At 39.0% G+C, this 72089-nt stretch overlaps 1 protein-coding gene across 1 annotated transcript; it reads left to right on the top strand.

Annotated features, from left to right (window-relative positions):
• The first annotated feature begins 46874 nt into the window (after positions 1-46874).
• Positions 46875-71604, top strand: LOC137220560 (protein RER1-like). The gene is made up of 2 exons (XM_067730025.1): positions 46875-47076; positions 70673-71604. The coding sequence occupies exons 1-2, from the start codon at positions 46875-46877 to the stop codon at positions 71380-71382; spliced, it is 912 nt and encodes a 303-aa protein (XP_067586126.1). The 3' UTR covers positions 71383-71604.
• The last annotated feature ends 485 nt before the right edge of the window (positions 71605-72089 follow it).

Raw genomic sequence — 72089 nt, 5'->3', positions numbered from 1 at the left:
GACACCCAAAACACACCACCTGACACGTCCCTGCCCCAGAGGTAAAAGATTCAGCTCCACCCACCAGAGCACAGGCACCAGTCCCTCCCAACAGGAAGCCTACACAAGACCCTGTATCAACCTCACTCACCAGGGGCAAGACAAAAGAAGCAAGAGGAACTACGACCCTGCAGCCTGCAGAAAGGAGACCATAAACACAGTAGATTAAACAAAACGAGATGACAGAGAAATATGTTGCAGATGAAGGAGTAGGGTAAAATCCCACAAGACCAAATAAATGAAGAGGAAATAGGCAATCTACCTGAAAAAGAACTCAGAGTAATGAGAGTAAAGATGATCCAAGATCTTGGACACAGAATGGAGGCACAGATCAGGAAGATATAAGAAATGCTTAACAAGGACCTAGAAGAACTAAAGAACAAACAATCAGAGATGAACAACACAATAACTGAAATGAAGAATACACTAGAAATAATCAATAGCAAAATAACTGAGGCAGAAGAAAGGATAAGTGCACTGGAAGATAGAATGGTGGAAATAACTGCTGAGGAGCAGAAAAAAGAAAAAAGAATGAAAAGAAAGGAGGACAGACTCAGAGGCCTCTGGGACAACATTAAATGCACCAACATTCGAATTATAGGGGTCCCAGAAGAAGAAAAGAAAGGGAAAGGGCCTGAGAAAATAGTTGAGTACATTATAGTCAAAAACTTCCTTAACATAGGAAAGGAAAGAGTCGATCAAGTCCAGTAAGCTCAGAGAATACCATACAGGATAAACCCAAGGAGGAACATGCCGAGACACATATTAATTAAACTAACAAGAATTAAATACAAAGAAAAAATATTAAAAGCAGCAAGAGAAAATCAACAAACAACCTACAAGGGAATCCCCATAAGGTTATCAGCTGATTTTTCAGCAGAAACTCTGCAGGCCAGAGGGAGTGGCAGGACATATTTAAAGGGATGAAAGGGAAAAACCTACAACCAAGATAACTCTACCCAGCGAGGATCTCATTCAGATTTGACAAAGAAATCAAAAGCTTTACAGACAAGCAAAAGCTAAGAGAATTCAGAATCACCAAACCAGCTTTACAACAAATGCTAAAGGAACTTCTCTAGATGGGAAACACAAGAGAAAAAAAAGAGCTACAATAACAAACCCAAAACAATTAAGAAAACGGTAATAGGAACACACATATCTACAATTACCTTAAATGTAAATGGATTAAATGCTCCAACCAAAAGACACAGACTAGCTGAATGGATACAGAAACAAGACGCGTATATATGCTGTCTACGAGAGACCCGCTTCAGACCTAGGGACACGTACAGACTGAAAATAAGGGGATGGAAAAAGATATTCCATACAAATGGAAATAAAAAGAAAGCTGAAGTAGCAATACTCATGTCAGATAAGATAGACTTTAAAATAAAGATTATTACAAAAGAGAAGGAAAAACACTACATAATGATCAAGGGATCAATCCAAGAAGATATAACAATTGTAAATATTTATGCACCCAAAACAGGAGCACCTCAATACCTAAGGCAAATGCTAACAGCCATAAAAGGGGAAATCAACAGTAACACAAGTAACAGTCCACTTACACCAATGGACAGATCATCCACACAGAAAATAAATAAGGATACACAAGCTTTAAATGACACAACAGACCAAACAGACTTAACTGATATTTATAGGACATTCCACCTGAAAGCAGAAGAATATACTTTCTTCTCAAGTGTTCACGAAACATTCTCCAGGATAGATCACATCTTGGATCACAAATCAAGCCTTGGTAAATTAAAAAAAAATTGAAATCATATCAAGCATCTTTTCTAATCTCATAGTGTTGCTTCCCACAACACTATGAGATTAGAACTCGATTACAGGAAAAAAAACTATAAAAATACAAACACATGGAGGCTAAACAATATACTACTAAATGACCAAGAGATCACTGAAGAAACCAAAGGAAATCAAAAAAATCTAGAAACAAATGACTACGAAAACACAAAACCTATGGGATGCAGCAAAAGCAGTTTTAAGAGGGAAGTTTATAGAAATACAATCCTACCTCAAGAAACAAGAAAAATCTCAAATGAACAATCTAACCTTACACCTGAGGCAACTAGACAAAGAAGAACAAACAAAACCCAAAGTTCGTAGAAGGAAAGAAATCATAAACATCAGAGCAGAAATAAATGAAACAGAAACAAAGAAAACAATAGCAAAGATCAATAAAACTAAAAGTTGGTTCTTTGAGAAGATAAACAAAATTGATAAACCTTTAGCCAGACTCATCAAGAAAAAAAGGGAGAGGGCTCAAATCAATAAAATTAGAAATGAAAAAGGAGAAATTAGAACTGACACCACAGAAATGCAAAGGATCATAATAGACTACTACAAGCAACTCTATGACAATAAAATGGACAACCTGGAAGAAATGGACAAATTCTTAGAAAAGTACAACCTTCCAAGACTAAACCAGGAAGAAATAGAAAATATGAACAGACCAATCACAAGTAATGAAATTGAAACTGTGATTAAAAACTTTCCAACAAACAGAAGTCCAGGACCAGAAGGCTTCACAGGTGAATTCTATCAAACATTTAGAGAAGAGCTAACACCCATCCTTCTCAAACTCTTCCAAAAATTGTAGAGGTGGAACACTCTCAAACTCAGTCTATGAGGTGACCATCACCCTGATACCAAAACCAAACAAAGACATCACAAAAAAAGAAAATTACAGGCCAACATCACTAATGAACACAGACGCAAAAATCCTCAACAAAATACTAGCAAACTGAATCCAACAACACATTAAAAGGATCATACACCATGATCAAGTGGGATTTATCCCAGGGATGCAAGGATTCTTCAATATACACAAATCAATCAATGTGAAACACTATATTAACAAACTGAAGAATAAAAACCATATGATCACCTCAAGAGATGCAGAAAAAGCTTTCACGAAAGTTCAGCACCCTTTTATGATTAAAAACTCTCCAGAAAGTGGGCATAGAGGGAACCTACCTCAACATAATAAAGGCCATATTTGACAAACCCACAGCAAACATTATTCTCAATGGTGAAAAACTGAAAATATTTCTTCTAAGATCAGGAACAAAACAAGGGCATCCACTCTTGCCACTTTGATTCAACATACTTTTGGAAGTCCTAACCATGGCAATCAGAGAAGAAAAAGAAATAAAAGGAATCCAAATTGGAAAAGAAGTAAAACTGTCACTGTTTGCAGACGACATTATACTATACCTAGAAAATCCTAAAAATGCCACCGGAAAACTACTAGAGCTAATCATTGAATTTAAAATTGCAGGATACAAAATTAATACACAGAAATCTCTTGCATTCCTATACACTAACAATGAAAGATCAGAAAAAGAAATTAAGAGATATGGGAACATATATATATGTATAACTGATTCACTTTGTTATAAAGCAGAAACTAGCACACCATTGTAAAGCAATTATACTTCAATAAAGATGTAAAAAAAAAAGAAAAAGAAATTAAGGAAACAATCCCATCTACCAATGCAACAAAAAGTGAAAATACCTAGGAATAAACCAACCTAAGGAGGCAAAAGACCTGTAAGCAGAAAACTGTAAGATACTGATGCAAGAAATCAAAGACAACACAAACAGATGAGAGATACACCACGTTCATGGATTGGAAGAATCAACATTGTGAAAATGACTATACTACCCAAAGCAATCTACAGATTCAACATCACTAATTATTACAGAAATGCAAATCAAAACTACAATAAGGACTTCCCTGGTGGCACAGTGGTTAGGAATCCGCCTGCCAATGCAGGGGACACGGGTTCGAGCCCTGGTCCAGGAAGATCCCACATGCCACGGAACAACCAAGCCTATGCACCACAACTACTAAGCCTGAACTCTAGAGCCTGCAAGCCACAACTACTGAGCCTGCATGTAGCAACTACTGAAGCCCGCATGCCTAGAGCCCATGTTCCACAACAAGAGATGCCACCGCAGTGAGAAGCCCGCGCACCACAACGAAGAGTAGCCCCCCACTTGCTGCAACTAGAGAAAGCCTGTGCACAGCAATGAAGACCCAACGCAGCCAAAAATAAAATATAAATAAATAAATTTATTTTTAAAAAACTGCAGTGAGGCATCACCTCAAACCAGTCAGAATGGCAATCACCAAAAAAATCTACAAACAATAAATGCTGGAGAGGGTGTACATAAAAGGAAACCCTCATGCACTGTTGGTGGTAATGTAAATTGATACAGCCACTATTGAAAACAGTATGGAGGTTCCTTAAAAACTAAAATTAGAACTACCATACGACCCAGCAATCCCACTACTGGGCATATACCCAGAGAAAATCATAATTCAAAAAACACATGCACCCCAAGCTTCATTGCAGGACTATTTACAATAGCCAGGACATGGAAGCAACCTAAATGTCCATCAACAGAGGAATGGATAAAGGAGAAGTGATACATGTATACAATGGAATATTTCTCAGCCATAAAAAGGAATGAAATTGGGTCATTTGTACAGACATGGATGGACCTAGAGAGTGTCATACAAAGTGAAGTAAGTCAGAAAAACAAATATCATATATTAACGCATATATGTGGAATCCAGAAAAATGGTATAGATGATCTCATTTGCAAAGCAGAAAAAGAGACACAGACATAGAGAACAAATGTATGGATACCAAGGGCGAAAGAGGGAGAGGTGGGAGGAACTGGGAGATTGGGATTGACACATATACACTATTGATACTATGTATAAAACAGACAACTAGGAGCTTCCCTGGTGGCGCAGTGGTTGAGAGTCCGCCTGCCGATGCAGGGGACACGGGTTCGTGCCCCGGTCCGGGAGGATCCCACATGCCGCGGAGCGGCTGGGGCTATGAGCCATGGCCGCTGAGCCTGCGCGTCCGGAGCCTGTGCTCCGCAACGGGAGAGGCCGCAACAGTGAGAGGTCCGCGTACCGCAAAAACAAAAACAAACACAAACAAACAAAAAAAAACAGACAACTAATGAGAACATACTATATAGCACAGGGAACTCTACTTAATGCACTGTGGTGACCTAAGTGGGAAGGAAATCCAAAAGAGGGGATATATGTATATGTATAGCTGATTCGTTTTGCTGCACAGTAGAAACTAACACAACACTGTAAAGCAACTACACTCCAATAAAAAATTATTTAAAAGAAAACAAATTCATGATTACCAAAGGGAAAAAGGGGAAGGGAGGGATAAATTAGGAGTATGGGATTAACAGATACAAACTACTATACATAAAATAGATAAGAAACAAGGATTTACTGTATAGCACAGGGAAGTATATTCAATATCTTATAATAACATACAATGGAAAATAATCTGAAAAAATATATGTATAAAATTGAATCACTTTGCTGTACACCTGAAACTAACACAATATTGTAAGTCAACTATACTTTGATAAAAAAATATTTGACTACCATCCCTTAAATCCAAATTTGCAATGAGTTTTGAAACCTTATTGAAGATAGCTAACAATATCATTGTCCTCATGATGGTCAAGACTTGGTCCCCAAAGGCCATGCTGGTTTCTAAGGATTCTATTTTCTGTCTTGAGAAGATCCAGTTCTGTTTTCTAGCTCTTTGAGAAAATGGCATGGACACTCCACTTATATGCTTCTTGGATGACTAATTCCAACTTCCTGGAACACGGAACATACTAATCTGTTACAGAATGTAATGAGCTCCCCAGATGTGAGTTCTGTGAGAGTGGAACCACATGCAAAGACCAGTAGAGAAATGACTCCCAGCACCAGTCCCCAGATGAGGCCTCTAAAATTCAGAGGGCTGAGCAAAGAGCCACAAGAAGCCCAGTTATGAGTGTGCAGAGTCAGCTGGCTGTCCTGAATCTAAAGGTCTACTCAACCTGAAAAACTGCCAGAGATGTTGATTCTTAATTAGCAACACATATCTCTTGAAAACTGAATAGCAAAGAGGTTCTAATTGCGTGTCTTTAGTTTGTCACATACAAACTGTTTGGAAGGCCCAAGTTCCAAAACATTATGAAAAAAAAAATCTTCCAAGTGTGTATGGCAAGAGATAATTAGAGTACAAGCAAATTGGGGGTTTTTATTAGGTTTTTTTCTTTTTAGCTCTATAGGTTAGAATAAAAACAGCTCTACACAACAATCTTTGGCATGTTAATTGATTTCTACCTGATGTTCTCATGAAGTCAGTAGGAGTTTTAAGAACCATCAGAAAGAGGCCTTTGCTAGGACCAAAAACTGTTACTACCTATTACAATTTGATGGGAAAATTAAGTTCATATTATGTGTAATAATAATCCATGATGCTCTATCATCATTTAGCATGCAAACATTATTACTGAGAGTACTTTCAAATAAAAACAAATGTGACTCAACTTTTAAACATGGATAATTATGAAACTTGGATCTATTTAGACTATCAAGTAGAATAAAATTCCTAACATTAAAAATGAGGGAAATTTTTCTTTGTTTTACTTTACATTTCAAAAGCCAAAGAGGCAAAAAACATTATTTTTACTGAAGCATTTCCATCTATGAGGAAACATTTCATTCACACACACACACCCTACTACATGAATGTGTGTAGCAGTATCCCCCAGGAGGGCTAAGCATGTGATATACATGATAAAGCATTGATATACCCAGAAATATGGCTCTAACATAATGATATGTGACTATTCTGTGAGGACAGTGTTTAGGATAACCCAATTTGAGAAGGCTGTGTTACAAGATCAGATTCTATTTTTAGGCTGGATTTTTCTAGATAGATGTTGAAAACCCATAAAGAGAATTTTAAAAGTGTTATTACTGGTAAGTTATTGCACCCTTAATGTGGTCCGTACTGTGGCAATAGAGGCTTCAGGAAAACATCTTTTCTTTCTGTCTCTTTCTGTCTTTAAACTTTATTTATAGCCTTGCAAAAGACTAGCATTCACATAACCCGCCTTTGCAGGCGTGCCAGAAGATTAATGATATCGCAGTGTTCTTGAGAACAAAAATGTGTCTACCACTGTGTTGAATAATCTCTCCTTTCACACATTAAAAGTGAGATGAGGCCTACTTTAGAAAGCAAGGACAATGTGTCACAAAGAGTTAGCTGGCTTAAAGGCATACCCGTATTGCTATCCTGAATCACAAATTGTTTTCATGCATGTTATCTTGAGAATAAGAAAGCTTTTATAGCCATCACTTTTTAAAAATTTACATAGAGCCTCAAAATCTGACTTATTCCAGCTTTTTTTTTTTTTTTTTTACAATCTGTTGCTTCTAAGAATTGAGAATTTAGAGAAAGTTGTACACTGTGACCTCTTCTATCTCTACTCTCCTTAAATTTGGCTAAGACTTAAAGCTATTTCAAGATTTAAATATTATAGATGTAGTCATTTATGTTAAAGCTACCTCTGCCTAGTTTATGGTAATAATAACAACAATAAGGCTTCCCTGGTGGCGCAGTGGTTGAGAGTCCGCCTGCCGATGCAGGGGACACGGGTTCATGCCCTGGTCTGGGAAGATCCCACATGCCGCCGGGCGGCTGGGCCCATGAGCCATGGCTGCTGAGCCTGCGCATCCGGAGCCTGTGCTCCGCAAAGGGAGAGGCCACAACAGTGAGAGGTCCACGTACCACACACAAAAAATAATAATAATAATAACAATAAGTCAAATTTTATTGGAACCTTTCCTCATGCCATGCCATTCTAAGTGTTCAACATGTATTATCTCATTTAATCCTCATGACAATCCTAAGAGATATTTACTACTATTACCCTTTGATGGAGGAGAGAATTTAATGTTTAGGGAGATACATGACACCCTGAGTCACCCCTCCAGTAAGAGACAGAAGTGCATCTCAAATCCAGGTCTTCAGAGTCACACTCTTAACCACTATGATATACTGCCTCTTGGGTTATATTTATTTAATACAGACTTTTATTCAGCTAGGTAATACTTACAGATTATTTATAACTTCCAGGAATTTCACCACCATATTTACATACATGCTGTATCCTAGTCACTGCCACTTACCTTTGGAACTATAAAAGTGAATAAAACACAATTCTTGCTCTCAAAATGTAGTGGGGTCACAGGGCCAACTTAAGACCTTATCAGGCTCTAGTCACTCAGTTTTCTAGATCCACCTGACCATATAAATCTATAGATCCATTTAGATCCATATAAAACATTAAAATACACTCACATCTCACATTAAATAGAATTCACACAACTACATATGAGCTGAGTTACATTTGCTTGTGATTATTTTACAGGCATTTTAATATTCATTGATACTGATGTATTTTTTTCATAACTTACAGCCAATATGTATTTGTTAGAGTTTCAGATATTTTTGCCCAAGTTCTCTGCCAATAATGAATGCCTAAAAGTACATTGGGCCTAATGGGGAAGATAGAAAACTAGGAAAGTGACACAGTGTGGTAATAATAGAGATATGTGCAAAGTGTTACGGGAGCCAAAGGTTATCACTTCACAGAACAAAGGAAATTTGAGGAAAACCTTGGGATAGAAGCAGGATCTCACCAGGTAACAAAACCACCATTTACAAAGCTACTGAGCTACAAAAATGTGTGATGTCCAAGAACTGTCAAGCAGTATGACTGTGTGACTTAGGAAGCATATTTTGGCAGCATGATAAGAAGATAAGGATGGAGACTACTTAAAATTCAATGTCTTTTCAAGGTACATGTTTTCCCTTATCTGAAGGAAATTTTAATATATATTATACTGTTGCTGTTTATTTACTGAACATAACGGCTTGGTTTTTTCCTAAAGCATAATTCAAATGATAATATTCTTTTTTCAGACACTATTTTTATTGCCAATTTTCCTAAAGGAACTAACTACACTCTTTAATTCAGAATATTAAAACATCAACAAGTATTTATCAATTATTTAGGACTATACTATATATATGCACATATAAACATAGTATTTATAGTTTATATGATCATACAGTACAAATATTCATTATATAATGTATGCATAGTATATAGACCATAAATATAGTACAGACAAAAATATTAATATAGAGTGTATTTCTGTGTATGTAGATGTGTATATATGTTATATGCATAAATTAAACAAAAAAATATATATATACATATATATATAACCAAGAAATCAGGGATTATATACATACTTTATGTCCATAACCTTAAAATTTCTTCTGAGATTGTGGAAAATGTCCACCAAAAAAATGACCAAATTCTATATTTCCCATTTAAAAATCTGGACAAAAAAATTGACCAAAAAATGCTTTTAAGATTAAATAGAAAGCTTTGAAGGTGAAACAATCCATAAAAGTGGGGGGGGGGTGGGCGAATTTACCCTGTAACTGTTTTTAAGTAGTTCGCTTCAAAATATTTACCATGTTAAAAATAGTCTGTCTCCTTTAATAACTTAGTTTGATAGAAGGGGAAGATAAAACAAACAGCTAGGTAGAGCGGTCTATGAATTAAGTATCTTTTAAAATGCTCAAGTGAAGATGCTGTTCTACATTAGTTAGTGGTTAGAAACGGGGGTACTGAGAATTAAACCAACTAAAATGGTAAACCAACCAAACAGAACAATGGTATCACTAGTTCAAAGCTATGTCATCTGAGAACTCTTGCTCTAAATGGAAATGAAATATTATGGAATTGGGAGTTTATCATATAAATGAGTTCACCTTATGAAGCAGTAGAAAAAAAGGATGAACAGGTATTTTAAAATACAGGCTGAAAAGTTCAGCTACAACGTACCAAAAAATTAATACAAAAAAAGGCACAGAGAACTGAGAAAAACTCTCCTTTTCAAACTATAATGGTGTGAAGTCTTTAGACCTATGTTTACTAAAATAAATTTGCTGAATAAAATACAACATGCATAACTGTGGCCAGACAAGACTTGGGTTGCTTCCCAATGCCTAGATATTTGTGCTGAGAATGACACCAGGATTAAGTTATGTTGTATGTCATTAGATGGGACATCACCCCAAGGCCACATAATTCTGTGCTTTAAAATCTTACTCCTAGTAGAGTACCCTCAGTTTATTTGTACTGATGTTTTAATAAAATTCTGTATCTCCTTGGATTTAAAAAAAAAGCAAATTATGAGCTTTGGCCCATTTCTCAGTTATTCTTGTTTGAAAGTCATAGCCTAATATATTGGGTTGGCCAAAAGGTTCGTTCGGGTTTTTCCATAAGATGGTATTGCCAATGCAATATATGCGCTCATATAAAATATTTTTATCCTGTACATTCTAAACGATTAACATTAAGCTAGATGCAGAGGATCTAACCTTGAAAAATACAGACATGAACTTTTCTCTGTTGGAATTTAAGTCTAATAAGGACAAAGAGGTAAGTGGACAATTGCAAAGTGACATAACACATTTTATGAAGGAAAAACTAAAGGGGTCATGAGAAATGTCAAGAGAGATGACTTGGAGGAATCAATGCCTATGAAGGCTTCCTAGAGGAAGTGAAGTCTAAGCTGAGACCTAAAGTATAATTGTCAACTGAGCCAGAGAAGGGTGGGGAAACCAGGGAGGTGTTTTAGGCAGACGAAACAGCATGTGCAAAACGCCACAGGTAGGAAAGCAGGGATTCTGTGCAGATGGGGAAATTGGAGAGATAAGCAAAGATCAGTTCACACAGGGCCTTATACGCTGCATCAAGAAGACTGAATATTTTTAAGCTAGGGAAGAACATAATTAGATCTGCTTTGTAGAACCATCTTTTATCTTCTATGTAGAGAATCGAAGACAGGACTAGAGGTGGGGAGACCAACTATGAGGTTGTTGTAATAGATCAGGCAAGAGGCGATTAGAGTAGGGACAGTTAGGATAAAATGAGATTAAGGAAATGTTTAAGATGAAGAATACACAGGACTCATACTGTATGTGGGTGAGTCAGGGAGAGGAATGGAAGAAACAAATATAAACCTCAGTTTGATGAGAAACTAGGTAAACGGTGGTACCATTTAATGGGTGTGGGACAGGGAAGCGGACAATTTCGAATGTGTTGAGCATGAGTACATTTGGGCCATCAGATAGGGAATGCCTAGTAGACCAGCAGATATAGAGGTCTGATGCTCAGTAGGGAGGTCTAGGCTATAAATAGAAATCTGGAAGTCATCAGCTTATAGATTTTACAACAGTGATTCAAATTCTGAAACTAAATGAGATTAGCCAAGGGGACTGGATTGGGTGAGAAGAGCAAAGTGCCAAAGGCTGAGCTCTGATAAAGTCTACTATTTAAGGAAGAAGAGGAAGAGGAGCAGTCAAAAAGAACCGTGGAAGAGATGACAGAGAAAACCTGATGAAAATAAGAGCAGGGAGAATTTCAGAAAGAGACTCAACAGTGTCCACTATGGCTGAGAAGTCAAGCAATACAAAGACTAAGAGGTGTCCATTCTCCTTGTACAGGCCACTGGGTGACACAGAAGATGGACTATTGTTATTAGTGCATACACAAATACATATATGTGTATATACATATATATGTAGGTATGTGTGTCTTCACATACATACACACACTCATTCGATCATCATAACAACATTATAGGGTAGGTACTATTATTATGCTCTTTTCAAGATGAAAAAATGGAGGCAAAGAAGTGACAATTTGTCTAAGGTCACACAGCCAGTAAGCGGTAGAGCCAGAAATTGAAATAGGTTGAGGGCTTGAGTGGGAGGGGAAGAAGTAAAGATTGGGAGTGCACATAACTCTTTCCAGCAGTATCACTGTGATTTTCTCATACAGCTTCACCTGGGAAGATTGTCTGCATATCTGGTAAATACTACCCAAACCGCAGACTAACTCTTAAAGGGTAGCAAATGGAGAAATCCTTTTAAAAAATCTAGTGTGTTCGAACGGCAGTGGTAACGACACAGAACTTTTTTCCCAATGTACTATGAAAACAATGCACTATTGTTGCTCCTTAAACCAAAAATTTAAGTGTAACCCTGCCTGAAGCTACTTCAAGAATCATTCCAACAAAGTTCTCCAAAAGGACCCACCAAAGTAACTAGAATCTTGAACACTGAGTTTTCAATTCTTAGTATGTCTTTATGAAGTATCTACCATGTGTATGCATTGTCTGTTTAGAGCACTGTCCATCCAGAAACATCTTTATGAAGCCAGGATATGTTAAACTGACTGGCCAATCTGCTCCACTGTGAGAAATGAGTTGATAAATTGTCAAACAAGGAGAGTTTTTTTAGTATGGATGAAACACCACTGATTTGTGAGGAAGAAAAGAAGAAATTCCTCAATAATTTTCTTTTCATTTCCAAAAACTTTGAGACTATTGTGTAACCACACTCATCATCTACTAGTACCTCATTATAAACCATTGTTGGATGAGAAACCATACTAAAGTATTTGCTATTTACATGATTTACTGCTCTAGTGTATGTAAGTTCTAAATGGTATGAGTGAGAGCATGTTTATAATTAGAAAATCTATTTTTAAAGAGATTTAGAAATGCAAAGTCATCTCTGTAGTAAAGAAAATACGGAAAAGGATACTTAGGTAAAATTGTTAAAATTATGATAGATCATCGATTTTTTGAAAATTTAGGAAACCATCTATTCAATTATACTTATAATTCCAATTTGCAATTTGGTAGTCTGTTTTCTGTCTCTTCATTTGAAAAAAAAATGTTTCATTTCCAAAAACGAATACCAATAACGTTTTCAGTTGCCTCAAGATTTTTCTTTGGCCACAATTGCCTATTTTCCGTAATTGAATTTCCCAATGACAGTACCATGAACTTTATTGTCAGGTTGACTAGCCAAAAACACTCTCTTCTCCCCTCCCAAGATGAAGAATTTAAGGGATGTTAAACACAACTAACATGAAATTGGGAAAGACAATGACTTGTTTTTAACCACAGAAAGGCATAATAATACTTAGTTGGGCCAAAATTTTGGAAGAAAATAAGTTCTTTTCCAATATTCTGAAATGTTACATTGGCCATGTCAAAATGAGGTTACTTTGTCCCTAGGACAACCCTGATATTCCTGAGAGTCACCCCCCAAACCTCACATTCTACTAAACCTGGTCTGTTATTCCCCTAAGAGAGAGGTTATGGTGCCCTCCTCCACTGACAAGAGACACATTAGGGGCTGGAGCCCTGCGCTTGGCTGCAGGTCTTATTTTAGCAGTGGACACCTGATTTTCAAAGGTTACCTTTCCCAAATTAAAGGTAGAATGAGACAGATAATGTGAGGGCTCCCCTGTGCTGACTGCAGTTTGCCTACATAAGATCCTTTAAGTTTCTCAATAAGAAACCATACTTCCAGGTGATAAATGGGTCAAATTCACAGAATATTGCAAGTGTGGGAGGGAGGCTGGGAGAGAGGGAGGCTTGCTTTCTTTCTATTTCCAGAATGTGGTATAACTGGGATACTCACAAGATTCTGGTCTAAAGAAAGAAATAAAGCCATGAAGTGTTAGAAAAGTGTGAATATAACAACTGGGAAACACCTCTGTGATTTCTTTTTATTTTGCTACTACTAAGTACGTTTTTGTACTTTTTTCGTTGCTTTTAACCACCTTCCTATTTGTCTTAATCTATCTCCTCTTAAATGTAAAATACTCCTAATTGCCACTGTGGTTATATGATCCAGTGATATCTGTAATAAATACTCTGATTCAAATAATTACCGTTATATTCAAGCATAATGATCCGGTGGACATCTGCCTTATCTGAACTCTCACTCCTACCACTCACCTAGGTAGGACACATAGAGAATCTACTTGTACTGCCCTTCCTGAATTATTACTAGGACTAGAGAAAAATTACCTTCTACATCATTTTCATTCTACAATCAGGAATCCTCACTGAACACACATGTTTCCACTCTACTCCCATTCTCCTTCTCTTGTGGCTGATAAAAGAAAGACTGAAGTTCTGGGTCTCAGGCCAAGCTACAGAGGAATGTAAAAGAACAGAATGAATATGAGAATGGGGAAAAAAGAAGGGAAAACGTGTACATGTTAGTTTTTGATGAATGAGTAACTGCTATCTAGCTTTCTTACCTTCTAGTCTCATCTGCCTCTTTTTATGTTAGTGAAGGAGCTATCTCCTTTTTTGCTTTCTCAGTAAAAACTATCAATCTTATCTATCAGAACCTTTCTTCAGAGTCCCAAATTAGCTTCAGTTTTTGCAATAAAAGTTGGCATGAAGAGTCTTTTTTTTTTCCCAGAACGATATATGCAACTAGACACAAGGTACCCCGATGTCTACATTTTTCACTCATTAAAGACAATTAATAATCCATTTTGGCTCACAGAAGCTAAATCTTCCATCAACAATTTCTTCTTCCATTTTTTAAACACTCTTAAAGATACTTGGTGAGCACACTGACTCCAGAATCAGCTGATGCTGCCTCTATCCTAATGGGTGTTCTTTGCAGGCTCATTACCTGTTTCTTCCCCCACTCCCCCACCCCCCGCCAGGCTGCTTTGTCAATTTATATAAAGCAGCTGTTTTTCAACCAATTACTTTATATTGTTGACTACAGTACCAAGATCAATGCCAGAGACAGGTAGATTTCTGGTGGGTTGGCTCTGCATCCTGACACAGATATGACTTTTATTTTCTTCTGTTATTTTATCAGCAGCATCTTAAAACCTAGAAGGAATCCGTAGAGACCAACTGATCCATCCCCCTGTCTTCACACTGTTAAAGGATTATTTTTCACATTTGTATTTGAGGCAGTTGAGGCTCAGAGAGGTTAAGGGACTTGCTGAATATGTCTGTTAATAAAAGGCACTATATAGCCCACACTTCCATGCACTCTCATTCATGGTACTATATGCTGTTCATTATGCCCAGGAAGGACAAAGTAAAAAGGCCTGTTTCATACTGTCCGTAAGTTTCCAATCTTGAAAAATATCCCCCACCTACACATAAAACCCAAAATATTATATTCCCGTGAACAAATCTACCAGCTACCTGCCCTGGATTAAATTGCACCAATTTCTTTAAACCTCAAGCTCTGTTTTCATAAAATGAAGAAAATCGAAACTGTTTCCATAGAGTTCTTTGAGGACTAAATGAGTTAACATATAGAAATCAGCCTAGCATATATAAACAGTAGCTATTATTATTCATTAAATCCTGGTGAGTTAGATATTTAAATTTCCCCAACAGCTTGAATGAGATATACTTAGGAAAAACAAGATAAGGTACCGCTTTAAACTGCAGGTAATAAACATGAAATACTAACCTAAGGAATAGTAGAGACTAGATACAACAAGCAGCTTCATAAAGGTGTTATATAACATGGCATTAACCATTGGCTCGGACAAATAGGAAAGAAGGTTGATGAGAAATAGCTGGCTTCTGAGATTGAGCGTTAGAAATGAGAACTTTCCTCTCTTATAATGTCCTTTGCAGTTATCAGATTGAGCCTAAAGTGACTCCATTAGATAGCAATGCAGTTTTTCTTCCATAAACTAGAAGCAGCCGATTCAAAATCCCTGACTTCTTTAAGGAACAGGTAGGAAGGGACAGAGCTCAGAGACCTGGATGATGTTGCAAAGCAGGGGCAGAACACAGCTGCACCATGCATGTCCAATTATATATGGTTTAAGACGCGGTTTATGGATAGCAAAGATGATAAGAACAACAGAATCCTCCGTATGCTAATCATTGTTCCCACTGAAGGCCCCAGAGGCTCAGGGGAGGGGCAACCCGCCGACGGGGAGCCGTTTCTCTTACCTTCTAATGCAGTCTGTCTTGGTGTCTGTGGTGCAGCGGGCTCTTCAGCCTCACCCCCGTGCTCTAGGACTCTCTCAGCGATGTCCTGTTCACGGATAGTTGGCTCTTACAGAGACAGGACGCCAACTCAGGAACGACCTCGTCGCCATCTTGATGACGTCACTCTCTGGCTCTCCCAGCTGCAGGTGATACACTGAGCACCTTCGTTTGTTTGAAATGCTGTCTTTATTGGCATTTAAGACACCACACCACCTGGTCATTTTTATTTGTAACCATTCTATCCAATGGACTGTGGCTGCCCAGTGCTTGTGCAAGTTTACCCAGCTGCTTTCCTTTCAGCCCCTACAAAATAAGCCCTATCCAATGACAAAGTTTTTAAATTTCTTGGTAAATGAGATTCCCTTTATTGATGGAATTTGGGTATTTCTACCTTCTACTAATGCCAGAACTGAATTATGACAACAATAATTAGACAGAATTTACAAGACTGTGTCTTTACAAGGAGACCATTAACATTATAGCTCATCATTTTTTTAAGAAGGAAGATTCAGATTGGTTTTAACTTTGTTGGAACTCATTCACTCCTCTGCTAGTTACGCGTCCTGGTCAGAGAGCGGTGAAGTGGAGAGTCTAGGAGGTGCCTATTGCCAACATTCAGAGTTCTGTCAACCTCTTTTTCATATCAGCTCTTCTGCGTATGGAGGAACAATTCATACTCTTGCTAAAGCTAGAAAAGTGAAGCATCTAGAGATATTGCTTTCCAATAAAGTAATAATGCTCCATTAGCTGTTTTGCTGTTACACGTTTTACCACAGACGACTCTTCTTTAAGCTGCCTTCCCGTATGTGGCCCTGTGATAAATGTTATCAGTGGTCAGCGGGACGGGACTGCAGGCTGGGCAGGAGCACAGTGGCTTTTTATCTAGCTTAGTTCCCTCTGCCATGCCCCCCCACCCAAAGCGGCGTTTTCTGGGTATAATTTATGTTGTGGCATTTCTGTCAGTAGATGTGGTGTCAGCAATTTGTGTTCCTAATGGAAGTTTACATGGAAATGAGATACTTAGCCACAGAATAAAATTAAAGATGGGATAAAACTAATAAAAATTGTAATGCAAAGGTGTTTGTGCCTGCTCATATCTTTAAAAAAAATTTTTAATGAGGATTGTCTTTAGCCAGGAAAGCTTGTTTTCCATGGCTAAAATTCTGATATAAGTAATATGAATAGAGTTAAAGCTAAAACTGTGTCAGCACTTATACTAAAAACTTCTACACTGCACAGGCCTTATACCACTGGGATAATATTTTACATTAAAATGATATTTAAAGTTTTAGAACCCAGAATGTTTAATAAAATTCTGTGGTGTTTTTACCTTGGGAAAAAATATGTACATATGATGTATATTTTTGTAAAGTTAAAAAACTCAGCTCAGTGCAAATTTTATTGGAGAAATGATTTTCCTGAATAAATAGTCCCACTGAAGGATAGTGAGAGTATTTAGAAACAGCTGCATATTGCATTAGAAATGAAATAGAAGCATTGTTTAGACTTCTTAGCAAAAGGCCCCCGAGATAGCCCAAGCTCTGGAGTTATTTAGACTCTCAACTTCTCCATCCTAAAAAGGGGTTTTACACAAATGGGATCCTTATTCATTCTGAAGGACAGCAGACAGTGGAGGCACAGTTAGTGTTCTTCCATGCAACTACAACCTCTCTGTTCCCATCTCATTCTTTTCCTCATAGAGAACACATTCCCAAGAAGCCAAGCAGCACATAGACATCGTAATCCTCTAGACGGAGTTTCACTACATTATCATAGGAAGCTTCCTGCCATTGAATTAGCAAAAGACTTTATTACTTACATTCCCACATGTTTCTGAAGTATTTTTTAAAATATCTTAATGGCATTTTCTGCCTTAACTAGAATTTTCTAGTTGATCCATTCATCGAATGGACTGTATCTTTGAATATTTTCTAATATTCTGAGCTGAATGTGAATGATGATTAGATTATGCACAAAGATGTTCAGAAAGGAGATTTACTTTCGTGAATGATGCCTGTATTTCTGAAACAATTTTCCTCAAGTCAAACTGGTGAGAAAGACTTGAACTCCATCAGCTGAAAAATTTCACCCTTTTCAAATAATTTAAGGACCTGTCCTTAGTAATTCTGATTAAAGGTGAATATTCTGACACTCGGTCCCTATATCAGAGGTGTATTTACCAGTGTCCTGCTAGGATTCTGAATAGACAGCAGAGCAGCAGACACAGCTTACACATACCAAAATGCCCATATATGTATTCAGCTTTGTAAATATGCCTTTAAAAATACCTCACCATATTTAGCCACTCCTAAATATGTATTTACACAAGTCTACACACTGTAAGTGTTTACCTGGGAGACAGGAACAGTCTCTCTGGTAAATAATATGGGTTTTATAGCCTTTCATGAAGGAATTTTTTGTTTGCTATGTAAAAAAAATCATCTCCTCTCAGTTATAATTTAATAAAATTTTCCTTTCCCTGTAAATTTACTGCAAAGCAATTGAGGTAAAGCCTTGAGATGTTAAAAAAAAAAAAAAGACAACACTGGTGTTAGCTTTGGGTACAGAGTGGCTTTGATTCATTTTGCTAAAGACTACAGAGAGTAGAAAACACGGATATGGTTTCTGAAAACCAGACAAATAAAAATAACCTGTCAGATATATTTTAGAGCTAAGGCTATCGAGTAATTACCTATTTTTTCAGGTTAAAGAAAAAACAAAAACAGAACCTCTAGGAAGATCCAAATGATTTAAACTACTTTGCCCTGAATTTTCTAGATCACTGCTTAAATTTACACTTTATATTACATGAGTGGATGCAGGTTAAACATTTTTCAACTCATAACCAAAACTGCGTTAAATCTAAGATATGATCAAATTCTTATAGAAAAGCAGCATTGCCCAGTACACCAGTTCAAGGACAGGAAATTATCAGTGCATACTCTAACTTGCAAATACACGGCCTTAAGCAATTGAGTTGATCTGACTTATGATTCTGAATGTGTAAATTAGGTTGTGATCTACCCTAGACCTAATGAATGATGGATCTGTACTCAGATATTAAGTACTGAATATTAATAGCAAAAATATATCTTTTTTAAAAAGACACATTTTTCTTTTCTTTTTTTTAATTGAAATACAAAGTGAAATAACACATGATGCTTGGAATTAAAGGGATGTCTCGTTACTTGGTAGGTTCTCACAATTTATTCACTATCCTTCTCCCCACATTTGCTCTCCCCTTATTAAGGCTTTTGAAATCACCTAACATTGAGCAACTGACGTTACCTTTTGTGAGCCATTTTAGGGTCCCAGAAATGGATATGGCTTAATTTGGAGTCCTTTACAGATTTTTTTTTTTTTTTTTTTTTGTGGTACGCGGGCCTCTCACTGTTGTGGCCTCTCCTGTTGCGGAGCACAGGCTCCGGACGCGCAGGCTCAGCGGCCATGGCTCACGGGCCCAGCTGCTCCGCGGCATGTGGGATCTTCCCGCCCCGGGGCAAGAACCCGCGCCCCCCCGCATCGGCAGGCGGACTCCCAACCACTGCGCCACCAGGGAAGCCCCTTTACAGATTTTTAAAGGGAGGATCTCTCAGAAGAGATCACTCTCCTCATCAGCTCACTTCCTTCTAGAAAATAAATGTGCAGGATTTCCAGCAGTTTGTCTCTGGAACCACTGAAGATTTTCCTGTCATCAGTGGACTTAGAGACCTACAAGAGAAGAACAAAAGGAGAGAAGCCCCTTATATGAATTCTAAAGACATTTAATAAATTACAGCCTTGCATTTAAAGGAGACTCCTCTTTGTTCTACATGTTTCAAAAATTTTCTCTTTCGGGATCTTTCTGTGTATGGTTACCTGTGCACAGAATGTATGAGTTTGACTTATGTTGAGGAGGTGGGAAATGTGGGCATTTGGGGCAAGTCCAGATATGGAAACATTGCAGGCTTTTTTCAGGATAGAAACATACGAATTTTTTAATGGGCCCAATTATTTTACCCCCACATAAAATGCCTGTTGAAATTTGTCAGTGCAAAATAGGTGCTTACATGCCTTCCTATCTCATCTCTAAATGCAGCTTGGAAGAGATAAAGTTTATATATATAATATACATATTTTTAAAATAGGTGTGAAAACATTTACCTCTTAAATTCAGATGTTTTAAGGTACTTTACTTTTAAGCCTTTTTCTTCCATTTATTCTCAAAATGTTGAAAGATGCATCCTGTTATTAAAGATTAAAACAATCTTTTAAAAATAAAATTATGATTTGTTTTACCTTTGAAATGTACTAGAAATTTAAATACAATGATATGCTTGATGAACATGGAACGAGGGGTTTTGCAACTAGGTCACGAATTCAGATGTGATCCAGAGAGTACTGAATACCCTACAGCTGTCTATTATGAGTATCTAAAATGAATGCAACAAATAAATACCTGATTATATTTCCATACAAATTTTATACCTACTCTGCTAATTGAAGTGGAGCATAACGTACTATTTGTGTATTCAGTTTACACTTTTGAAAATTATTCTATATCATCTTACATTTTCACAAAAGGAATAATAAATCCACTGTCACGTGAATAATGCCCACACATATGTTCCAAAGGACACAATATATTCCCCACCTTCTGAGTGTGAACCAGGAAGATGTAATTCTTTCGGCTCCATTGTAGATTCTCACACACCTAGGGACATGGCAGGTGAAAAGGATCACTCCTGTGTACAGCAAATCCATCCTGGCCCTGGTGAACGATGTTCCAGGGTACTGCAAGAGCTAACAGATGAGCAAAATCACTGACCCTCTCATTAGAATCTGAATCTGTTAGAAGAAGCACTGCCTTCTGTCTCTTAATATCTCACAGACATTTGGGAAATACGATTTCTATTCATTTACTTCTGACCAGTCACTCTACACCTTATCCCCACTAAGACTCAGGCACAAGTGTGGAGTGCCAGAGGAAGGACAAACACTTGCTATGCTAAAAATTGCCCCATCTCCTTGCCTGTTTTCCTGGAAACAAAGATGTGCACTTTGACTCTCTTCCCTGAGGGTTCTTTCCTGAAACTGTGACAAGATTTCAGAATTCTCAAGTTTGGCTGGAAACTGAGACCAGCATTTGTTGAGGTGAAGGGAGAGTGTGAAGGGGGCTCAGCTAGAATTAAATCACAAGCCTTCATGTGGCTGCCAAGTGTAATCTTAGACATACAGTCTTTAAAATTCCTAGGTGGCAGTCCCACTCTCGTCTGTACTGTTGAATCAGTCCTGGATGTATTGTGCTTAGATCTTAATGCTACCTTGTAAGACTGCACAGCATTCAGGGAAGAGAATATAGCTTCATAGGGGAAATACAACCATATCCTATAGAGCTCAGCTAAAAACACTAGGACTGCTTAGAAAAAAACAGAGGGAATTTGAAATCCCCTTCAAATATCTCTACTATGCAGAAGGTGCATTAGGCTTATTCTGTATGGAAGCATCACGGGATAGAGTCTGGCTGAATATATAGAAGTTTCTATGAGTTGCCCTGTCCCAAAAAGGAAGACTCACTGCCTCAACAGAATTTAGGCAGCATCCAGGCACAGGCTAGATGGCCCCTTGGAAATTTGGGTACTGACCTTTAAGCCTCTTTCCAGTACTGAAGTTGTATGAATCTTCAAAACCAAACCACTTGTGGGAGGTCCAAAGGTGCTCATGGGGCAGTTTCAGGATAATGTGAGAGTCAGGCGATATGGTCAGGCCATTCAAGATGGCTGTCCTCTTGCTCTTTGTCATCCCCTAGTCGACCAGCACCTGCTTCACCTACAACCTGCCCCACCTAGTGCTTGTTCTAATGCTTAGGCCAGAACGCTTCCACCTGCTAGTTTATTAAAGGGAAACATCTGCCCTCGTGATGGTCATTAATCTGATGGGCTGTGCCCCAGCTGCTGGTTTCCTGGTAACTGATGAGCCAACCTGATGTCAATTCCCACTATAAATGGTAGTCTCCTCCTTTCTTGAGTGGCGAAGGTTATTGTCATGTCCTGCCTGCTGTCTGCCATACACGGTGGGGTGTTGCTCCAGGACCCATTGTTTCAGATGTGTTAAGATACCCTATCCAGTAAACCACTGACGTCTCTGTCACTGTCTCCGGGCTCTTTCTTTGCTCTCAAGGCTGGGCAAGCACAGGCCTTGCAGGTCTGTGGGGTATAGCCCAACACATACCAACTAGGCATATCCTTGTTTTGGTCTTTTCTAAGCCCAGGATTTCTTTCAAGGAGGATGAATTCCCTGCAGTGAATGTGACTGTGAAAAGAACATGGGTTCTACAATCAGAGATTCCCTGATTGAGAATCTTGACTCTTCCATTATACTAGTTGTGTACATTGGAGGAAGGCAATGAACCTAAGAATCTCAGTCATAAAACTGAGGATTATTATTCCCATCTCAATGGGTAGTTGTGAGAATAGAAAATCATCTGTATACTGCCTGGTGTATGTAGTAGGTGTTAATTGCTGCAGGTGCATAATTATATGGGACATAAATATTGTGGCCTAAAAAGCCCACTTCTAGACATCATGGGGGAGGATGCTCATATGGCAATAAGTTCTGAAGGCAGTGAGCTAGGGTGATGTGTGTCAATTACCTACTTCTTAAAAGGCTCCTTTTTCCATCAGGAATACATACATTTATGTTAATATGGGAAAGAAAGAAAGATCCTACTGTGGAGATTGTGCTATAAACACCTAAAATGTGGTAAATGAAATAATAATCATAGTGATGAACTTTATCAAAATTTACATGAAATGAATAATGCAAAGGCAGAGGAAATTATTCTCTACTAGCAGCAGAAATCCTCTACACAGCTCCCTCTTAATTTCAAGATTCTCCTAGTGAAGCAGAGTCTGTCTGCTTATTAGTACTCTATCTTTTTAAAATCAAATCACCTAAGGACGGAAGCACTGGTCACAAGGACAGTGAGAATCGTCTGATTTCTTTGCTGAAGAAATAAATTCCCAAACTAAAAGTTTTGATTTTCCAACCAGGAGGGCAATTATTTTCACATATAAATAATTGGCGAGTTTGATCCAATTAAACTGCTGAGTTTATTAACTAGCTATTCTGTAAAATGTAACCCTCAGCTATAATTATTATGTATAATTATCTCTGTATTTAATCTACTTTCAGGTATTAAGCCTATATTTAACATGGCTAGCCCTTTGAAATTGGAATCAAAGACCTTTGATCTGGTCAGTCTTCACCACATGTATGGGGTATTTCTGTCATGAATTTGCATTTTTACCATCCCTTGAAGGACACTAACGTAGCACTGGGTTCTTTTCAGTTTTGACAGGAACATGCAATTCACACTGAATTAGTAGCATTAATTAAAATTCCTACTAAAATGATTCTGTATGCCCATGAAAGGATGAGTAGATTTGATGGAACATTCACTCCTAACTTAAATTGGTAACCTTTAACACACAGGTAAGTTAAGCAGTCTTTTCGCTGATTGGGTTCCTTCAGGCAATCTGGCTACAATACATGACTTAATGCCGCATCCAAAGATGCCTGACTTTGAACTTGTGAATATAAAATGGGCAGTCGGGAGCGTGTGTTCCAGGAACACAGTTCTCTTGCTCTAGCACAAGCATACTTGCACACAGGAGAGGGGGCAAGTTATCTGACGGTGAAGGCTCCGGGGACAGCCCCTGGCTTCCTGCCCTACCTTCATGTGGCAGTAATTTCCCTACACAGGAGGCAGAGGGCCTCTCCTTGACACACGGTGTCTGCCTTGCCTCCCACACACAAACCCACAAGAAAGTCTGAGCCAGCAAGTATTAAGAAAGAAGTCCTGAGCTGACCAGTCCAACTCTGGAGCAGGAGTAGTAGAAACTGCCATGCTCATGGCAAGAGTTTCACGGCATCCAGTTGGAAGTGGGCATAATAAAATTCCTTGATCAAGAGTCCCGGTGGAGTGTTGGCAATTGAGCGCATATTCTCCCCTTGGTAGGAACAACGATGGAACAGCATGAAATCTATGCTTTGGCAGCAAGGGAGCTTGGTAGTAACATTTTTCTAAACGGAAACAAGACGGATGATTTGGCCTGATAGTTACAAATTATATGATACATTAAATCACCTCTAAAAATAAAAACAAAAGATTTGAAGAAAGGTGTGAATCTTATGAAAGGAGAAAGACGCTTAGACAAGCTTTTTGCCTGTTAGCAAAAAGTAATTTTAAAACGTGTTGAGACACATGAGTAGAGGAGACTAAAATATAGAATTGTGAACACCTAAGGTGTTCTACTGTGTTTAGAATTCAAGGACCGAGGGGTCTGGACAAACTCCCACAATAATCCAGAAAGCATTTATCTGTAATCAATCAAAAATTTCTCTTATCCAGTAACTTATTACAGAGTTCAGTAAATATCAGGCACAGACCATAGGCACTAAACAAACACAAACATAAAAAGAGACCGCCCGCACAAAAATCTATTCACAGATATAAGGTATAAACCCTCTGGATAGCAACAGATAAGCACTAAGAACTAGAGAAAATTAGAAAAACTATAGGCATTAAAAAGAAAAATAAATATTCTAGAGAAACATTCAAAAATCTTTTTCAAATTTCTCAGTGTGATACTGGGTCTTCACTTCCTTGCTGCTCTCCACCTTGTCAGATGGCTTCATTGGTCAGAGACACTGCCTCAGTTTCCTACAAGGTCAGGATCATTGTTACTTCTCTTCCTCCTAACTATTGACCCAAAGAAGACAGCCTAGAATAACACAATCACAATGCTTCCTCCCTAAGGAATGTTTTGGGATTTCTTTCCTCAGAATATTGTTTCTCAAAGAACCCAAATGAGTACAGAGGACAGCTTTGCTTGTGGCCACCACTAACCTCAGTGAGCAGATCCAGAGAAAAGAAAGAAAAACAGGGCAAAGCTTCCTTTCTCTTGAGTTCCCGAGACTTGGTGATAAAGCCACTTCATTACTTGTCGTCTAATTCAATTTCAAGCTGTATTTGATTTGAAAAACACAACGCTTATTAGATCAAAAACCTGGAGATGATTCATAAAATACAGGACAAAGATATACAGACGATGTATGAGCATAGTGCAGAGTGACAAAAATAGAGCATAAAACATGTATATCTTTTCCCTAACATGCTCAAGATTTTAAAAGTAAAATGAAGAACCTGTCCATGAGGCTAAAACTGAACCACTCAAACCAGGCTCAGTGTTTATAAATGAGGAAGAGCCAAACCAATAATAATATTGTGGCATTGATTCTTTATGGTCTCAGTCACACCCACCTCATCACTTAATATATTTCTTCTCCTAAAATGTGTTCAATCCTTTTTGACGGCTTGGCTCAGAGCGTAGATAGTGGAGCCAAACCATATCCCTTTGGTTGGTCTTAAGCTTGGCTGGACTTTCAATGACTTCCACACATTAAGAGCCCACTCTCACAAAAGGCTTAATATAATAATGAAGCCACCTACCTAACAAGTAATAAGAATCAGCATTTCCCGATTAGTCCTGTGAGCCAGGCGCTGTGCATGGAGCCTTACCACAGTGTGTCGCTTAACCCTCACAAGATGCTGAGGTAGGTAGCATTAGCCCCATTTAACAGATAAGGGACTTGAGGCCGGGTGGTTAAGACTTTGCCAAGGTCACAGAGTTCGCAAATGGTGGGACCTTGATTCCATCCATTACATTCAAATTGCTGCAGGTTCACAGGCTGTTGTTCCGCTATACTTTGAGGCAAATTTCCTGACGAATTAGTATTGCCACTTCTGGAAATTTGGAAAGCTTCACATTGCTGCGTCATGTGAAGACTGGCCAGCATTTCCTGGGGAGTCTGGGAAATAAACCGCTCACCTTCAGTTAGTACAGAGGTCTAATGTTCACAAACATGCAATCAATTACTAACACCCCTCCCTCTGCCACCAGCACCTCCATCAGCAGCAAGAAAAAATTAGGACTGCCGCACACCCACACGGCGGATTATTTTTTGTGATTAGTGATTTTTTTAATTTCTTTTTTAATGTAATCAATGGAGTATGAGGTCTCCTGTACGCAAATACTGGGGGAGGGGTTACACACTGTGTGAGTTACCTCAGGCCAAACCCAAAATAGCCCTGGTTCTCCCATCCCTGAACTTCAAAGCCAGCCCCTTCTTCTTGCTGCCGCCACTGCCGCTGCCGCTGCAGTGACTCTGCAGTGGTCACAGGCCGCGCAGCCTGGGTGGTCCCCCCAACCCAAGCATTCCCCAAGCCGAACTGAGGAGAAACCACATGCGTCGTTCTGGGGTGGGGAAGGCAGGGGAGAAAAAGACAGAGCTGATAAATACACTCTGCCTTCCCCCCAACTCCCCCCTGGGGAAGGTCAACTATATACAAGCCGACTGTGCTCACACAAGGCAAAGCTTTTCCACAGTACAGCACTGTCCCGCATTCCCGGGATGTTGCTTCCTGACTACCGTGCGGCGACACGGGAGGCCACGTGGCACTCATTGGTGGGAAGATCATAAAACTGGAAGCAAAGAGACCCAAGTTCTGACTGCAGCTATCATTCACAAGCCCAGATTCCCAGCGTTCTATGCCCACATCTGATATGCCTCCGGGTATTGGGCACAGGGGCTTATTAGTTTGTTTCCTGACTGTGGGAAAAATACAAAATATTTCTCCCAAATTTCCTCAGCCCCTGACTCTATTAGAAAGCACTGATTTGCAGCAAGCAAGTTTCAGTCCTCAAGAGAATTCAGCTAGAAATCAGCTTTCGCATCTTTCAGAGAGCAGACAGGAGGTTTCAGGGAGGACCTAAGCTCACCTCAGGCATATCTCTTCTGTGGAGAGAGAACAGAAGGTTTTTACACTTGGGATGACTTTTCAGGGGAATCAGGAACTGAGCAGTGACATTATCCCTGCTGTGCATTGGAGAATCCTCTTTCTCCGGCCTGTTATGGGGCTTTAATCTGAGGGACATCATCTGGAAAAGCCTGGGAGAAACAGAGAACCACGAGCCTATGCAGCTCTGGGGGGAGTTTCTTTTCTTTATGAAACTCACAAAGGAATCGGTGCTAGGATCTGAAAGAATACTAAGGTTTTTTAAACAAACAAAAAAAAATGGCCTCTGGATGTTCCAAGACCACAGGCTACAGAGTAGGGAGGAAGAACCGGCTTTTCTTTGAAACCAGAAAATCCATTTGGCACCTTTGTCCGACAGACACAAGGAAAGGATCCCGTGATCATAAGTTGTTTTATCTAATTTTTTCCCTCCTGGTTTCCTTTGTTGTGAGTTCCCAGCTGCTTTACACCTTTCCATCCTTTACAACTATTGAATCTCTTCTACAGATCTGTAAAAATAAACAGGCCATTTCCAGATTACCAGCCAGCGACACCACATCCTGTGTTGGAGCTGATGATAAATAAGAGTGAGGCAGGTAGTCCCCCAGACACATCTGGGAAGCATCCTCTTCTCTGAACAGAAGCACACAGCATTCAATTCTAGCCAAAGCTTGTTTGGCCTGTGGTCTGCTGAGTTGAAATGGTTATGCTATTTTTTTTTCTCTGAATCTAAAGATTATGTTTTTCCTCTGACATTTTTCCTTTTCTAAAATTTTGATATATAAAAAAATAATCCCCTGGGGGAAACTCTATTGGCTTTAGCCATGAATCCCAGGTGCTTTCTAATTAGCTTTAAAACTTATGTTAGAAAAACTTCAAGTCGAAGACAGCTAAAGCAACCAGCAGCCACAGTTTGGGCTAATTAACTCTTCCGGTAACATCCAGTGACTAGAAACTGTGGTCTCAAATATTCTGTGATGATGTAGCCACTCAGGATCTTATGTGCTCTTTTAACTTCTTTTCAATTAATCAGCTTTATAATGATTAACAACCTGAAATTACTTTTAGCTCTAGTTCTTATTTATTCTTCCATTTATGTATTCTTCACTTTCTCTCATTTAAATCCTCCAATCTCTGCTTAAAACACAGGAATTTCATGAAACCAGCATCGCTCCCTCTGCTCCCCAAACATGTGCAAACATACACAGAGGGGGTACATGTAGGGAATAATCTTTCTTTCACATCCTGAATTTAGCATCCTCAGAAGCAAGGGCAGACAGAAGATAGGCAAAGAAAGGGAAGAGAATTGCTAGAACTCGCACTTTGCTCCCTAGAATCTTAAGCCTTCCATCTGTAAAGGTTCTGTGATGTGTGCTCCCATCTGCCCTTTTGAAGGCCAGCTGCTAGCTTCTGTGCAGATATAAGGTGGAGGAATCAGCCTCAAGAAAACCCAGATTTACATATCATAGGACCAGTAAGGGGAATTTTTAAACATACATGTTTACCACTCTTTTCTAAAATCCAGAGAGCTCTGCAGGCCAATGCTGGTTATAAGACCTACATGAAACAAAATATCATTTTTCTGACACATTGATCACCAGTCAGAAGGTTAAATTGAGATTTCCTGGTAAAGCAAGAAAACAGCTCTAAAAGTTGAACTAAAATGAATAAATATGACTACAACAATAGAAACACCAAATGAACATTTTAGTCCTTATTTTCTGCCAGACACTGAGCTAGGGATTTCTGCATGTGTTATCTCAGCTGAGCATTATAAACACGCTCTGTCCTCTCATTCTGTTCTCCAATTATCCCCCCCAGGCCGGCCTGCCATATGCCCACCTCCTGCACGGAGATGTGGAATAAGGCAAGACCTTTATACACAAGCACACCAGACCAGTCCAAATCCACCCTGAGAACTTCCACAGCCCTAATCTCAATGCATGACTTCCTAGTGGGAGGAAAAGAGCTCCATATTTGTCAAAAAGAAAAGTCTCAGTGTTTGTCTGCCTTTTCCAGGTGCACTTCCTTCAAGTTTCTGGGAGTATTTTATCTACACAAGGAGGAACACTCTAGTGTCTGGATCAATATCTGTAAAAGCTTTTAAGCTATAAAAACCATGATCTTCAGCACTCAATATATTCCGACAAGACCACCCTCTATGTCAAGTGAAGTGGGTAAATTCTTAGGTAGGGATTTTTAGACTCACTCCTTGCCTACTAGCTCTTTCAGTGGAAAAGTCCGTAATCATTAAGCTAAATACAAGGGGACAGGCATTCCCAATTATATAGTTTTAATTCCCTATAAGTCCAACCAGCACAAACTTCATCACTACTTTGTAGTGGTGCTAACTAATGAGCTGAATTTTGGCAGCCCATTAATCTTAATTTTGTAAACATTAAATTTTTTCCCTGGGTTTTGAATGGAGCTAAAATTAGCATTTTTGTTGTTGTTTTGGGGTTTTTTTTAGTATAACCTCCATTTCAACTTCCTGCTACTGGATATTTTATTACAACAAACAGCTCTATCCTTGACCAGGGTCTAAAAAGAACTCAGAAGAGTTCTGGGAATAATGGTCCCACCTCTCATCTTGTTTCACACACTTCCCCTGCCCCTTCTGGGACACGGAGCCGCCATTGACTTCTAAGGAAATTCACTTGAGGCTCAATTAAAACTACGGAGCACAGAGAAGAAGAGGCATGTCCTCACCTTTTCCTCCCCAGTAAGATCTGTTTCCAGGACCAATCCTATATAGGAGGACTTTTGAGGGCTTATGGTATGAGACAAAACTTGGAAGTTCAACCCAGCTCTCACTCATTTGACAACTGCTGGTTCATCTCAAGTTTCTCTCATAAGTGCAAACGCCTAAAAATTAAAACTGAAAGGCTCTCTCCCACAAAGAAAGTACTCATGGCTTCCAATTTTCCCCCAACTCTCTCTGGCTTCTTAGTCATTGCCATTTAGCAAACACAGTTTAGGGAATAGCAGTTTTATTAGTGTAAGAGACATGGGGTATAAACTACACTCTGTTTAGGTAAGCTACCTGAGGTCACTTCACATCACCCATTTTCTCATTGTGGGCTCTCTTTAGCATGTTCTCACTCCAAACAGGCTATACACTCTATCTTTCTTCCCTTTTTTCTCTCTGATAGCATATTCTAGAAGTCTTTGAGCCCCTTCCCCTTATTTTCCTCAGGTCTACCACACTGGAGCCTCCAAGACTCTCTCTTCCTTTCTATACTGGACCCCTTCAATCTGTTGCCATTACTTCATATTTCTGCTGATAAAATACCGATCCAATCACTGAGCATCATCTGCTCACTTATGACAATCACATTTCTTCTTCTGAAGCATCCTGACATTTATCACTTTCCTTCAATTTCATGTTACTTACTTGAAGTCTAAAAGCAGTCACCAAATCAGTCTTGCGGGGGGGGGGGGGCACGGGGCGGGGTAGGCGGCGGAAAGCATTTCCATGCAGAAGGCTATACTTGTGGTGATGAGGAATAAAGGCCCCAAAGTCAGCAGCAGACAGCCAGGTAGAAATCTCAGTTCTGCTGTGTACCACCTGGGTGTCCTTGGGCACATTGTATAAGCTCTCTGTGCCTCCTTTTTTCCTACCTGCAAACTGAAGGTAGAATTGTCTCTACTTCACAGGGTAGTTGTAGAGATGAAACGAGATCCTGTGTGTAAACACTTAGCACAGTGCCTGGTGGAAAATAAATTCTTAATAAATGTTAACGACAAAACAAAAACATACAACATTGTTTTAACTGAAGGTTACATCAGTCCCCAATTGCAGTTTGAGAATAATTATCCTACTGTACAACCCTATTTGCAGGAACATTTTACTCTGTAGCATGAGGAACATGGAAAGGTATGCATATATGTATGTATGTGTATATTATACACATATATATGTATATTTGTACATATTTGTACATGTATTCTTTAAACTTCTCTTTTACTGACCTGCCTCATGCAATAGATGCCTACTCTTCATGACATGCTGTCAATCAGCATGTGAAAGCTAGGAAGAGGTAGGAAACAGAGAGAGAATTAAAGCTGAACCTTGAAACATGGGCCTATGGGGACCAAATAAAAGAAGTAAGGTGAACATAACTAGCAGGGAAGTTTCAGAAACAGTGGCTCCAGAGTCTGGACAGACTAGAGCACATTCAGCAGACAGTTAGGTTCTGAATTCTGCCAGAGCAGAGCAGGAATCATTTCATACCTACACCTAACGGAAGACAGAGCGGGATCAGCTCACGTTGGGTTCACAGGGTGTGGGCTTTCACTTTGAATTTGCTGTTTTGGTCCCTGTGTAACAACAAAGTTTCATCTGGAGAACTGTCTCCTAGCAATTGACAATGGTTCATTAGGACTCTGTGTTGAGGATTCTGAGGCCACTGGCTCTTAGGGAAACAAAGCATGGCTGATTATTAACGTCTGCCATGAGGAAGGAGAAAGAGGTAGCCTACATGCTTTATGTCTGCCATCCAGGCAATGTAAACAATCGAGGTCAAGGAGGGCGATTTTAGCCAAAGAGTGACATGATAAAAGAGATGTTTTAAAGAGATTAATTTGGCAACAGATCATAGGACAGGCTGCTGAGAGAAGAGAAGAGGCAAGAAAACCACTTTGGAAACTTCTCCCGAAACCAGGACGGCAACCATGAAAACATAAAAGAAGGAATACATTTAAGAGACTGTAAGAACAAATCGATATACTTAGCCTGACTTCTCAAGAGCCTTTAAACTGAGGGAGGGCATTTTTTAATAGACTTTATTTTTTAGAGCAGTTTTGGGTTCACAGTAACATGGAGCAGAAGGTACAGAGATTTCCCACACCTCTTGACCCCAACACATGCATAAGCTTGCCCATTATCAACATTCCCCTACCACAGTGGCATATTTGTTACAGCTGATGAACCTACACTGACACATCACAGTCACCCAAAGTCCACAGTACACATTAGGGTTCACTCTTGGAGCTACACATTCTATGTGTTTGCACAAATGTTTAATGACATGTATCCACCGTTACAGTATCATACAGTATAGTTTCACTGCCCTAAAAATCTTCTGTGCTCTGCCTATTCCCTCCCCACTAGCCCCTGGCAACCATTGATCTTTTCACTGTCTCCACAGTTTCACCTTTTCCAGAATGTCACATAGTTTGAGTCATACAGTACATAGATTTTCAGGTCGGCTTCTTTCACTTAGTAATATGCACTTAATTTTTCTCCATTAGAATGAGCTTGATAGCTCATTTCTTTTTTAGTGCTGAATAATATCTGTTGTCTGGATGTACAAAAATTTATTTATCCATTTACTAAAGGACACCTTGGTTGCTTCCAAGTTTTGGCAGTTATAGAATAAAGCTGCTATAAACATCCATGTGCAGTTTTTTGTGTGGACATAAGTTTATAACTCTTTGGGGTAAATTATGAAGGAGCTCAATTGCTGGATCATATGGTAAGAGTATGTTTAGTTATGCAAGAAACTGACAACTTATCTTCCAAAGTGACTACCATTTTGCATTCCAACCAGTAATGAATGCAAGTTCCTATTGTTTCACATCCTCTCCACCATTTGTGGTCAGTATTCTGGATTTTGGCCATTCTAATAGGCATGTAGTGGTTTCTCATTGATGTTTTAATTTGCATTTCCCTGATGACATATGACGTGGAGCAGAGTTAAGGCCGTTTTGATTCTTGAGAAGGGTATCATTTTGTCTAGTTCTTCCAATAGCAAAGATTTGTTTATTTCATTCATCCATTACCAAGCATTGTCACCTAGCAGACAGCAAAGTAAGGGTATTTGAAATACAGTACAGGTGAATTCTGACAAATAATAGCTAAGGAAAAATTTGGATGAGGTGTATTTCTAACATCAGTGAGTATTTTGGTAAATACTCATTTACAGTGAGTAAATATGGTAAAAACTTTTTCCTGGTGAAGCAGAGGCCACCTAGAGGGAGTCAATGACCTGGGGCAGAGGTGTTGGAAGATACTAAACATAATCTTGCCTTCTTCATAATTTTGACCAGCAGCTCTGGCCCTGCCTTAGTCACCCACTTTTGTCTCTTCATCTTGTGTGCACTTGTACAAGGTACATCATGGCAGTTATGCCAGAAGTAAAGCCAGATCTCATTTTAAGGACAAGTCTCTAAAAGCCTCCTGGAGGATAGGGCAGAGGGAAAGAAGGAATACTGTTTATAATCACTGACACTGAAAAATGTATTTATTTGTTATTTTACTGAGGGACCACTCTATATGAAGCTCTGAACTAAAAACAATTTCAAAAGTATAGGAATGACATAGAGCCTCCAAAACCATATACCCTTCCTAGAAGAAAAAACACATGTTTATTAAAAATTAAGGAATACAGCAAGAGATGGCATAGACCCTATATAGAAAATATCCCTGCCTTGTACCAAGCCAGTAATAGTCTATATGCTGCCAGTCGGGTGAATGAAAGTATGACTTGGGGGACAGGAATAACCATTCACATAAGTGCTGAATCACAGAGATTTCCCCAAGCTTGGGCAAATGCTAGGCAAGAGGGAATAACAAATGAAGAGATGCTGTTTGGAGAAGAATGGGCCCTGACTGGGGCTCCCGCCTTCCTGCACAAATGTGTTGATTATGTGACTCCAACTAGGCTGAGGGAAAGATGGTTGGAACATTTCCTTAGACAATGGCCTGATTGAAAGGTCACTTCCTGCCACTTTCCATATCCCTGAGGGGAAATCCCATGCTGGCTCCAGTACACAGTGATGGCTATGTTGAAAGCCAGGCTTCTGAACAAATGCCTGCCTGCCAGAGTCACTGGCCTCTACTTTGGGGTTTAGAGATGAATTAAAGATAAGTATTCATGCTTAAATGTCCACTCAAACATAATGCAATCTGTACAATTTTCAATTCACAACCGTTGCAAAGTAGCCGTGAGTGTTTTTCTATACTTCGTTGACCCTATGATTTTTCATACCATCTAAGAAACAGAAATTCCTCACTCCCAAATGAGCAACATTTTGAACTCACCCCTGACCCTAACATGATAAAAATCTGTGCCGTTGAAAAGAAACATAAAGTGTTTTGTTGTTTTGTTCTGTCTCTTCCCCTGAAAGCCATCCAAGGGCAGAATCCTGTTGCCTGTGTTCACAATGAATATGACATAGAAAGAACATGATATTTTAGACAGAGCTTTCAGAAAACTCTATATAAGGACAAAAAGAAACATTTGATGCTGAATTCTTTCCTAATTTAAGACATTTTGAGTCCAGTTTTTATTTATTTATTTTTTAAAGGAACAAGACAAATTCCAGGACAAATGCTCCTGGGATTTCTTGTGTGAGCTGAACGTAGTGATGAGCAGACATTGTCTAAGTCATTGCAGGAACCCTAGATAACCTAAATGTTCCCTCTGTGTGCCCAGCCAGCAACACCCTGCAAAAAAGATCTCACCCCTTCCCCAGCTGCAACCACACTCCCTGAATTCTGACATACTTCAGTACCCTAGCATTTCAAACATGTTGGTGTGTTATTTTGAAATTGCTCTCACATTATTTCGTGGGAACATTTAATAATTGAATGCAATGCTTATCAAAGCAGATGTTCGGCAACAGAATCACCTGGCATTGTTTCTTTTTTTTATATAAATTTATTTATTTTGGGCTGCATTGTGTCTTCTTTGCTGCGCACAGGCTTTCTCTAGTTGCAGTGCCTGGGGGGGCTATTCTTTGTTGCAGTGTGTGGGCTTCTTATTGTGGTGGCTTCTCTTGTTGTGGAGCACGGGCTCTAGGTGCATGGGCTTCAGTAGTTGTGGCACTCAGGCTCAGTAGTTGTGGCTCGTGGGCTTAGTTGCTCTGCTGCATGTGGGATCTTCCCGGACCAGGGTTCATACCCGTGTCCCCTGCATTGGCAGGCAGATTCTTAACCACTGTGCCACCAGGGAAGTCCACCTGGCATTTTTTTAAAATGCAGATTCTTGAGCCCCTGCCTGGAATGTGGAACATCTATGCGAGAGGCCTGGGTATCTGCAATGTTAGAGAAAATCCTGTGGTTTGGATCCACAGCGTAAAGAATCCTGGACTCTAACTATAGTCTTAGTTCCACTATTCACCATTCACTGTAGACTTTCAGCCAGTCATTTAATCTCTGGACTTAAGTGTTTTCAGCTGTAACATAGGATTATTGTGAAATAGTATATGCAAAAGTACTCATATATATAAAAAATTATTCACACGTGTACTTGTGAATTCCCTAGTTAGATGATAAAACCTTTGAGACCCAGGAATCTCTTTATTGTACTTTCCTTATTGGTAATGTCATATTTATAGCTGGATTTCAGTAAATAGTTGTTTAATGTACTATATAGCACAAGACTCGGAAGCATTTGCACCCTGATACTTAGAGAAAGTTAATTAGCCAACGGGAGTCCACATCAATGTAGAATTTACCTTGGACCAGGGTCGTCCCTAGGATTTGAAGGTTAATCAACTATCAGAGTTGATTAATTAAACTGTTGTTTGCTGTCTAACAAAGCTTATTAAGGTGGACACGTAAGGCCTCCTTGCCTATTTATTCAATTTTCCAAGAGAAAAATAACTCACGTAGCCTGACAAGTCAGGCTGACTACCCAAAATGGATCAGAGTAAGAGTAAAGAGATTTTGTTTTAATTAAAAAAAAAAAAAAGAACTTTTATTGTGGACATTACTTTAATGCTTTCTCATGTCAATACATTTAGTACTATATCATATCCCTACTTTACAAATGAATAAACTAAATCACAGCCTGATTTGTCTGTCTCCACAAGAGGAAAAGACCCATCGACGGGTTGGGCTGATCACAGGGGCCTGACAGGGCATCCTGCACCCAGAGAGCCATGAATCTGCTGCAAACAGTCACTGAGTAACTGACTCCCTTGTGCTCTGTTCTGTGGCTGACCAACTCCATTTTTGTTTTGTGATTGAGATATTTATTTCTTTAAATATGGGAAAGTCTTCATTCAGGTTTAGGTCAGTTTTATAGCCTTGGAGTTATTTCGTCTTGTAAAGTCAGTGTTTCCACAAGTTCATATTATGTGGTAAAAAGAGGAGCACTTTTTTATATGAATAATTATATATTTTTGATATGGTTATTAGAAAACAATGTATAACGAGTATACCAATCCTAATTTCAAAAATAGTATTACAAAGATGAGGTTAAATAATTTTAAATGGTGAGTTGATATAAAGTTAATTTAATGAAAAACTTTAAATAATAGTTTAGGTATTGTGCAGATATCACCAACTTGTGAAAGGAGTAATAAGGGCAGTTTGGGGAAGACTGGTTTAAATTGACTTTGCATAGCTCTCTGTTTCATTTTGAGTTGCTTTTATAATTTAACTTTAAGAAAAAATATTCATTTCTCTATTCTCAGGTTCTTCAGCAGCTGCCTCAAAGTAGTCCTTCTTGAACCAACAACCTATCTGTACGTCACTTGAAATTATGCAGCTGATTATGTGATTCCAAATCACACTAAATACAAAGATAGTAATAATAGCTTCATTTATTGACTATTAGCATGAATTATACACTGGTTTAGTCATTGTACATATAGAGTTGTTAATTATCAGAACTCCTGTGGGGTAGGTATCATTATCCCCAATTTATAGGTGTGCAAACTGTGAAAGTGAATAATTACCTATAGCCCCCTAACATGCTAAATGTAGGAACCAAAAATGTAACTCAAATCTGTCATTCCCTTAAGTCTTTGTTCTTTCCCCAATACACATTGCCTCTCTGTACTAAATTTCCTAAACTATACGGCCAAATATTTTTAAATGTCTTACATAGTAAAGTTGCAGTGAGAATACTGAAGTTGTAGAAGAACTATAGGCTATATCTGTATATGTCTTTAAGTGAACTGAATTGATTATATTTGTAAATGGGTTACTTCCAAAGTGCCTGCCATCTTATTATATCTCCTTTTCAATCAAGCCAACATTCCCTTCTTCCCATGGAGATCAAAACCTGGCAACCGTATTCGTATATGAGACCCTAGCTGGTCCTGGCCCGCTAGGAGTCAACACATTTCCTAAGTCAAAGTTGCTCTGATTGATTTTCTTTCCTGCAAATCTGGACCAAGGACTACTTTGCTAAACAGAGGACATGTAAATTGGGGAGCTGTGAACAGTAGAGGGTGTAGAGAAGCAGAGAGGGAAGACTGAAGCAGAGGTGTGCCTAGAACTGGAGAACAAGGCCTTGAGATGAGAGAGAGACAGAGAGACAGAGAGAGAGACTATATTACACAACAGAAAATTTAACACTTGGCCTCTAGCTAGAAAATTTTGAATGAAGAAGGGTATTTCAAGGAGTGTGGGTCCCTCATAAGCCCCTTCTGCCCTTGTGCTCTGTGAAGTATCCTTACAATACATTCTTACGTTTCAATTAAGCTAGTCTGACATGAATCTCTGTTATTATAACCAAAAGGGTGTTAAGTAATATAGTCGCAATGTTGGAAAGAAATTTCTCCTTAAAAACTTTCCTTGGAGTAACCTTGAACCATTCAGTTTCTTCTGATCATTTACTGGTAGTGATCATATTAGAGATGATTTCAGTTAGTTCTAGAAGCCAGTCCATTTAACCAAATTGTAATGTATACACTCAATATACAGATAACTGACTCAAGTTCTTTGATGGGTTTCATTAAATTGTCCAAATATTTTTGCATCATAAAGACATTCAAATGAGAAAATATCACATTCTTCCCAAAAGAGCAAAACCACACACACACACACACACACACACACACACACACACAAGGCTTCATTTATCAAACAAACACCTATTCATCTCACTTAGCTCCCTTTAGTTGCACCTTCTACTCATCCTGTCTTAACCATTCTTACTGGAAACTGCAGAAGAATTTTTGGCCCAGACGAAAGTAGAAGCAGATTTAGCAACCAAAGCATGTATATTTAAAAACTGCCCCTTACTTAGCATGTGTTAATATGATGGTGCATACCAGAGGAACAAAATAAAATCATCACAAGAAATGACTGCAAAACACAAGCACTCTGGATAATTCAAATGAAGCCTTTCAGCTGGCTCAAACAATTTGGTTTTGATTTCATACATCACCAAAGTGAGACATTAAAGAATACTCTATACAGGGCACTTTTTCTGCTGTTCATCCATGTTTTCCCCTGGGTTTAAGAAAGAAAAAAAACAGTGGAAAATCATAGCATTTTTTCATTGAATTGATTTTTTAAAATGAGTTTGACAATTAAAATCAGATTTTTTTAAGCAAGAAAAAAATACATATAAGAAACTTATACTAAAAGTTTTAGCAGAATGTGGATTAAATTATTGGTTTTTAAACCATGCTTTAAAAATGGCATTGACTCTGGAATGGAAAAATCAGTAAATCCAAAGTAGAACAAGATTTCGACACTAGTAAAATTGAAAGCTGAATTAAAACTTTGTGTACATTATTTGCAAACGTAATAATCCTAGGAAGATTCTGACTGTAACATCTTGCTAGCTGAAACTGATCTTTTTCCTAAGTGTTTGCTTCCACCGATTGTTTCTAGTTTATTAGAGAAATTCTTCAGGCTATAGCTATTGAAATCTGCAGTTGATACTCCAAGTAGATTTTGGGTAGCAAATCACATGGGCCTGACTATCCAGTCTGTTGGCCTTGTTTCTTTTGGCCTAAAAGTTTTTCCTTTCAATATTTCCTGCCCCACGAGAGGAAAGGAAAATCTAGAGAGGTGGGAGGTACCATTGCTTTGTGAGCTGCCATAAAAGTTGGCAGGTGCTAAGAGACTGGAGTGCTAGGAGACCACTAAAGTTATAAATACATGCTTTAAAAAAATCTTGTAAGTAGTACATTAATATTATTGCATGTCATGCTGTAGATGAGTTTACTTCTACAAAGTGAACCCCTTGCTGAAAAAAATGAGCCAGCAGAGATTACTTTTGATAGGAAGAATTAATGCAGAAGGCTTCAACTGAATACTTCTTTTTGAAACCTAAAAACTCAATGTGCATTACTCATTAGGAGTAATTATTAAGCCCTGTTAATATACAAGTATATAGCAGAGTAATGGACCAGGCTGGCCCCCCACGGGAGAGTAAGCAACTTCCCATGCAAAGCCTGTTAGAGACAATGTCTCCCTAAATTCCCACGGTGGTGCTTCAGTCCCTGGTTAATGCCAATGGAAACCTGTAGCTGTCAAAAAGCAAACACCTTTAAGGCTCCATGCAAACTCTTTCTGCTGCTTACAGGATCCTTCCCCTTACTCCTTTCTTTGGGAAGAAATATTTTTTCCTTTAGTCTCAATTTCAAGGACATTCCTTATCTGAAGCTTTTCCCCCATCAGCTCCTTCCTTTCACCCAACCATCACTGCAGCTGAATTAATAGATCAATCACGTGCTCCTCTGTGTTACAATAGCATTGTGTTAATACCTGTAGCACAGCACTTATCATGTTGTATTACAATTAGCTCTGTGTGCATGGATCTATCATCACGATCCTGGAGATTTTTGAAAGTGGGGACAATGTGTTATTCATTTAGTGCTTTGTTTATAATAGGTACCCAAAAGATATTCATCAGAACAAGTGAATGAAATTCTCTAAATAGAAGTATACACATGCTTTCACTCATTCATACCTCTATTCAACAAGTAGTGTTACTTAGAACATATTTTGTGTCTTACTGCAAAATATTTTCGGATCCATTCCTGAGAAGTAGAGGGTAGAGAACTGGAGGTCCCTGGAAATCTTTCAAATGGATGACATCATGTAGTGGACAAGTGCAGAGAAAAAGAGACAAGAATACAACTTCTCCTGATTAACAATTTTGCTTACGGCTATCTCTGATACTAAACATATAGCATGTGCTTGATGAAGGCTTTTTGAATGATTGATTAATTGATTACAGTTGAGGTTCAACTGTTTTCTGCCCAAGCAGGCTATAATAACATCTGCTAAAAATCTCATCTTCTACAAAAACTTTCTTATAAAGTTTTCTCCTATTAACCCACATAAGACTGACTCCATTCCTTACTAAAACCTTTAAAATTTCTTGTTTGTATATCTTTATACTCTAAATATATATCATCATGATTATACTTATACAGTATTTGCTGATAATTGGTGCCCTTTTTAATATGCTGATTTTTCTCAGAATTAGAGAAAAACATTTTCTCTTTCAACTAAAAACTAATATTTTTATAAACCAGGAATTTGATTAATTGGTTCTTTACCAGGACAGTGATCACTTATATTAACAATGATCGCCCAGAGGCAGTGCAAGTTGTAGGGCTCCTTCTGTAGTCTCAGCAAGTGCCATGTTAGTATCAAGCATAGACGACCATACCGTAACTTCTTAAGCTTTCACAGTTGAAAGAGACTTTAGGAATACTCTGTTTCAAGTTCAATGCAAGAATCCCTTCCCCGACTTCCACACCACTAAAACCTGTGGCTATAACCAGGGGCAGAAATTGTCTTCCACATCGACAGGCTCTTCCATTTCTGAAGAACTCTGATTCTTAGAATGCACTTTCCTTTACTGAGCCAAAATCAGATTCCCTGCACTTCAAACACTGATCCTGGCTCTAGCCTCTAGTGTTTCAAAGATCTAATCTAATCCCTCTTCAAATATTGAAAGGCAGCCATGCTTCCCTCTAGGTATTTTCCAGTACAACTTATAAATCTGAATAAATCTGTATCATCCAGCACACATGTGTCTATTAACCACAAGGACATCATGAGAGATCACTTCAAAGGCCTTGCTCATGTACCAATGCCAGTATTTTTTCAACCACCAATTAAATAAGCAGAGTGAATTGGTCACAATTGCTCTTAAGAAACTCGTGGTGGCTCTTAATGATCACTGCCTACTTTTGGGTGCACATAGCAACATGCTTAGTAAATCATTTGGAAATTGGCTCATTTTGTTTCCAGAATCTCTATTTCATTCTGTCACAATTCAACTGGTGGGCATGGGGTGGAGGCAGGGGTAGACTCTAAGTATTTGAAATGGAGGAAGGGGATAGATTTAACACAGGGAACTGGTTACAAATAAGCAGAAAGGCTCACTGAACAGGGATTGGTGAGGCAACCCAGAGATTAGAAATAGCAGGAAGTCACTGGGACTTCTAGGCTAGAGGAGAAAAGGGAGGAGCCTATGAGACTAGGGCCAGGACTTAGGGTCACCCAGAGGAAGATGGAACTGGGACAGGAAGGTAGAGCAGAAGTTGCAGATACAGAGAAGCCACAGGACATTTCCAGAGATATCAGCTGAGGCACAGAGAAAATAACCTGGCTTTCCCCTTCCTCCAGCCCTTTACTTTCCCATTGGGGTTTCCCACTGGGGAGTCAGCTGACATGGAAATCTGGGAAATGCAGCGAGCAGGGAAGCCTGAGCAGAGCAGGGGAGGGGCAGAAACGGGTGCCTTTCCACAATTCTCCATGATTTTTCAAAAGTTACATACTTAAAGAATATTTCAGTACTTTTGAATAAGTATGACATAACTGTGTTGCTATTGTTGCTATTGTTGTTGTCATTTACCTCCACAGCATTTACCAGTGTGTAGCACACAGGAGACACGAAATTAATACAATTTGTCTGATTTTGGAAAAATCGATTATTCCCTCAAAATAGCTCCTCATTTATTATCTCGTCTCTTGCTTGATGTTCAATTTCTGCCTAATCATGTTTGCATTACGTTTTTTAGTTTATAGCTGGTATTAATAAATAACTAACTGGATTTAAGCCAATCTAATTTTTCTTTCTTGGAGGGTTCACTTGAAAACATCTGCACTTACTGATTGTTTTTCTAACAATACACACCCAACTTTCATTGTTATGAGGAACATAAAATGTATCATACAAGTGTTCAACTGAGGGCTTCCCTGATGGCGCAGTGGTTGAGAGTCCACCTGCCGATGCAGGGGATGCGGGTTCGTGCCCCGGTCCAGGAGGATCCCACATGCCACGGAGCGGCTGGGCCCATGAGCCATGGCTGCTGAGCCTGCGCGTCTGGAACCTGTGCTCCGCAAAGGGAGAGGCCACAACAGTGAGAGGCCCGCGTACCACAAAAAAAAAAAAAGTGTTCAACTGACATTTAAATGATGTACATCTAAAGGTCTTTGATATTATATTTTCATTTTTAAAGTAATCTCCTTTTTTCTTTTGAAATTTTACTAAAAGAATATATACACAGTATCTATGGCACAAACATTTTAGCATTTTAACAGCCAGGTAGATTTATAAAATTGTCAGTCAGCTGACTGAATTTATGAATTTCACTAACCTTTCCACGACAAAACAATGGGCTTTAACAGTAATTGGCAGACTTGAACAGTAATTGCATCATTGTGTTGATTCAGGATGCATATCCAGCTTTTCCTGACTGTTCAAAGTAAACATTTTAATAAAGGACACTACACTGATCTCCAAATGGTGACATTTAGAGCTGTGCTGTTCCATGTAGTAAACACTGACCATGGAAAGCTACCAGAAACTTGAGATGTGGTTCTTCTGAAATGGCATAAGCCAATTCTTCTGAATAAGCATAAAATATACCAAATTTCAAAGACTTAGTGTGAAGGAAAAAAAATGCAAAATACCTTATTTTATATCGATTTCATGTTAAAATGATAATCTACATAGATTGCATTCAATAAAATGTTATTAAAATTAATGTCGCCTGTTTCTTTTTACTTTTTAAAATTTGGCCCCTCGAAAATTTAAAAATATATATGTGGCTATAGCATTTATGCCTTTCATTGTATTACTTTTGGGTGGTGCCTATCTAGAGCAAATAAAGAAGTGACTGTCTGCTGAGACAGGACATAGCAACTGAAGGAGAAGTCATCTCTCCTTTTAATTAGTTTGGTAATAGCAACAGATTCAATGTCAGACATTTAAAAGAGACAAGACTATTCTCTTCAGTCAAGCAAAACTCCCACTGTGGTTCCTAAGAGTTCTGCCTGAGTAAAACAAATGAGATTAGGCCCGTGATGTTTACTCCATGCTAAAACATTTTTTTTTCCGAAACTTTCTTAGTACACTGTTGGCTACCAGGCTCTGGAAGTGCAGAACCGAGAAAGGATGAAAGAACAATAAGGGAACAATTTGAAAGTGTTGTTTTGAAACATGTAACTAGTGCTGTCAGCCCGCTGGTTCTTTCCATTTTGTACATTTACATTTCCTGACTGTAGTTGAAGAACATTTCACTGCGTGTTACTATCAATCATCCTTAACCTAGAAGTGCACTGTACATTAGTAACAGTTAATTGGCATATTTAAAGTAAATAGCTACTTAGTTTTGTTGTGAAGGTTTTGCATACAAATCTCTAACACCACAGGCTTTGTTTGTTTCAATAACAAATACCCCTGTCTGCACCATTGCCACTTCTGTCAGGAGATGAATAGAGATGCAATCACATTGAAATACCCGGCACACAGACGACAGCCCGAATGATGTGCAATGTGTAAGCAGGCCCTCCTTGCTCATCAAAGATGCCCACACAGAGGGGAAAACACACACACATGAAAAGGAGAGGCAATGGGGAGTTTTAGAAGGATGGTCAGGAAAGAAAAACAGAAAAAACAGAAATTATAACTTTGCCTATACATTTTCTATGCGTTAATAACCTGAAAGGGAGATGATTTAGCTGACACTGTCTTGGCCTCTGCCATTTGTTCAGTGTCAGGTTCACACTCAGCAAGACTCCCAAAGCTTAGGGAGAGATATCTTTCTACTCTTCATTCCCCTAGGAGCCCAGCAGCAAGTGGATTTGTGCCCCTTCCTTGGGTAGCAGAGCTGAAATGGGAGTGGGTTAGGTATTTGATAAAAGAACATAAAATGACATGAACTTCTTTCCAAATGTGAAGCCAATACAGCTATAATATATATCTTAAAAACAAACAAGCCACATTACATTTTGGGTGAACTCCTATATTTCCTAGACCTAGAGGGATGAATCTTTAAATGAGTCCCAACATTTCCTTCACTACCAGCACCAAAAAGTCAAAAGAGACTATCTGGTAGTTGTGTGTGTGTGTGTGTGTGTGTGTGTGTGTGTGTGCTGTGAATCAGAGGAAGTACCACTCACTCCTCTAGCCACAACTCTGAAATAGAATTTCCACAGAAGAAACAATATAAATGGTTGTCCATATGGATCATTATTACAGTCTATAAAAACCCTATAAACTTACAAAAAGTTTTAAATAAACTAACATCATTAATAATAGTACAATTAGAAATCAGAAATCATAGTAATACTGTTGTTAGCACTAATAACATTATTTCAACTCTATTCAAAGGTTAAGAAAAAAAGAACAGGTTTTATAGAAATAACCTGGAGAGAGTTAACCATTACTTATTTCTAATGTTATTTCTTTGACAAAATTCAAATCTGAGATACCAAAAATTATTTTCCTTAGAACATCGAGATACATCATCATTAAGCAGGCTTTGCTACTTTTATTATGGGCTATCAGCTATGGCATTTTTCAGTGCTTGGAATATGCCAACACGTCCTCCGAAGGTAGGAGTGGTCTGAGCATGTGTCCTTCATCCACTCCCATGTATTGCATCTACCTTGTAAGGAAAAAGAAGGAAAGTTGCAAATAATGTTATTTCAAACATCAGAAAATGTGAAGCGGGGAACCTCTCTTTCTCAGTAAAACTATCAGGAAGAATTTCCCATCTGTTCTAAGTTTCTAACATTGAACTCTTCAGCTGTGGTCCACAGTCTTTCATGGTTCACTACAAATTTCTAAATAGATGTTTTGCCATCACTAACTTAAAACTAAAAAGTCAGAATTCCTGGTGTTTTCAAGGCTCTACTGTCAATGAAGCTTTTCCATATCTATTGGGAGCAACACGATCCAGGCTAATATTGGGGCAGCATGTGCCTCCTTGTCACACGGCCGGTCCAATTCAGGACTTCATCCTGTTCCTTCTCCTGGATAGTATTTCCAAGATGGATGTATTCCTTTCCTTCCACACCTACCATTGAAGCTCCTGAGTAATGGTTAACACATAACTAGATGACTGCTCTAACCTCCTTGTCGTGGGTGGATCCATTGTCTCTATTTTGATCCATCTTACATAAAATGATGGAATTACAGACTCTAAAGTGGTGCTTCCCACAGACATAAAAAACAAACTATGGTTACCAAAGGGGAAAAGGGGGTGGGGGAGGGATATATTAGGAGTTTGGGATTAGCAGATACAAACTACTATATATAAAATAGATACACAACTAGGACCTACTGTATAGCACAGGGAACTATATTCAATATCCTGTAATAAACCATAATGGAAAAGAATATGAGAAAGAATAGATAGATAGATACTGAATCACTTTGCTGTACACCAGAAACTTACACAACATTGTAAATCAACTATACTTCAATTTAAAAAATAAATAAATAAAAAAGTGGTGCTTCTTAAACTATCTGTGGTAGTGAACACAGTTCTTATTTCCTCCAGTCCATAATGGACTGAAATTTTGGTAAGCTAAAATAAAATGAATTTCTGGAAAAGTGATCACAGGCTTGGATGTCACAGCTATGTCAAACTGCTATGGAAGTTTCTAAATGATGACTCTCAATTTCTGTATGTCTCATCATAGACCTTTACCAGTTTGCTCATCTAAATCAGTCTTTAGACCACACTCTGAGTAGCAACGATGAGCTACCTTCTATCAAATCACCATCATTTTCTAGGCTTGCCATTTGTATACTTCCAGTCCAAGCACCAAAAGTAAATATAAAACTAAGTTATCTGTTCAGGGCTTCCCTGGTGGCGTAGTGGTTAAGAATCCGCCTGCCAATTCAGGGGACACAGGTTCGAGCCCTAGACTGGGAAGATGCCACATGCTGCGCAGCAACTAAGCCCGTGTGCCACAACTACTGAGCCTGCACTCCAGAGCCCGCCAGCCATAACTACTGAAGCCTGCGTGCCTAGAGCCCATGCTCCGCAACAAGAGAAGACACTGCAGTGAGAAACCGGTGAACCGCAAGGAAGAGCAGTCCCCACTCACCGCAACTAGAGAAAACTCACGTGCAGCAACGAAGACTCAACGCAGCCAAAAATAAATAAACTTATTTAAAAAAAAAAGTTATGTGTTCAAATGAGTTGTATCTAGAAAAGACCTGAAAAGCTATTTTCTTTCCCATTAAATAATCTCTGATCATAAAACAGTTTAGAATTCTATAGGTGTTAGATAAAATCTAAAGATGATAAAAGATCAAAGATCTTATGGCAAAGAGGTAACAATACCACGATCAAAGTATGAGAGGGCAGGAAGATACCTGAAAATATTGTGGCCACAAAAGTCATATGGAGAAGCAGAAAAATAACCAAAAAAACCCAAAAAACTATCCAGCTTATTTTAAACATTTTTAAGAATGTTCTGCAAAGGAGATGCACAAACTGTACCCAAGATCTCATCACCAAGATGGCCAAATTCAAAACTGCAGGGCAAATACAGAAATAAACATTAAATAATAAGTTCTCCTGTGAACTCTCCCTTCCTAGCTTGTTAGTTTTTTAAAAGTCATCAAACAGTTTATTCTGTTTTATAGAAACAAAATATCTAGATGAATTCCTGAAATTTCAACCATATTGACTAATATCAATATGTTGCAGAGATACAGAGATATCTCAGGTGCGATGCTCACCCTCCAGCTGTGCCTGGGCATACCATTTGTATTATGGACTAAAATGCAGAGCTAGCAGTACCCTGATTCCTAGGCTCAAAGAGTCATAATAATCCCCTTCCTTCTGGGTTCCATTGCTTGAGCCAGATTACTTTTCATACTGTTTCTTCATATACTTTGCAACATGATCACATTGCATTTTTCTTCAAAACTCTGGCAGATTGTTTGGGCTAGAGATAGATGGAGACAAGAGGCACCATCTGGTGCAAGATCTTTATTCCTTGTTAACACTACAGGAGTTCTGGTATTTTACATGGTTCAGGCAGTAGCAAAGATTTTTTTTTTTTTTTTTTAATGTATAGCTTGAGAAGGTGTAAGATGGTCAAAGGGCCCTGGCACTGTTTGATCACATTACTGATTTCCTTGGTGTAGAGCTGGGTTTTTTGTTTTTGTTGTTGGGTTTTTTGTTTTTTTTTTTTCCTTCGATTCAGACAACCAGTGGCATATGGTTTCATGATTCACAAAGATGGTCCTTGACTATAGATTTGACGATCTCAACATAACTTCCAGGCTTGCCAGAGCTGTGTTACAGCAGAGAGAGCAAATAGCTCATGATATTTCTCCTCTGATGAGTAAGCTCCAAAATCGCAGGTTTAAATTTGATCTGGGATTGAAAGAAAAGGAGCTATGTCCTCCCATGCCAGCATCCATGCTTTTCTTTGTCAGAGGTGAGTGTCTATTTTTGTACCATTGACCCACGGCTTCAGGGGCCAAAAACTCAAATAATGCCCAGGTGAATTCTGTTGATTCAGACTGAATACACACTTGCTCTTTTCTATACCTTTCTATTCTTCGGAATTCCAAGCGCTTCCTGAAATTTAGCTTTCTTTCTAAAAATCTGGTGACTGTTTAATAGAAAAAATTTTCACCTTCTATACACAATTAAAGTCAGTATTTTCTAACAGAATTAGCTAAGAGTTGGGAGCCAGGAGATTTGCCTGATGATGCTAAGCTAACTCACAGCTACCTTGTGAGGATAAGTGAAAAAATGAAGTGGAACGGTGTATTGGAAATAAACTAAAACACCAAAAAAAAAAAAAAAAAAGTGGCTTGTACAAGTTAATCTTGACTGTATTTTAAAAATAAAGTTAAAGGAAGCCTTCACCTGTTGATCCCTGATTTCAGAAGCCTACTTGGAGTTACTGCTGTTGGAATGTGTTGTCAAAAATTTGAAGTATCTTTCCAATGAACAGATTAATTCCACCTTAATCTCTGTGAGATGCTCTGCCATCACCCCGTACACCCATGGTCCTTATTCTCCTGTCTCCTCTCAGCTATTTCTGGTGCTTTTGTTAATCCCAAATTAAACCCTCACTTCTCTCTCATGCTTCCTCCAGATACTTTCTCACCTTTTTACATGGTTTTCAGGGCCCAGGAATTATGACTTTTTTCCTACTGAGCCCTTTGACCACTTGTCTGTCCCTGTCTTCCTCTACTCCCTCACTGAAAGCCTCCTTTCTTGATATCATGAAATGGTACAGATATCAGTGAATATGACTTGAAATAAAGAAGGAAAAGAAGAAATAACAGAACATATCTAAGAAAAAGGAGGGTGCTATGTTGAAGGAAGCAGATGTCAATACGACAGCAGATGGTGTAGATAAACTCGGTACTAGTATGGTCAACTTGTTGCATTTGCCACATGGTCGCAACTGCAAACCATGACATACAAAACTCAGAAGTATAAAAAGCTATGCAGGTGGTTATTCATTGATGCTCTGTAGTCAAGGGCTATGCCACAATCAATTCTTTCTATATTTGTCCAAGAGGCAGAGTACCTCACAACGTGTAGGTCATTCTGCTTAAATGCTAACGACTTGTGAGGAGTCTTATTCTTATGTTAACAGTAAACAATCTCCTCCAAAGTTCAAAGGAGAGATACAGGTATACTCCTCACACCTCTCAGACTCAATTTTGTAATAGGACACAGCTTCTTCTTAGACAGATGCCTCAAAAGAAAAAGTGAATGAATGTACATCACTCTGTCTTGATAAAGTAGAGAAAGCAGTGTCCCTGTGGCAGCTTATTTCTTCCTCACTCTGTGTGTTGGAGGTGAAACAGGAGGTGGAGTCCAGGGAGTGACCAACATCACTGTGCTTTAAATTGTAATAACTTTCGAAATCCGGACTTGGGAGATAAATCTGAAGATAGGGACAAATTTAGGCTCCAGGTTGCTGTCAATAAATAGATCATCCCCAAATCTCCAATGGTTCCCAACTGAATATAAAATAAAGGCCACACTTATCAAACTGACATTTAGAGCTCTCCACAATCTGATAGCAACCTATCTTTCCAACATTTAAGCTGCTATTTTCATTCACTAACCCTCAGTTCCCTGTAGAAAAATCTATTCGCTGTTACTTAAAAACATTGTATGGATTCCAGGGGCTGCAATTTCGTTTACACGTATCCCTTTTTGAGACGGCTGCCTCACTTCTCAGTTTATCTGAACAACATCCTCCCTTTACATCCATCCTAAAGGCTCACGCTGTGTTCTCTTCCCAGTTGCTCTAGACCATGATGATTCCCTCTCTCTGCTGATCATCCAGAGAACTGATCTCTCACAATACTCATTAGGCTTTTATCGTGGGCTATCTTTGGTTACTAGTTAACACTTTTTCCCGCATGCCCCATCCTCTCCACCAAATTCTTCTGTACCAGGTGCTGTGATTAAGTCCCAGAGTGTAAGTTCCTTGGAGGCAATCACTCATTTCTATGTGCAGCCTTCATAGGGCTTAGAAAAGGCACTCACAATGTCAATGGATCATTTTATTGAATTCCTGCATTTTAAATATAAGTGTATAATCGATGTTAAGTGTTTGACTCCAAATTTCTCCAACTGTAGAGACTTTTGCCACGTTGAGGCTGGCTTATAAAATCATATTCCGAGGCATTAATGTAAGCCTGAGATAACACCCTAAAATCAAAGATAGAAAAATACAGATTGAAAGCCTAAGAAGTAAAGTAGAGATAAAATAAAAAAGTTCCCTTAAAAATCTGCAGTAACGTGCTCTGGTTTTTAAGATATCTTTTCAATATAACTAATAGTCTGACCATCAACACAGTACTACAAGAGACTTTTTTTTTTTTCGAAAACAAGAGGTCTGTAGGATTGACCCCATTGGGTATTGACAGCAAAAATAAAACATATAAACTAGATTGTGTTGAAAATACTGAGACAAACTTGGTCTGTATACTCTCAGCTAAGCTCTGAAAGAAGCACTCTTCTGAATAAGCTAGGACAATGGAGCATTCTAAAAAGAACTTGGGAAAGGAAATTAGGGAAGGTGACAGTGTCTAGAAAAATAAATGTAGTGACAAAGACAAATTTTACACCAGCTGCAGTGTGATTATATCTATATAGGACTACTACACAAACTTTATGCCAAAGTAACCATTCCATTCAGCCAAACAATTGGAAATTCAGTCAGACAACGAAGTGGATTGACTTCACTCAGTTAATTGGCCAGTCAACTGAACTGATCGAATGTGCAGGCATTAAAAAACTTTGCTTGTAACTAAAGTGGCCTTAAAATTCAAAGAGTAAATAGCTGTAAAAAGCATATTCTAAGCTTAGAGTAACATACAAAATGTGGTGTCGCAGACCATCAGCTGTCCGCCAAAGACATGTGCTCCTCTCCATAGTGTAGAGTTGTTACTGGAAAGTACCTATGCTGCCAGAAACTCCATTTCCCAGCCCCCTTGCATTTAGGTGGAACCATCTGACTAGTTCTCATCAAAAAAAAAAAAAAAAAAAAAAAGCCTAAGTGGTATGGGCTATTTGGGGGATGATTTCCTAAAATCTACTTGTGCCTTCACCATGATTCCTCTTCCCCTATCGGCCCAGGCACTTCTTTGCATGCTTTCACCATTGCTACATATTGGTCCTTGTGGCTGGGAGAAATTTTGCCATAAGCTAAGAGTATTAGCTCAGGCTGCTATAACAAAAAAATACCATAGACTGGGTGGGTTAAACAAAGACATTTATTTTTCACAGTTCTGGAGGCTAGGAAGTCCAAGATCAAGGTGCCCACAGATTAAACTCTTGGCAAAGGTCTTCTTCCTGGCTTGCAGAAGTCGACCATCTTGCTGTATCTTCACATGGTGGAGACAGGAAGATCTAATGTCTCTTCCTCCTGTTATAAGGACACTAATCCCATCACAGGGGCTCCACCCTCATGACTTCATCTCAACCAAATCACCTCCCAAAAACCCCTAATAATACCTCCTACTACCATCGCATTGGGGGTTAGGACTTCAACATATGAATTTGCGGGGTTGGTGGAGGGACACAAACATTCAGTCCATAAGAGTAAGATTTCTACACCCAAATCTGATATTTATTCATTTCTATTTACCTATTCAAAGCTTGAAAAGAGGTTCAGAAAAGAGCCCAATTATTTGGGGAAAACTGGGACCACTGTCCATGCATTATAATTCAATATTTGATTATAATAAAAATAATGATGGTGATGATAATAAAAAGTGAACAGTTTTTTGTTTCTTTTTAAATAAGAGATTCTTTACAACAATTTGTTGAAATAAATATCATGTTCTAAAGGCTTTTCTTTTTAGTCTTTCAAGGGAAAAATAATTTCTTTCAATTAAAACCGAACTAGCCAAAGCTTAAGAAGTCTCTCTATAATTATGTTTAAGCCTGTTGCAATTTATTGCCCCCAAGGTATTCATTGGTAAGACCTCTAGGGCATTACTATAGCCATAGTGTTAAAGTTAACTGATTCAAACCACAGTCCATCCAAGTAAGCCCCCTGCAGAGCCCCTACTATTACTCAGTGCCAGGAACTACATTGTCTTCCTAACCATCTAATTTAGAATGAACTTAGATGAGCTCTTATCTGCACTGTAGTCTTGTGGAGCCAGAAATATTACCCAGAAGCTGGACCAGGAAAAATAGAAAGTAGTGTCCTGTGAAGTGCAAAGGCGTGAGACAAACCCTAAGTGTCCATAAGATCTTAGAAATGAAACACAGTTTACCTAACAGTCCTACAATTTCTTTCACTGTTAGCTAATTAGCATTTACAAAGTTAAATGAGAAGTAGGTTAAGCAAAAATCCCATTTAAAACAAACAAAAAAAATATTTAAGAACTACTTTTCCTTGCTTTGAACTGATTTTCCTATTTCCCCTCAAGTTAGGCTGTTATTTGGGGTTTCCAAATATAATAGTGCTTCTGACCATTCTTAATTGCACCATAATGGGTGTTAAGCACAGGAGAGTGTGCAAACAGACTTGACTTTTCTAGTCTTTGACTGTTCCTTGCCTCTGGCCTCTGTCAGAGAGGCTTGCTAACTGCATCTCAGGGGAGCAATCACACGGCTTGACTCAGACTGTGGCTCTGACTATTGGGACTTCCTGAAGTCACAACCACTTTGACGTCCAGAACTGGGGCATGGCGTGTCTACTCTTCATAAAATCCAGAGATTGCAAGGGAAGTGTGAAATGCGAGAACTGATTAGGGATGCACCTTAAATGGTATCAAGGGACCCAGTTAGCAATGCAAAATATGAGATAATATAAACATAACATTCACTGCCAGTTGATCACTTATGTGAGCACCATGAAAAGCAAAACACAACAGAAAAAAAATTGGAGATGAGTAACAAATACAAGATTTCCTCCAAGATAATTCTGCATAAAAGTTCAGTTTCATGGGAAAAAATGCATAATAAAATGAAGTGGAATGATATGCCAGAAACATTTGTTATGTCTATTTGTTTTCCTGGAACTTGCTTGGTATTAATCATTTGTAATGGGTATATCCAGTCTTCGTTATACATACACCCTTCCTTTCTTGCATTATTGATTGAGAGAATTTAAAGTTGGAAGATGCAATTATTTTGGCTGTATTTAACCTTCTGTGGCTACAAAGAATGATTCCATTTTCACTAGTAAGAAGCCAAAGTAATTTTAATTCAGGAATTTCTCTTTTAATTATTAGTTTTTAAAGAACACAGCATTATACCTAGCAGAGGGTCCCTTTCTTCCTCAGTATTCTGGTGTAGCTACTCTCCTGTCAGCCTAGACTTTCAGAGAGAAGAGGAAAAATCTTCATAAAAGCCTTGGCCTAATTAACAAGAATGAACTAGATTTTATGATGAACAATTTATAGGCAGTTAATAGAGCTCATACACGGTAGCCAGGAGCTAGATAATTTATCATAAAAGGAATCTCAGCTACACTTCTAATCCTCATTCTCTTGATACTACAACCAACTGCATTCACAATTGCTACTTTTATAAGCTTTGATTTACTGACAAATGATGCTGCATTTTATAGAGTCATAATGAGACTTATAAATGCAGTAAATTCTTGTATCTCTGCCCATATGCTTCATATTCTTTGCCAAACAATTTACTCTTCTGCATTGTTATCTCTAGATAAAAATAATTTTTCAAAGATCTCCTAAGGATTCTTCATACTAGCACAAATGAGAATAAAAAAATAGCAAATTGTTTATTAACCATCCTAAGTATTTGTTGAAAAGAAACTGATTTATCCCTAAAAGAACAATGCAGCTATTGTAATGAGTTTTGAAAGAGTAATACTTTTCAAAATTACAAATAAGATAAAAAAGCTAATATCCAAATGTAATTTCTTAAAGAACAGAATTTAAAGTAGGTGAGACCCAGGAAATCATATTGTCTCTTCCCACTTGGTGTCTTACTGCTGTTTCTGTTTTAAAGTTATAGCAAAATACAGCACACTGGGTGGACAGAACTGGGTGACTATATATAGTGCCATCAGATCAGCTACATTTCATTTATCCATTGATCTACAGAGGGGTTCCTGAAGTCCTCAAATTACATAACACTTCCTCCAGGAAGGCTCCCCTGACTACTGGTATCCCTTTTATATGCCTTCTTACCATCCTATTCTTCCTCTTACCACAAAAACAAATACTGCTGGGTTGTGACAAACACTACTGCCTAATTAGCATTCCATCCCCTCATTGACCATGAGCTCCAGGACAGTGAGGACCACCATTTTCTCACTCTGGAGTTGAACACAATGCCTGGGACATATTGCATTTGTAACTGAATGATATTCTTGGTTTCCAGAGCCTGTTAATGTAAGCGAGAATAAATCATTCAAGTTGTATGAATCAGCAATAAATTTGGTCACTGAAATTGACAGTGAATAAGTGTGTATTTTAAAAAGCTGAAGAGTCAAAAGTCATGACTTTCTCTACTTCTTTCTTATGACCAGCATTATAAGTATTTTTAAACATTATGCTCCGTTTAGATGTTCCGCATTTTAAAAGGGACATGTTACAGTAAAAAAAGGTGATAGCGAAAACAGTAAAAATAAGAAATGACTAGAATAGAAATCCAGGGGAGAAGGTCAGAGAAATATGATTGTTTGACCTGAAACAGATGTGCTAAATATTACATTAATCAAGGTCTCTGGGGACACAAAGGAACTGCTGCCTGTTTCTTGAAGGGACAGAGCCAGGGCCCATTGCAAAGGTGTTTAGGCCCCCATAAGTAACAGCTTCCTGACCTAAGAGGCTAGGAGATGTGAGATTATGTGTCTGTGGGTCCACTCAACAGACCATTTTTCAAATGATTAGGGATTTAGTTCTGCCTGCCAGACAACCAGTTTTTGTATAGCTGCTCAAGTTACAGGCACATGGTCAATCTTAGTTTATCAACTATTCCCAAATATCAAATATACCTCTCTTTCAACCAGGGTTTCTCATCTCCTATTGAGAAGTTATAAAGATAGGTTCTCTTATTTTTTACAGCAAGACATTTTTCTAGTAGAAAAAAAAGAGAAATGATCTCTTTTCCTCTCAGATTCACCCTATCACTACAGAGAAGCTGAGGCTCAAACAGATGTCTCAGAAGTCAAACCCATAGCTGCCACATCGCCCACAAAAAGATAGCATCCTCAGCTCACTCTGAATGGCTAGTAGGAGAATCCAGCTGAAAATCTGTTAGTTCCTTGACACCTTTGCCGATGTAGTCCCTGTCATAGACATGCAGGGACCCCAGTGCAGGCCATGCAGAGACCCCAATGCAGGCCATGCCCCTGGCCATGTCTGCTGAGTTTCCCAGCCCAGCAGGGCCTTGCCAGCCCACGATACCTAGGAGACATGGAACCAACAATTCTTCTGCCCTGAGTCAAAATAAAGCTTAAAATTCTATCTTTTATGATTCCTAATGTCAACTAAAAATAACAGAGGTGGTTAGTTCAGACCTAAGATTCACCTTGGAGATTTTTTCTAATCGTACATATCCCCCAAAGTGTCTTTTTTCCAAATGGAATTGGTCACTGACATGTGGATGTGCTCCTAATAGCAAAATAAAAATATTCCCTGCCTGAAGCATTATAATAAAGTTGTCTTTTTCCATTTCATTGTCTCAGAACATTTAATCAATTGACATGACATCTGGGGCAGGTCAAAAGGAGCCGCCTCTATTAATTTATAATTGCAATAGTCAACTCATTGATGGCCTTCTCATTACTTTAGCTTATTTTTATCAGTTTCAGCTTTTAAAATGTTTTTAAACTGTAAACTTTCTTGGAGTCAAGGATAAAAACCCATACCCTTTTTAATCCTGTGTTCCCATTTTTAAAAAAAATCCAGCCGCAAGGAAAATTCTGAAGTGGACACACTTGTCTGCAAAATAGCTGGCTTCCCATTTAGGAAGGTTTCCTATTGCTTACCTAATTTTAAGAGCCTAAGATCTTCCTCCTACCAAAGTCTCATCTAAGTTTTACATTAAATGAAATTTTGAAAGTGTATTTAATTCTTCTAAGATAAAACCAGGTACATAGTAGAAGCCCCAAATTTATAGCCACCTTCTTTTTCCAGCTCAGGAAAAGACCTATTAAGAGTTATTTCCAAATGCATGAGAACATTAATCAATAATTTTCTTCTACCTGCAGTATTGTCTCTTCTCTAGTTATAAAATAAAAGCCATGTCTCCTTACTACAGAAGGAGTGTGTGTGTGTGTGTGTGTGTGTGTGTGTGTGTGTGTGTGTGTGTGTGTGTTTGCCTGAGAAGTGGGAGAGGAAGAAGCGGAATGAAAGAAATACAAATACTTCCTAGGATGCTGAATGGCACAAAGTAAGCAGTTGCCTCATTCTGCCTACAAATCTGCCCTTTTGTTCTCCCCACTCCCTCCTCCATGACCCCCAGCTCCCAGCCCCTCCAACCCCCCACCAACCTGACTCCTGGGCAGGAGCCAGCTTCCCTGTCTTTATCTTCCTGAGTTTACAAGAGGATTCTGATGACCCTATCTCAATTCTGGCAGCAGAGAGCTAAGTACTTTACTGACAAGACAAGGCTTGTCCCAGGCAGACAATGGGAAGTAGATAACTGTTAAAAATGCTTAATTCCAAACATGGGAATGAATTAGCTGAATCGCTTTGGTAATGATTTTCCTCACTAACAAATACCAGGAGGAAAAGCATTCCTTAGCACAGTGGTGTGTACATGACAACTGGTTGGGTTCATTTACTTAACATGCTTTGTATAATTTGTGATAAATAGTTTACACTTTTCCTGATATTGTCTCCATCTTATTGTGAATTTCAAGTCTTAAACAATGGCTGTGTTTTAAATATTTGAGAACATATCAGACAGGTACCCTCCACCCTATTACCAAAAATATTACAAATACTAGCTAACTTGGGGAATCCGCATCCCATATTTGTTCCCCACAAAGCTTATAAAATGTCTGTGCATATTTGCATTTGCATGCAAACTTTCTTGCTGAACGTAAGTATACTCACAAAGCCGCTGTCACTCTCTTATTTGTGCAGCCAGAAAGTCTGTTAGAACAAGGGCTAAACTGCATGCACAGTTCAGGGCATCTTTGAATGGCACACCCTCTCTACAGAATGTGGGCCACTCATCTAGACATCCTAGTATTTTGACATAAGCCCTGTCAGATAGAAGATTCCATGCTACCAGATACACCTCTTTTGAAAATGTCATCCAGTGCAGAAATTGATTTTCTGCCTCAAATGCAGCTGCTGCTCTGAGAAACCTCCTATCTTATTAAAAGTGTCCTTGTTCCACCTCTATCTAGACATAGGGCACATGATGAAATTGACATATTTGTAGGAATGCAAAATTCTCACTGATTCATTCGTGAACAAGATGGCGAAGGTCCCTGCTCCCATGGAACTCCTTTTTATGATTTCAAATAGTGTATTATTATGAAAAAATAATATGAAACAGGGTAATTTGCTAGAGGAAGATTATTTTCGATTGAACAGTCAAAGAAAACCTCTCCCAAGGCTGTGATATTTGAGCAAATCATACACAATTACAGATATTAAATAACCTAGTAGAAAGGACACAGGATTTGGAGACAGAAGACTCAAGTTCTAATTTCTTAAAAGTTTTTAGGCAAGTTCCTGAAAGCCTTCTACCTTTTAGCACAGAATTGGTATCCCACTGGGGACATCTCTCATTCTCCCTAAAAGGGTTGAGCCTAGTTCAACCTGATGAGCTTTTCCATTATGATATTTATATTATGACTAAAACCCACTACATCCATCTTTTTGAATACGAAGACTCTAAATCAATGGTTCTCAACCCTGAATGAACAATAAGTTGAAATCCTAACCCCGCTGGCATTGTTTTAAATGCTGAAGTAAATAATGTAGGACAAATTAGTAGAAAGAATTCAGAGGCACAATATACAAGCAGCTAAGAAAAGGGGGCAGGGTGGGGTTTTTCAGGATTGGTGAGTCTAATGTCTCTGGATGCTCCGCTGCCTTAGAGAAAACCAGCTGATAGAAGCGAAAATTTTTGAAGCAATTCAACACTTTCATAGCAGATTTATCGCAGGTGATTAGCATTAGATATCTGTATCAGGGCAGGAAAAAAATCCATGATAATATCATCAAGCAACATTCGAATCAGAGGTGATGTATGTGTTTGTGGTGTTACCACATTTGTTACCACATTTTTTTTTCAAATTATGCAACAGAAATCACACTCTCTTGAGGTTAAATACTGCCCTACTCTCTTCAAAAGATTTTAAATTTCACACCTCCACCCACATATTAAATTAGTAGTCCAAACCAGATGGAGGTTAGTGTTTTAGGTTATAATGACTATCTGGAGAAAGTCCTTCCTTGCACTGCCCGTACCTATCACTTTTACCTTTAGGCTTATTCGTGCTTTGCTTGATTTCTGACGTTAAAGTGCATTTAAATGCTTCTAAGTCTTACTCTGACTATACAATTTTCCATACCATGGCCATGTGAAGTGGCTCAAAAATAGTTTTGTGATAGGTCATTAGGAAGAACCAAGAGAGAATTCAGAGATGAATGGGAAGCATTTTAATAAACAAACACATTCAAGAGCCAGCACCTTTTCTCATGGTCCTTTCTATCACCCCCACCAAGTATACATTTCTTCTTTCTATTCACATTTTACCCAATTTTCAGGGCTGAACTCTACCCTCATCTCCTTTCTCCCTCTACCAGCCTTCTAGAATGCATAGTTTTTGATGTATATGTACCATTGACTTGTCATCCCTCTGTTTTTGTATTTGATTGATTTAACTGAAGTATAAGTCCCTTCAAGATAAAAAAACATACCTTACATTGTTGTCTCTTAATAGCTTCTAAGTAGTTAGACTAGAATCAGGCAACAAATGGAACTACTTTTGAAGAAGACTTCTTGCCTAGCGCTAGAGCTTGACCTGAATCATGTATTCAGAAAGAAATAGCAGAATAGACCCACTAAGCATATTCCTGGTTAGAAACCAGTAGTTTTAGAGACAGGAGGAAAGATCTCAGAATCTGAAGGCAGAGCTAGATTTGGAAGTTAGTTCAATCACTCCTCTGTAAAATGGGCTCACAGAATTCCAATAGGAATAAAGGTAATATGTGTAAAGCAGCTATACAGTGACTAGCATACAGTAAGTGCTTGGTAAATAATAGCTGTTATTACGATGGCCCAGTATTGCTTGAATAAAAAGACTTCTAATATATTTTTGCCTGCGAATCCTGGATGAAATGAGACATAAAAAATTGTAGGCAAAATTAAAATTTGTGAGAAAGATTAACTGGGTCCCACTGAGCACTTGCCTCCAAGTGAAATTTGGTTCAGTGTAGGAAGAGGACTACTCTTTGACTTCTCTCTTATCCCAGAAATGCATCTTTTTTCCTTCCTTTAACATCTTACAAAGCGTTAAAGCTTCCATGTTCTAGAAATTACAACAATCTGGTACAAAGGAAAGAGCCCAGGATCTGAAACAAGCATATGTGGGTTCTGGTCTCATTGGAAGAAAGTAAGCAAATATCTTAGCCTCTGCACCTTGTTTTGATCCAATGTAAAATGGGCATACTGACTCCCCAACGCTCTTGAGAAAATCAAGATGGTTTCTAAAACATCGATAACTTGGAGTTGATCAGCCAAACAATTCAGTAATCAAATTAAAAAAAAAATCAGTGGATACTGCATTGGTACTTACCATTTACCATAAGCAAAGAACCATGAAAGACACAAAAGAAATCGGAGCCAGAGAACCCAATCAAGAAGAACTAGTCACCAATGAGACTGCAATTCACTTAAACAGGGCACAAAACTAAATGAACATAGTGCCCACTGTGAAAACACAGAACATTCTGTATAGAGTGATGATACACAGAGCTTGATCATTAACCTCCCAGGGCTATCACTCAAAGCCCACCTCAACAGAGCTCTAATCCACCTCTGAAAGCTTCATTTCTCAAGTCTTGCTTGGGAACTGCTTCAGCCAAGTGGAAACACAAGCTATCCCCAAACACGTGCTGAACTTTCCCTCTGTTTGCTCATGCTCTTTCTTTGCACATCTAATCACTCGGCTACCCAGAATTTTTCGCCCTTTTTAAATCTCTTCCATTCATTACCACACATCCTAACGGTCACTTTCTCCATGAAGCCTTCCTAAGTCTTCAAATTACATATTCATTTTCCACTTTTGAAACCCCCATTTCATTTTGTTAGTGGCAGTCTGTACAGTCTACTTATGCATTATCTTTTCCCTCTTGGATTATAAGAGAGAAAACTTAACCTCCTTCACCTTGTATCACCAACAACTTGTTCATAGTAGGTATTAACTAACTTTTTGAAAATTATATTTACTAATGGAACCTGATGGAGGTGCTTATAAATCATGCAATCTTAATCTTGATTTGAACAAAACAACTCCATGTTACCTCATTCATTTACTCCTTAAATAGGTATTGGCGCCTATGATATGTATGCTTATGGGATACATGCAGGGAAACAGCTGATTGCGGAAGCAGATGATAGGGCTTTCCTAGAAGAAGTACAGGATGGGATGCCTGGGGGTGGGGAGGAGATACAAACTCATTCCTTAACGCTTTCCAGTGGACATTTAATGACTAAAAGAAAGAGTTTTCTCAATAGGTGATCCATGCATCAGAAAGCTGGCTTTGACACCAACCCTCTCTCTCCAAAGAGGGTGGGAGCATAAAGATTCAAGTTCAGCCGGACAAGAGACACGGAGCAAAGGCAAGAAGACCCTTCCCTCTCTGCGTATTGAACTTGTAGTCCTTATCAGAGGAAAATATTGGGAAGATTGATAAATATTTCCATTACCCTAATAAAACTTCATGTTACATACAAGCTATTATTATCACAATTATATCTTTTTCTCACTTTTTAAAAATCGATTCAGAACAATTGAATCTTAGAAATGGTAGTGTTGAAATACGGCAAACATCTTCCTTGCAGCAGCAATAAACTTGACGCTGAAGCCTAATGTTTTTTGTATATTCCTTCTCTATTTCTCCTTTTGGATTATAGATTATGAAAGAGGGATTTTATGCAGCAGTTGGTGACAAAATATATTTCTTACTAATGTGTAATATTTGCTACATTAATAATTTTATGGCTTTAATTATTGATGCAAACTTAATTGTGCCCCATGTTCCTTTTTCTTGCAGCTCAATAAAAACTATATATTTCTTTAATTAGGCTTCATTTGAAGACTAGAAGACAATGCAGGGGTGGTTTCTTGCTAATTCACCCATCTATAGCCAGGGAAAAAACGGAATTAGTGTCTTCAGTGTAGTTTAGCAAGAAAAAATATCTAACTGTTCTGAAAGTGTGACTTTCCTTTGCACAGTTAACCTCACCCAGAGGCCAGGAATATATAGGCAACTGAAAGCGGACACTGCAACAGGGGATATTCTCCCCTTCCTGGCTCTGGGGAGAAATTTCATTGATTTTAGTAGAGATGGAAAGGAAAAATTGGGGTCACCTACATGGTTATCATACTGTCTTCCCTCTTTATATTCTCGACCTTACTCGAAATCTAATCTTAGTCTTTCCTGCTTGATTCCAACATTTTGTTGTGGTAGTCCACTTACAATCACCAGGAGTATTACAGTCACTTTATTCTGTGTCCAAACGTTTCAAAACAACTACCAGAAAGCCTGGATGGAAGGAAACTAACATTTGCTAAGCATCTGGTCTGGGTTATACAAGGTGCTTTCAATCAATTATTGCTTTAATCTCCAGGGGTCACAATCGCAAATGCCAACAAGTTCAAAAATGAAGAGAGCAGATAGGGCTTGAGGAACAAGGAGCCCTCGGAGCTCCATCTTTCATTTTCCACTTTGATAAAGAAGTGAGTTCAGAAAAAAAAAAATGTTTAAGAATAACATTTGTAACATTCTGTGAGAATAACAGTAGAGCAATGATTGCAGATGATACTCCATCTCAGTGTCAGGTGGACATCAGGAGAGACAGGACTGGCCAACTGGAAGGCTTACATCCCATCTCAGTGAGATTCTCAACTCTGGCCCACCACTGCCATGCTGAGAGCTCTTCTAAATTTTTAAGTGAAGCTTAAAAGCTTCATTCTTAACTATATTCGTTTTCTAGTGTTACATGAAAGATTACCACAAATTTAGTAGCCTAAAACAATACAAATTCATTACCTCACTGTTCTCCTAACTCAGGAGGTTGAACTGGAGTTGGCTGGGTCCTGTGCTCAGGTGTCACCTGGCAAAACTCGAGGTGTTGGCAGGCGCTATAATCACATCTGTGACTCTAGAGTCCTCTTCCAAACTAACTGACTGATAGTATAATTTGTTTTCTTGTGGTTGTATGACCAACAACCCTATTTTCTTGCTGGCTTTTAGGGACTATTCTCGGTTTCTAGCGGCTACCCTCGCATCCTGGCCCTGTAGCCTCCTCCACAGACCCTCTCACCACATAGAAAGCTTACTTCTTCAAGCTTAGCAGGAGAATCTAATGCTTCAAATCTCTCTTACCTCTTTTAGAAGCTCACCTGAGTAGGTCAGGTTCATCCAGGATTATCTATCTCCCTCTTGATTAGGTCAAAGTGAAATAACTAGTGACCTTAACTACATCTGCATAATCCCTTCTGCCCTATAATGTAACATACTCATCAGAGTAACATACATCTTTTTCCCAAGTCTCCTTCCTACTCAAGTTGGAGGGGATTAACACAAAACAGGGAGGGGGATCTTGGTGGCCATCTTGGAATTCTGCCTACCTTGCCCTTTTCTCAAGCTTCCCACAGAAATATAGCACTCTTAAAAAATGAGCTGCTGAATAGCCATGAATACTTTAACTTCCTTTCATTTTCTACAGCTGCTTTGACCTCTTGGCACTATCTTATCACATTATCTGATTGGTCCAATGCCCATCTATATTCAGTGCCTGTCTCTAGTTTTAAAATTTCAGTGTTGGAGTTTTTTCCTGCCGTTTGATAAGCATAATAAATAGTTGTCACAAATGAAATTTGCACAAAAGCAGACTGTGATGTCAACAGCAGGTATAGTTTTTGTAACTGTAATGTAGGTTGATTCTTGAAATCCTAAATTTATCATTAGTACACTCTATTCAGAGAGAGTTACTCTCTTGATATACATAAAAAATTCAAACTTCAAAGCATTTTAGAAAATGACAGGCATCTGAAAGTCCCATTTTTATTCTAATGAAAATATATATCTTTTACCAAGAAGTTAAGATTTCTCACAAAATGTAAAGGGACTTAAAAAAAATAAGGGTGCTAAAAAGTGTTATTATTCTCAGCAAGACAACTCATAACCATGTTGATTTAGGAAAATCTTCAAGGATTTACTGAGGCAATTGTAAGGTAAACTCAGTTCTCACAATGAAAGGAAAATGCTTTGATAAGTTTTCTGGGGTTTCCTTTCAGCTTACTTGCTTCTTTGCCTATAAAAATATTTTATATCATTTTTAAGGGCAAGCTATAAGCAATATTTATGTTCAGAGAAGAAATCCATCTATCGGAATTCAGATTTAATTTTAAAAACAGGTAAACAATTCTATGAACAAAGTCAGTGAATTCAGATTTAATTTTAAAAACAGGTAAACAATTCTATGAACAAAGTCAGTGATTTCCCCAGGTACTTTTTGAAAATAAATAAAAACAAATCAGCTCTCGTTGTCTCATTTGTTGTTTGAACACTAAACAGCAAGACACTGGGATTTCTGAGAGCAGTTGTATTATTTTAGACTTTACAAATCTATACAATAATTCATGATTTAGAAAAGAACTGTTGGGTTATCTAGCTAGTCTTTTTTAAGAGTAGCAGTTAAAACAAACAATCAGGGCTTCCCTGGTGGCGCAGTGGTTGAGAGTTCGCTTGCCGATGCAGGGGACACGGATTCGTGCCCCCGTCCGGGAAGATCCCACATGCCGCAGAGCGGCTGCGCCCGTGAGCCATGGCCGCTGAGCCTGCGCGTCCGGAGCCTGTTGCTCTGCAACGGGAGAGGCCACAACAGTGAGAGGCCCACGTACCGCAAAAAAAAAAAAAAAAAAAAAACAAAAAACAAACAAACAATCAGCTCACTTCATGCATGGAAGAGAATTCTTCAAACTCTTCCCCTTAAACAAATCTTCAATCAGTTAAATGACAACATTGTTCAAAAGAGAAGTATTTTATACTTCTCCAGTTCTTATTGATGAATCTCTCATTCTCAATTTTAAAATCTGTGTGTCAACTAAATGCCTGTAAGTGGATTGACATACTTTTTATAGTACATATATTAACTAGATCAATTCAATCAAATGCCAATATTTCACCCTATCTGATTTTCAACACAGCATGTTGGTAAATACTTATAGAAAAATGTTTCTGTATATACTGTTTCCGGCTTGAGAAGATTAATATGGTTATACAAATGTAAGCCTAATTTGGAACATTTCCAGACACTTTTTGATTGTGCCAAGGGTGATTTTTGAAAAATTTGTAAAGGGTTTCCCTAGTGGCTCAGTGGTTGAGAGTTCGCCTGCCAATGCGGGGGACACGGGTTCGTGCCCCAGTCCGGGAAGATGCCACATGCCGTGGAGCGGCTTGGCCCGTGAGCCATGGCCGCTGGGCCTGTGCGTCCGGAGCCTGTGCTCCGCAACAGGAGAGGCCACAGCAGTGAGAGGCCCGTGTACCGAATAAAAAAAAAAAAAAAGAAAAATCTGTGATAAGTTTATTGTGATCATTTGGTAAAAATAATAATTTCAAAAGACTAGAGAAAAGATAAATTTATTAATAGAAAAAAGCTCATTTTAAAAGCACATTCTTATTGATTTTTATTATATTTAAAAATAAAAGCAAAGCCAGCTTTAGCTCCTGATCTACCTCTTCATTCCTATTGAGTGAATAGAGAAATTTCTACATGGTATAATTTGAGAAGCACTGAGCACCTTCAACTGTCCTTGCTTAATCTCGGTGACTAAGACTTCAAGACTTAACTTTAAAGGCACTGGCAACCACCATTTAAAGGCAGAAGTTATCTAGCGGGGGTAATGAGTAAAGTCATTATCACATAAGATTAGTTCTGAAAGATAAATTGTGGCCTTCTAATGAGTCCCTAGCAAAATTGGAGCAGTCGGATTTAAAGAGGATAGGAAAAAGAAAAGGCATCTACTAAAACACTCCAGCCATAATGATAATCCAGTGAATATCTGTGGAGTTGAATCAACTTGAACAGAGAGCAACAGACTTTACCTCTGGGACCCTGTCAAAAGGTAACGCTTTGTAGCTGAATCTCAAGGGAAAGTTTGAGGCCCAGGGGAAAGAAAGGAAATGAACAGAGGCTGCAAAAAGAGGTAAGGAGAGTACCCATATCCACGTTGGGATACTTGAAACAAAGTAGAGGTGAGGAAACAGGAGATGTTGTATAAATACTACCCAGAGATATGCCTCTCTTTCCACAAGTATAAAATTCAATCTTGTTATATAGCTGATAATTCATTTTAGAAACCCATGAAGGTTAAACTGACACCTACAATTCTTTACAGAAATTTTTTCACGTATCTAGGTAGCTTGTAAGTATAATTTTCGTATCATTTAAATAAAACAGAATAACAAAACTTCCCTTTTGTATCATGAATCCATGGGACAATTTAGCTATTGGCTTTAGCTAAAAAATAGAGCTATTGGTTAGCAACTTGAACAATCACCACCAAGTATAAGATTAAGCCAATTTTGCACTTTTCAGTGAATTCAAATCTGCAATATGGTCCTAATGGCAGAATGTATCTTTGGTTTCACTGTCTGGTCCTTCTATCTAAGATAACATAGATTCCAAAGTTTAATTTTATACTTATAACCATTAGCATTTATTTTTCTCCAACAGGATATCAATAAGTTTCTGCCAGTGAATTGGCAAAATCATGACTCTTCTTAATTTATTTTTTGCCTCTCAATAATTTTGCAACCCAGCTCTGTTTCTAGGAGCTCTGCTTTTACTTCTTGCGGGAGAAAAGAAATTTGTTTGCACAATGCAACAAGATCTAGGGATCTGTAACATGAGAAACTGAGCAATTGTTTCAATATATCCACAAGTAGTTTTCAGAGGGTAGGATCATACAACTGTATTTAATCAGAAGAACTTATCACAGAAGCTTGGGATACAAATGTCAAGACATTGCATATGATGAAGTGTTGCCTGTTAGTATCCAGGATATCCAGAGTTCAAAGGGAAGATCCACTAGAAAAGGCTTCCCAGAAAAGTCAGGGGCTTCTGGATAACAGTTCAAATATGTCTACTCCTTACTTGAATGACTGATCATACTTCCTTGATTCAAGATACCCATTTTTCACAACTATGGTTTTCAAAATCAGGAAGCAACTTTTAATCAAGGTACACTTTTAATATTGTGATTTTTTTCCTTTTTTTTGGAAACTTATTATTTAATCAATGGTGAATCTAATGATCAGTGGTTCTTTAAACTCAAGAAAATAGGTATTCCAACAAATAGATACAAGATCAAGAATAAGAAGAGTTAAAGAAGATGTGGCGCATATATACAATGGAATATTACTCAGCCATAAAAAGAAACGAAATTGAGCTATTTGTAATGAGGTGAATAGACCTAGAGTCTGTCATACACAGTGAAGTAAGTCAGAAAGAAAAAGACAAATACAGTATGCTAACACATATATATGGAATTTAAGAAAAAAAAATGTCATGAAGAACCTCGGGGTAAGGCAGGAATAAAGACGCAGACCTCCTAGAGAACAGACTTGAGGTTATGGGGAGGGGGAAGGGTGAGCTGTGACGGGGCGAGAGAGAGTCATGGACATATACACACTAACAAACGTAGTAAGGTAGATAGCTAGTGGGAAGCAGCCGCATGGCACAGGGATATTGGCTCGGTGCTTTGTGACAGCCTGGAGGGGTGGGATAGGGAGGGTGGGAGGGAGGGAGACGCAAGAGGGAAGAGATATGGGAACATATGTATATGTATAACTGATTCACTTTGTTATAAAGCAGAAACTAACACACCATTGTAAAGCAATTATACCCCAATAAAGATGTTAAAAAAAAAAAACAACAAAAAAAACAAAAAGAGAGGCAAGTAGACATAGATGTGCCTCATGATGAAAGAAGCAACAACACCCAAGTAGCCTTGCCATCAGGATCGAACCTAAGCCTGAACAAGCCTCTCAATGCTCCTGCCAACTTGCAGGCAGAGTGGAACACATCTAACTGCATATGACTGTTCAACCAGTAAAATTTAGGCTGTGGGAAACTTTGCAAGTCAAATGACCCACGTTCTTCAACAGATGAACTATAAGAAGGAGAAACGGATAGAAGGGGAATCAGCAAATTAAAAAACAAAAAAGAGGGATGCTTAACTCTAGTGCTAAGGAACATTCAGGTGATAAAGCTATAATGAAATGCAAGCGTGGGGATTTTAAAGCATGTCTGCAAAATTTTCAACACGCCTCCCAAATATGACCCACTTCCTTGAGTCTGGGCTGGCCTTACTGACTCACCTGTGACCAAGAGAATGCAGTGGAAGTGAGGTCATAAAAAACAATATTTCTGTCTTGCTCACTGGGACATTCACTTTTGGAACCCTGAACTGATTCCTATGAGGCTGCCATACTGTGAGGAAGCCCAGGGCACACGGAAAGGCGATGCACAGGTGCTCTGGTGGATGGACTCTAGCTGAGATTTAGATCCCTGCTGACAGCCAGGATCAACTCCCAGACCTGTGAGGGAAGGTGCTTCTGGATGATTCCAGCCTCCAGACACTGAGTCTTCCCAGCTCAAACACTGTGGAGCAGAGACACTGAAGTGCTGTAGCCAGTTTGTACTGGCTCACAGCAGCAAATTGTTAGCATTTTTCCCCAAATCCACATTCAGTGACGTCACACGAGTAGCTTGGTGTTGGCCAGGGTAGGAATAGTTACACCTTGGAAATCAGCAGACACTACAAATCAGGGACATTCCTGCTATGCCTTGTCTGAATTCCTGACCCACAGGATCCATGAGCATAATAAAATAGGTGTTTCAAGCCAAAAAAAAAAAAAAAAAAAAAGAATAAGAAGAGTAAAACCTTATGAGAGGACCAATATTTGCCCTGATATGTAAAACTTCAGCAAATGAAGAAAAACAGAAAAGGAAAAATTCTGTACTGTGGTAGGGATCTTTGCTATTAGACACTAGATCTATGTTTAAAAGCATGTGGAATGCTTCTCCAGCCTAAATTTGGTATCCTTGTGGGGGAGAGAATTTACTTGTTATTTATAAGTGCACTGTGTGTGTGTGTGTGTGTGTGTGTGTGTGTGTGTGTGTGTGTTTGTGTGTGTGTGGTTTCCAAGTAATTCAAAGCACACTAGAGACCTTAACACCCTACCTACAAAACAACAATTATTGTTTTCATGAAAGATAAATGATTACATTTAAGAGTGGTGCTAGCAAAAGAAATTTTTTTCATTGAAAAGTTATAGTTTGACCTGTTTTGACACATTAAGGGGAGGCTTCCAATCTGAAATTTTTTCTTAACTCATGAGTCAATCAAGTAGTTCTGAGACTGTAATTGAGCATTTTGTCAATACAAGGAGACTTAAAGATTATCTAGAACACTTAGCTCATTTCACAAACAAGAAAAATGAAGTCCAGAGTCATTTGCTTTGCCCAAGGTTGCCTAATTAATTAGTGCCAAAACCATGGGTAGAACCCAGTACTTCTTTTTGCCAGTGTAATGCTTTTTTTCAGTGGAGAAGGGTATCTCCTTCCATAAACATGATAAAATACTGTGGTTCTGGGAGGCTTTGCCAGAACCTACAAATTGAGCCCAGGTCTCAGAGAAGTTCTGAGAAAGCACAGCTCAGTTCTACCACAATATTTCAAGTGGTTCTCTATACTTCTCTGGCCACTATGCAGAGATATAACATCTATAGGATTTTTGTAGTGGACCTGGGAATGCTTGCATTCAAACAGTATTTTAAGTGGTCAAGGAAGTCTTTAATAAGTTAGAATCACGCATCATTTTGAGAATTGGAAGAGCTCTGTGCAATACATTTCATTTTATTCCCTCAATTTATAGAGGAGGAAGATAACATCTGGGAAAGTAACATGGCCTATCACATGCTGATGGGTGCAGGGTCAGGACTGGAACACAAATTTCCTTGTTCACTGCTTTTTCATGACACCACACAGCTTTACCATGAATTATGCCCAGGAAATGGAAAGATGCAAAGGTGAAATAACCAAAGACAGCTTTCTATGAGAGATTTCTCAAGCAAATGATGAAATTGGTGATATTTGTCCTCAGGCCTGGCTAATTCCCTATCCTTGTCCGTCTCAGTGGCCAGTGTCCTCCCTCATGGGTTCTCCCCTCTCTTGCTATCAAAATATACTTTTTAGGAAAGGTTTCACAAGCTATCTTATATATTCTTAGCAACTGTGTTTGGTAGGCATTAGTATTAACATTGCCATTTTAAGATGTGAAAGTGAAAGGTGCCTGAGGATTGAGTTACTTCTCCCTGGCTCTACAGTTTTGTAAGTGGCAAGCAAGGATTCAAGTCCACAAGTGTCAGGATTTTAGCACTTTTCTTTAAACATTGCTAATTCAGCACTGTATCTAGAACACAGTATGTGCACAATAAATGTGAGCTACACGAAAATAAAGGAGGAAGGGAGGAAAGAAGGAAGGAAGGAAGGAGGGAGGGAGGGAGGGAGGGAGAAGAGACCTATTCAGACTAAGTTGTGATGAACAGCATTTGAACTTGCTATCTTTCTGTTTGCATGTGAACGGGAAACGAAATCTTAAACTGAAGAAATAAATTGGAATTTCAGGCATCTTCCAGCAGGGTGAGAAATTTGGCAGAAGAAGATAAAGGTGGCCTAAAATTCCATGTTGGCCTTTTCAGAGCTTAGCAGTCACAAACTCGTGATAAAATAGTTCTAGGATTATTTCAGAGAGGACTTTTCATGATGCAGGAAAATTATCAACCCTGTTTCTGCCCAAATACCACAGGCAGAATATTCCATGAAGTCCAGGGGTGGTTCCTTCCCTCAGTTTCCAAACAGTTAGTTCAGAGAGCATCAAATGCCAGAGGTGGATAGTCACAAAAGTTGGTTTAAAATGTCCTGGTCAGTGGTTGCCCAGTGGAGACCAGGGCGGGCAAACCTAGAGCCAGAATGCAGGTTTCAGAGATTTCATTTGCAATATCTTTGGGTTAATTCCCTAGATTTGGCTAAGGCTTTTAGGTTCTGCGAAGCGTTTGCAGGGAGGCCTAGCCATGGAGTCAAGCCCTGTTCCTGGAGACTTCATCAAGTTCCTCCCCGTTCGTGGTTCTGTCTATATGAGGTGGCACAGGAGGGGAGGGAGAGGTAGGACCAGAATACACAAGCTCACAGGGGAGGGAAAAGGAGGAGGACCGGCACATTCTTTTAAGTTAATTCAAGTGAGTCATTCAAGGATCCAAATGTCTGAAGGCCTCCTGGATGATTCTAATGTCATTTTCTGCATCTTCTTAGATTACCTATGGTCCATCATCTAAGAGTCAGAGAGCCAGGTTCAAGGCTCTGCAGAATTTAACTACTGATCAAATGGTCTTGGACAAATCACTATATTTGTACCTCAACTTCTCACTTATATTGATGACGATTAATAGTAGTGTGACCCACCTCACCTGATGGATGTAAAGAAAAAAAAGCCTTTTATATTGTAAAATATTCTGTAGCTGTGATTGTTATCATTGCTTTATAACATGAATGTGCTACTGTACTGTTTGGCCTTTGTTACTTCTTTTTTTTTCCCTAAACTGTGATACTTGGAGGGCACACCTTACTAGTGACAAGTCAGAGTGGCTTATCCCAATGACATATCCTAATGCCTCCTTATGTGTAACATTAGTTGCAAAGACCACTGCTATATAAATAGAATCATACCTTCTACCTATTTCAAGTAGATGCCATCAAACAAAGGTAGAACATACCTACACATGAATGCATAAGTTTCAAAACCTCAGGATAGGACATAACATATATTTTTTAATAAAATATTTTCTAGAAAAAAAGTTTAAAACAGTAGAATACATAATGTCAGCAATTTCTACCTTAGAGCTACTCAATATATAAGATATATCAAGGATTAAGAAAAACAGGGGCTTCCTTGGTGGCACAGTGGTTAAGAATCCGCCTGCCAATGCGGGGGACACAGGTTCGAGCCCTGGTCCAGGAAGATCCCACATGCCGCGGAGCAACTAAGCCCGTGCACCACAACTACTGAGCCTGCACTCTAGAGCCCGCGAGCCACAACTACTGAGCCTGCGTGCCACAACTACTGAAGCCTGCGTGCCTAGAGCCTGTGCCCTACAACAGGAGAGGCCACCACAGTGAGAAGCCCGTGCACCGCAACGGAGAGTAGCCCCCGCTCGCCGCAACTAGAGAAAGCCCGCGCCCAGCAACGAAAGCCCAACACAGCCAAAAATAAATAAATAAAATTTATTAAAAAAGAAAAACAGAACTTCCAGGTGCTCGGCTGCCTCTTCCTGGACCGAGCAAAGCGCCCACGTGGCCGCCACCTGCGTCCTCCTTCCCACGGCCCTCGGGAGACCGCGCTTGGTGGCAGTGGACCGCCAGCAGCTCCGAAGGTGACAGTGTGGGAGATTCCATCCGTGGGAAACCTTCCGTGGTGTACAGATTTTTTACAAGTCTCGGACAGGTCTATCGGGCCTGGCTGGACAAGTCTACTCCATACACGGTTGTGCGATGGGTGGTGACGCTGGGCCTGAGCTTCATCTACGTGATCCGAGTTTACCTGCTGCCAGGTTGGTACATCGTGACCTATGCCTTGGGAATCCACCATCTAAATCTCCTTATAGCTTTCCTTTCTCCAAAAGTGGATCCTTCCTTAATGGAAGATTCAGACGATGGCCCCTCGTTACCAACCAAACAGAATGAGGAGTTCCAGTCCTCTATTCGAAGGCTCCCAGAGTTTAAATCCTGGCACACGGTGACCAAGGACAACCTGGTGGCCATGGTTTGCACCTTCTTTGAGGCATTCCACGTCCCAGTGTTCTGTCCCATCCTGGTGATGTACTTCGTCATGCTCTTCTGTATCACGATGAAGAGGCAGATAGAGCACATGATCGAGTACCGGTACATCCTGTTCACGCACGGCAAGAAGACATACAAGGGAAACGAGGACACGGGCAAGACATTTGCCAGCTAGACGCGGCCGCCCTCCGCGGGCCCTGGACGGCCACAAGTTGCTGTGATGGCGCCTTCTTTCCTCACATAAAGTAGTTGATTACAAGGGAGTTATTTTCTTTTTAAAAAGGAGCTTCAATTATTTGTAACTGAGATATCAGGCTCTTGAAGAAACTTACATTTAAACAGAATCGTGTTGATTTGTTTTCCAGTGCCGGTCAGGCGACCAGACGCTGGCCTTGCAGGGCGCAGGCGGGGCGGACAGCCGGGTGGGCTGGGGGGCGGGGGGGGGGGGGGGGAGCGGGGGCGGGGTCGGCAGGGTCAGGCCCCGCGGTAGGAGCCAGGACGCCCAGCTGCCGCCTCCCAGGACGCTCACCTGGCCCTGCCAGCCACACGGAGGATGCTCGCCCGTCAGTCCGGTGCGTGGAAGAGATTCTGCAGTTAACTCAGGGCTGTAATGCCAGTTACCAAATTTCATCTCACTAGAGATGTGCTGAGTTGGCCTCTAGCATAATGACTCAAAACTTTGTTCTTAACTACCATGATTGCTTCTGAGGGCCTGGAATTATAAATATATATTATATTTTAATTGTTTGAGGTTATTTTGACACATTTCTTTGATACGTGAAGGGTTGTTTTAACTTAAACGAGTTCTCATGCAGCAGCCCCTTTTCAGAGACACCTGGCAGGAGCAGCCAGTTCTGTGGCTTTTAATACATGGCTTCCCAC

This window comes from Pseudorca crassidens, chromosome 3 (assembly GCF_039906515.1).
Source record: "Pseudorca crassidens isolate mPseCra1 chromosome 3, mPseCra1.hap1, whole genome shotgun sequence".
NCBI lineage: Eukaryota > Metazoa > Chordata > Mammalia > Artiodactyla > Delphinidae > Pseudorca > Pseudorca crassidens.
Note: the sequence above shows the minus strand (reverse complement) of the source record. Positions and strands in the feature narration are given on the sequence as shown.

Coding starts and splice junctions, on each gene's coding strand:
- LOC137220560 (XM_067730025.1), top strand. CDS start 46,875: ATGGTCCTTGACTATAGATTTGACGATCTCAACATAACTTCCAGGCTT. Junction 47,077..70,672: donor CATGCTTTTCTTTGTCAGAG/GTGAGTGTCTAT, acceptor AAAGAAAAACAG/AACTTCCAGGTGCTCGGCTG.